This window comes from Apostichopus japonicus, chromosome 18 (assembly GCF_037975245.1).
Source record: "Apostichopus japonicus isolate 1M-3 chromosome 18, ASM3797524v1, whole genome shotgun sequence".
NCBI classification, from domain to species: domain Eukaryota; kingdom Metazoa; phylum Echinodermata; class Holothuroidea; order Aspidochirotida; family Stichopodidae; genus Apostichopus; species Apostichopus japonicus.
In genome coordinates, this window is record NC_092578.1 from 8,121,588 (window position 1) to 8,193,676 (window position 72,089).

The 72,089-nt window shown below is 38.6% G+C and overlaps 2 protein-coding genes and 2 pseudogenes across 6 annotated transcripts in view; all 4 read left to right on the forward strand.

Moving 5' to 3' along the window:
* Positions 1-9,341: 9,341 nt before the first annotated feature.
* Positions 9,342-16,693, forward strand: LOC139959071 (uncharacterized). 2 transcript variants are annotated; one of them, XM_071956633.1, is made up of 2 exons: positions 9,342-9,813; positions 12,438-16,693. In XM_071956633.1, exons 1-2 carry the CDS (start codon positions 9,594-9,596, stop codon positions 14,066-14,068), a joined length of 1,851 nt encoding a protein of 616 aa, XP_071812734.1. In that variant the 5' UTR covers positions 9,342-9,593; the 3' UTR covers positions 14,069-16,693. The 2 variants fall into 2 exon arrangements, with proteins under 2 accessions (XP_071812734.1, XP_071812735.1); XM_071956634.1 differs by having other exon boundaries at positions 9,369-9,486.
* A 12,774-nt stretch (positions 16,694-29,467) lies between these two features.
* LOC139958933 (uncharacterized) lies at positions 29,468-31,704 on the forward strand (annotated as a pseudogene).
* On the forward strand, positions 31,275-32,453 carry LOC139959149 (uncharacterized; annotated as a pseudogene).
* A 22,762-nt stretch (positions 32,454-55,215) lies between these two features.
* LOC139959068 (uncharacterized) overlaps positions 55,216-72,089 on the forward strand; it is a 31,723-nt gene continuing 14,849 nt past the window's right edge. Inside the window, exons 1-2 of one of the 4 annotated variants that reach the window (XM_071956628.1) lie at positions 55,216-55,492; positions 60,973-61,203. In XM_071956628.1, the coding sequence (XP_071812729.1) occupies positions 61,038-61,203 (166 nt within the window). In that variant the 5' untranslated portion in view covers positions 55,216-55,492; positions 60,973-61,037. Of the gene's footprint in view, positions 55,493-56,532; positions 56,866-60,972; positions 61,204-72,089 lie in introns of those variants that run through there. The other 3 variants (XM_071956625.1, XM_071956629.1, XM_071956627.1) reach the window with 3 other exon arrangements.

The window sequence follows — 72,089 nt, forward strand, 5'->3', positions numbered from 1 at the left end:
CAATGTTGCAGTTTCTGAGCGCTTTCGGCTACAACATTGAACGGGGGGAAGGGGGTGCGCTTAAGCCAATATCGCTCGTTGTTGCTCATACTGTCCCATCATTTTTGTCGAGGATTGTAGCTGGATAGTCCCTGTGTCTCGCGCGATAAAAATAGATATAAATGAAACTATCAAAAGTACGATCGGGAGTTGGAAACGGAAAACAGTCATTGGTCTGGAATGCGGAACTCTGGTAATTTTTACTAAGTATGACACTGTGATGTGTTGGATATTTTGTAATTTGAACAGTTATGAACTGGATTTCCCCTAGTCTCAAAGAGATTGTTTCTGTACGTTCGACCCTCCGGCTATGGAGCTGTTTTTTTGGAGTTCCTATCGAAAATAAGTGCCGGTCGGAAAAGTCATTCAGGCAGATTGTGGCGGTCGGAAATTCAGCGTGCTGGTCGGGCCCGACCGGCGCCGACCGGCAGCGGCAGAACCCTGATATATATATATATATATATATATATATATATATATATATATATATATATATATATATATAGGAATAACAGAAAAACTGTTAAACAACTATGCTGCATTTAGAGAAAGGCTGGATCTCGAGTGAGATACAATAATTAAATTAGGTACGTGATTGGAAGTAAAACAGCCAATGTTTGGTTTTTGCAGAGCTTTCGAGCAAAACTAGCTCTTCTTCAGTGCATCATCACCGAAAGTGACAAGGAGTAGCAGGAATTGAAACTATTTTATAGAAAAGATTGTCGGCATGGTTGTAAAGTCAAAGCGACTTACTGATTTCTGCTGAATTCAGCAGAAGGTTTAGAAATTCGGATTATTTTAATCCGCGTCGGAATATTTTAATCCGATTCCGTCGTAATAGCAAAGGAATTGTTTTGGTTTATCTGGGGCGGCAAATCGTTTCTGATGTTTAAACCGAATGGTGCCGTGGTCTTTAGGTTTAGTTCCCAGAAATTTACTTTTCCTTTCCTAGATTTATCTGTCCAAGAATCGTTCTGGTCAATGGCAATAACACGCAAATTTTCAATTGAACGATTTTGGAGATTGAAGTGATTTGCAACAGGTTGGTTGATCTTTTTTGTTTTGATCGCCGATCTATGTTATGTCATTTTCATTCTAAGAGCGTTTTTTGACTCTCCAATGTATTGTAAGTTACAAATATTGCAGTAGATGAGGTAAATGACATTTTTGGATAGGCAGTTAATTTTGTGCAGAATTTGGAACGTGTGTTTGGTTTGGTTGCTCTGAAAGGCCACGGTCGAATCGACAAGTAAGCACGTTTTGCAATTTTGTGTACAGGGCGATGATCCTGTAGTTTCTGTTTTGCTTTCCCCTAATGGGGTTTCATCCCGAAAGGATGCCCGAACTATTATATCCCGTAGGTTGCTGGGTCTTTTAAAGGGGATGACAGGTAATTCTGGGAAAACTGATTTCAGGCGTTCGGTGCCTTAAAGTAGGTGAACATTCTTCTGAATGATATTAGCCAGTGGTGGGAGACCAGGGTGGAATTCAGTAACCAATGGTACCCTTTTGGAATTGGTTTGACGAGTTTTGTACGTCAATGTTTCGGTACGGGGTTTGCTTTTAGCCTTTTTGATGGCATTTTCAATAGTACCCCGAAAATACTGTCTGTTTAGGAGGTGTTGTGACAGTTCTTTAGTGCGTGAATCAAAATCGACTTCAGAGGAGCAAATGCGTCGAATGCGCAATGCTTGACTGTACGAAATATTTCTGGTACAGTGACGTGGATGGCAACTGCTTGGTAAGAGGTAGTTGTGCTTTTTCGTGGGTTTATTGAACAAGTCTGTTTCGAGTGAACCATTTTGTAGTGTCACAGTGGTGTCCAGGATGTGAACGCCATATCCAGAAAAATCAGCAGTAAATTTCATAGTGTGATGAAACGAGTTGATGTCATCACTGAAGAGTTTCAGATTTACCTCACCGTGGGTCCATATCTTAAAGATATCGTCAATGAAACGTAACCACGTGTGTGGTTTCAAGTTTTGTCGAGATAGAAATTGTTTCTCAAGGATTCCCATAAAGATGTTGGCAAAAGACGGTGCCATTTTGGTACCCATTGCGGTGCCATGAATTTGGAGGTGTTTGTATATAAATATATATATATATATATATATATATGTATATATATATATATATATATATATATTTAAATTTATTTATTATATATATTTTTATTTCAAATTCCACTCTGAAATATGATCATACCATAGTTAATAAATTGGAACCCTAGCAATCGGAATCCACAATAATGTGTAGCCTCAAAGATGATTACCGTTTGAGGAACATTATTATATCCATAGATGACTATACTTCCCTCCCTGTCCCTAGGCTCCTCCTCAACCGAAGTCCCACCCAAAGTAAACTAAGCGTCATCCAAGTTAAGGGCTTGTTCTAGAATTTTTAATCGACCTATGTATGCACTTTTAACAGTCGAGCTCTGTCACGCTCTTACACAAAGTTGTTTATGACATGGTTTGGGCTACTACCTATTGAATCAATGCCTTAATCTAACAAAACCAGCAGGATATGATTGAGATAATACTGGAGTGAATCTATTATTGACATACCACTTGCTGTTGTCAGAATACCGTTCTGGGTCAGCGATTTGGGTTGTTCCCTGTTTTATAACATTCTTAGAAACGCTGGACAAAAGTGTGCTTTGATCATGAAAAGGAATACGTTTGAACCATTTCCTTTCGAATATAACGATCTCAATGAAAAGAACAATGGTACCGTAACTAACTTTTGAAAAGCTCTCAGATCGCACGATAGTGTCAAATGAAGTTCAAACCCACCACATTTACCGAAAGGTGCTTGAAAGGTAAATTCCACATTAGTGTTATTGTGGGAACCTTCCATGCATTCTCTTATTTCCTTTCTATATCTTTTCGAGTAAAACACATGCACCACACGATGTGAACACTTTACATGTTATTGCTTTATCGTTATGAAATTACGGTGGACCTGCAGAAGGATATTGAAAAAGTAGATTGCTAAGTCAAAAGTCTTGACTTATGTCTTTTTTTAATTTTTTCTCTATCTCTCTCGAAATTTCAACTTTTCATATCAAAATTTTTACTTTTGATCTCAACATTTACAAGGCCGGGTCTCAACGGTTCTATCTATAGACGTCAATCCTATACTGAAGTTAACATCGTTCTCAAATGTGTTCCTCTTCGCGCCAGTAGTTAGCAAGAGCGAGAGAGATAACAGTTTGATGCTGGCTGTATATAACGCTTATTGAAGTTTACACTGGAAGCTTATCATAAACAATTTCAAATATGTAACAAGCGGTATGAACCAAAATAAAAACACAAAACCACGCTATACATTACACTTGAAAGTAAAAACACTTGAATGTAAACACTTGAAAGTATTTCACATGTCACAGCAGCTTGTGAGGCTACAGGGAAGGTTAATTAATGGATGGTGATTTAGAAATATAATAACATGCTTGCTGCACATGGGAAAGACTGCTAGAGCCATGGGTTGCACATGAAAAATGTAGTCATCATTTTTGAAAACACGGTTAGACTGACTTAGAGCATATTTGTGACCCTCTTTACCATTTATAATGCTACATGGTTTCTTCATCATCCGTCATTTTGGATGTTGACATCTGGATTTTGGTAATTGTATATTGCACATGCAGTAGCATATATGGACACTGCGAAGTTTTGACACCTAAGCCTTAAAACACCCCAAAACATGTAACTTCCTTTTATTGACAAATATGTAAGTACTTACTTGCACACAGGTAACTTTGGAGAGAAAATAGCTGTAGCTTCATAGTGTTTCGTGAAATTGGCTTTTGCTGTAGGTTGTCATGGTGAAATCGTGTATTTCTTAGGGGTGTCCGAACTTGGTAGTGTTCCGAACTTCGCAATACTGACTATACATGTTTGCACAAATGATAAGGGAATGCTCATTTTTTATTCCTTGCCGAAGGCTGAAGGAATTTATGCGATGGTGATGGCGTGCGTGTGTGTGTGTGCGTGCGTGGGCGTGTGTGTGTGCGTACGTGTGAGACGCTTTAACTTGTATGCACGATAACTCTACAAGGGAATCACCGATCATTACCATACTTGGTGGGTGGGTGGCCCATAATGACTAAATGAAACCTATTGATTTTGGTGCTCATATCATAAATATTAATGAGGTCACAGGGCCAAACGTGAAAAACTCCAAATTGCAATAACTTGGCTACTATTAGTCGGAATTTCGTCAAACTTGGAATGATGATATTGGTAGATAGTCTTCACACACTGATATTTTATGCAATTGATATCATGCATATTTATGAGGGGGCAGCTTAGCAATATTTGGTATGTAAAGTTTGTATGCACGATAACTCAACAAGGGAATGACCGATCATTACCATACTTAGTGGGTGGGTGGCCCATAGTGAGTAGATAAACCCTATTGATTTTGGTGCTCATCTCATGAATAATAATGAGGTCACGGGGTCAAACGTAAAAATCTTCAATGCTAATAACTCCACCACCAAAAGTCAGAATTTATTTAAGCGCTTTCTAGTCACTTCGCCCAACAACCATTTCGCCCAACTGCCATTTCGCCCAACCAGCCTGGTCATTTCGCCCAACCAGCCTGGTCATTTCGCCCAACCAGCATGGTCATTTCGCCCAACCATCATAGTCATTTCGCCCAACCAGCATGGTCATTTCGCCCAACCGTGTTGGTCATTTCGCCCAACCTTATTTTTACTAATATTCAGTCAGAATAATATTACCTTTTTCTATTCCACTAGTTCAATTTGATTTATTTTGGGTAAGGTTACTTCGTAATAGGTAAATAAAGTGAGGTCCGCTCGATATCGATCGGAGTCTGAGCAGTTATTTCGGGTATAATGGGAGGATTACACTACTTTAGGCGTTTACGCATACAATGGAAGTAATATTATTATACAAACAAAGGGAAATCGGTGTGGAATAATATAACCGTTTCTATTTCACTAGTTCAATTTGATTTATTTTGGGTTAAATTGTTGGAAGTTATATTATTATTATATGGAAGTAATATTATTATACAAACAAAGGGGAATCGGTGTGGAATAATATAACCTTTTTTTTTATTTCACTAGCTCAAGTTTATTTATTTTGGGTTATATTATTAGTAGTAATAGTAATATTATATGGAAGTTACGTTATTATACAAACAAAGGGGAATCGGTCTTCATAAAAACCTATCAAACCTAACCCCTAAAACACTGATCCATCCTACTGACTAACAATTCCCGAACGTTTCCATACTAAAGTTATACAAAGTAAAGGACTTCAAGTTTCCTAATATTCCTTAATATTCGAACGTTTACTATTAAACCTTACCCCTAACACACTGATCGATCCTCAAGTGTCCTTAATATTCGGTTCGTATCCTGTAACGATTCCCGAACGTTTCCTTTTGAAGTATCATATTTAATCAAGGTTGGGCGAAATGACCAGGCTGGTTGGGCGAAATGACCAGGCTGGTTGGGCGAAATGACCAGGCTGGTTGGGCGAAATGACCAAGCTGGTTGGGCGAAATGACCAGGCTGGTTGGGCGAAATGGTAAGGTTGGGCGAAATGGCAGTTGGGCGAAATGGTTGTTGGGCGAAGTGTCCTGCTTCCATTTAAACTTGGTATTAATATGTTGATAGATAGCAGGTACATGGTGATATATGTTTAAGTTGACATTATGCATATTCATTAGGGGGCGGAGCTTAAGTTTATTTTCACTAAAATAGGTTGTAAACACAGTAACTGAACAACGACAAGTTGTATTGAGGTCATACTTGGTACATATATGCGCCATAGTGAGTAGAAGAGCCCTAGTGATTTTGGTGCTCATCTCAAGAATATAAATGAGGTCACAGGGTCAAATGTAAACATTTTCAGAATTGAATCATACTTTGTGTGAAGGTGTTGGTAGATAGTGGGTACATGATAATGTATGTTCAATGTGATATTATGCACATTAATTAGGGGCAGGGCTTGAGTTGATTTTTGCTAAAAATGGCTTGTAAACATGGTAAGTTAACATCTAAAGTAGGTAGGTCCACAGTCAGTGAAAGAACCTTGCTGATCATCAATTTAATCAACAACGACGAAAGCTTGGGATTATAATCTCAATTGGCAAGGAACCACAATAAGCCCACTGGCTCTCTGGTTTATTTTGCTACAGTGTTGTGAAAATACCTCTACATTGAATAAGCTTTTCCATTTTCAATTGCAATATTTGTGTTGGTGTTGCATATATGTGGCCATTTGCTAAAATGGAGTCTGCGGAAAGAAATAGATTCAAAGCTTACTAGAGAGGTTTTTACTTCCTACATGAACACAACATATCGGTTACCATGAATCACTTAAGATAGTTAAGCTGTATATTATAATGATGCAATATGACGATCACCTTTTTATGTATTCCTTTTAAGAATCTGTTAAACTTTCATCAATACTTGTTTTCTGTTTCTTCTTTCTGTGTGAGTTATTCATGACTTGTGTTAAGAAAATGTAACTCTGCAGCAAAGCATAGCATATGAAAATTGACTTGAAGTACCAATCCGGCAATACATCAGATGACCTTTGAAGAATGGACTTCACCTAGTGTCTGGTACCATAAAATAAATATCAGCAACAATTATGTGGCTCACAGGTATCTTTCAATGTATGGTAATACATCAGCCCCAATAGGAGGAGATTTTTGCATCAAGAACTTTACTTGTGAAGTTCTTATGATAACCAACACATGTCTAACATGGTATTATATTTCTTTCTGTGAAGTTAGCCTATGAGATATGGGCTCTCTCTACACCGTGTATGCCAATGTATTTACCATATCTGTTCTTTATAAACTCAGTAGTGAGAATATTGTACCCTACAGCAAAACCATGTGGCTGCTGGGATGCAAGTCTTGCCGTTCCTAAGAATAGTATTTCTTAATGGTTTGTTGCATTGATCCCAAATATGGTAGATTTTCAAATATGGTCACCTAACTTTGGTTAAACTTCTTCAACTGTTTTTATTTTTTTATTTCTGCCTTTTGACAAACATTTGCGTACATAAAATAAGCACCACCAGAATATATAGATGAAAAACAAATAATGAACAATATGGCACATGAAGGTCATATCAAAGACTTGAATCAACAGGAATACTGAAAGGATTGATATATTACTGTTGAAGAAGTCGACTCAAAACTTTGATAACAACAATTAAATTGGAAGATGTTGGTTAACTGGCAGCCACACCGTCGTCACCACACTGCGATGAATCCAATGGAGTATCATGGTATCAAGTCACATTTGACAAGGACTTGCTACCTTTATGATTGAAACGTTACTTACCCGTTACTGAGGGAAAAGTTTCTGTGAGGGTTCCTATCATGTTCTTTCCATCGTTTCTGATATGATAGTAAAATACCACCGGACAATTCTGCAGCACCAAAACTGTATGTGGTGGACCATGGTTGCATCGAAAAAGGTCGGAAATGAACATGGAATAGTTTCGTCAGTATTGAGTGCAAATATGGTATTGACCTGAAAATGTTCAGTGGAAGTTGCATGACCATAGCTGGCATGAGTAGTAACAAGAACACGTATAAATCACAAGAATGGTACTCAACCACAACCCATCTGTGCTGGCAAATATACCCAGTACCATGATGTCATATCTTCTTTCTTTTTTCTTTTTTTAAGGGGGGGGGGGGTCAGAGAACTGCAAATGCATGAAACATCCTCCTTGTTCTTGGAGCAATCGTGAGTGAAGGTTCGAAAAGGGATGCTAGATCAGTGAATGCAAAAGGGGGGTTGGTTGGTGGGGACTGTTGGGCATCTTCCTTATAATCGATAGTTTTTGGTTTCCTCAATAAAATATTTGATGGGTGAGTGGTCCATAATAAGTAGTGCGCTATTGACTTTGATGCAAATATATTAGATATATGAGGTCAATCTGCTTAGGAATAGCAAGTGCATGCAAGTGTGGGTAACTATTTGTCCGAATTCTTAATATAAAAAAGTATTATTGATCATGTATATATACTGAAATGCAGTTGTATGTATTTAGCAATGTGACATCATGATGATGCACTTATGATTGACCATGTGACTATTACATTAAATAAATTGAATGCGGGCGAATGTTGCAAGTGGGAGGGCAATTCTCTCCCGATAGCTTCCAAAGCAAAGCAATATATTGAATAATTTGTTTAGATGACATTACTGCTGGATGAGTCTTTCTCATCCAATAATATTATGAAAAATATTAAGAATTAAAATTAAATGCATGTGTTTTGTACTACTGTGGCAAAAATAAAACGAAATCACAAATTGCTCACTAACTGACAATCACTTCTAATAATAGACAAAAAAAAAAACGGTTGCACTGGCCTGCTTTGTCAGTCAACCCTAGCTTAGGGTTGAAGCTTATGCGCCGATGGTCAATCAATTTAGATCAGTGAGACCTTCAAAATGCAAGTGGATTTCGCAATGTCAAACGTAAATTGTCAATACTTTAGAGTTCATCCCAGCATCCCAGTCGCTTTCTGTAATATCCGACCATCAAAAGTCTCCTTGAATGGCTTGTAAGGGTCCACGATAGTTATCGTGAAATTCATAACATGTGTGATGAAGTAATAACACAGCACGATAACTATGATCGTGGATCACCATTACCAAGAACCAAGATAGTTATCGTGACGACAACGAGAATCGGGTGTATCTGCCTTTGTTTTCATAAAGAAATCATCTGTAACGCGATAAGGAGGGTCAGTTTGTTTTCCTAGCAACCCTAACAGGTGGCCACGATTGGAAATTACATATCGACGAGGAAGACGGATGAAAAGACATGTTTGATCTTGCGTTTTGTATACTAGCAGTCAAAGCAAGCTATTTCCCATATATCCTGCCTGTTTGGCTACCTGACATAAGTAAGTAGTTACGGTCAACCTTTGTAATAAAAACGTTATGTGCTAGCTCTGCTCATAGATTTCAGTTAATTTCCATCGGGAGTCAAATAAGGGCAAGTTCCCTTTTGTCAATTGTTTTAGTCTCATTTTATACTGCCTCCCCCAAAACACTAAGACACATTTATTCATCTAATTTATGTATAAGAATAATTACTTTAAGGGGTGAAGCCTTAAGGATATACTTATCACAACTTCGAGTACCTTTGCTGTCAATATACTAATGACCATCAAGCAAGTGTTTTACAACTAAGCCGAGAATTAAATAATTAGCCTAAAGTTTTGTGTTTGTTAACATCACATACATATAGTGTGACTCAATTTCCGCACCACTACACAAGTTTAAAAAACTAGTTGCGGTTTGAACTTCATTTATTCTATACTGTCTGTATCCCAACTAAAATTGCAACAGTGTTAACTGTGAAGCCAACAGAAATATTCAAATCCGCAAGGCAACGACATAAATCTTAGGATAGCAGTATGGTTTTGGTAATTTGTGTGTTTTCTTCTCTTGTTTTTCTTCTTGTTTTTGTTGTTGCTGGAGAGCGGTTGTCTTAAAGATTTACTAAAAGGTAACAAACGATAAGGACTATGACATGGAGACTGATTCATCGAAGAAAATAATTGGCGGCTTCAAGCTTTTTGTTTATATATTCGTGTTATTCACCTTTCTGTCTTACTGTGGATTACTACCAGGGAAAGGAAACATTGAGACAACAATATTTATTCCGCAATCGTATGATTCCTCAAATCGAATATCACCTATGCTCAGATCACATGACGGCGATATTAGTTACGTAGGAGAGTCAGGAAACGGTATGTATGTGATGTTAGAATTTGCAAACTACTTAGTTTGGTCCGAGTACTTCGGAGTGGATGGATTTACCCGAAACTGATGGGGAATTGAAAAGGATAGTTTAAAGGAAAATGTAACTTTGGTCATTGAAAGAAGAACATCTACTATATATACTTCCTCGTAAAAATTTTCATGCGATTTCCGCATTGCGTTTTCGAGATATCGTCACACAGGTTGGCTTCGAGCTAACTTATAGATTGTAAAATATTCTCAGCACTAAAAACTATTCAATAGCAAACAATAGCAGTGATGCTACATGAATATTCTTATACGAATGTGACACAGTAGGATGTAGGGTATAGCACGGGTTAACAACATACTTTAATCTAAGTAGTATACAGCAAAAAGCGTTGAGATGTGAGAGACAATATTCACATTGGCAGCTGAAGACCGACATGGAAATTTTCCTTGTATTCAGCATACAGATTAATCTTCAACAAAGACAACAGGATTCTTATACTCAATTTGGTAAACCTACAAGTCGTACATTAATCATTTTCTGACCAGATTATGCCTCTAGAAACTTAACACTTTGAAGAATTAGTATCTCCCTAACCCTTCTAGCCATAGACTTGGTTTGGGTGTTAGAATAAAGCTAAAGTACAGATCTATTCAAAAATATTTTAAGAAGGGGGTGCTATTGTAGTATATTACCCAAATTTTGGTTCAAATTCTGTTTTTAATCATAAACGGTGGAAATTCTACATTTTGACCTTTTCTTTTTAACAAAATCTAGGCTCCAATTAGAAACAAGCCAGCACCTACATGGATGTTCTAGAACAAGCTCAACACATAAAAAAACTACCCTGAGAAGATCAGAGCTATGAAGAATAGAAGATTTGAACTATCATCGCCCAAAACCCGTCCAAAAACCGAAAAAAACTTGAAAAACTCTTCATTGATTAAAAAAAATCATATCTTGGGCACCCTAAACCCTTTTTCAAAAATTTAATAAATATTTTTTATAGGCGTCTTTACAAAAGTAAAGCAATGAATATCGGCATAGCGCCACTAATTCTTTGTAAGAACGATTTGCACAATGCAGGTACGGTGCTGTATGTGTCTACAGTGTATTGTATATACATGTATTGTTATTCCTATTAGTAATTTGCATCTTTGCAAACATAATTAGCCCACAATTAGTGAACGGTATCAGATATGAAATCAATGATTATTACCCTTTCAATTGATATAAAGGTTCTTGTGAAATATATTGATGTAAATGAGTCCAAGAATAATCATTTTCTGCTGTTTACACACTGCAAGGTCAAAGGGTTAATTAAGCAGGCGCCGGGAGAATTTTATCCCCTGGTCTCCAAGTTTTTTTCGTCTGGTTTGCCTCTAAAACATGTAACTAGGCGACAGTTATTCATCGCAAACGGCGCCTGGTCATTTCCCCAACGTTACTAAATCTGCACCTGACTTTTATTTGACACTGAATCTCGACAATTGGAAAATATGACGGAAAACTCCGACAACGGAAGCAAAGATATAATACCGAATATTCACAATGATATCGTCCATTCCAATGTTATTAAGCCATGTACAAGTACGTTTCATTAGACAACGTTGTGCACAGGAATGTATGCATATATCCTAATGAGGCGGTAACGCACTGATATAGCAGGCTGGTCGGTGGGAGATAAGGTAGATTATAAACAAGGTTTCCACAATTGAAATGACAAAATAACATTTGACCTCCACAAAAAACAATAGGCTTCTTTTACTTAACGTGTCACAACTACATACTAAATATGAGATTGGACCAAGCTTTCCTTCTTGAGATATCGTGTTTACAAGGTTTTTAAATTTGACCACAGGTGACCCCAAATGACATTTGACCTCAAATAAAAAACAATAGGGATCTTGAATTCGATGTGTCACATCTACATACTAAATATGAGATTGGTCCAAGCTTCCCTTCTTGAGATATAGTGTTTACAAAATTTTCACAATTTAACCCCAGGTAACCCAAACTGACCGACCTTTGACCTATTGAGATACAAGTTTACAAGGCTAGACGTGACACAAACATACACCCCGCACACACACCCACACTCATCCGCCTGCATGACTACAAGGTTACGATTCTCATCGATTCGAAAAACACATTTCATTGTAATGAACTGAATTAATTGCTTAAGTTCAGCTTTTGAAATCATGGTAAATGTATTATAGTCAACTCGTCACTTTCAAGGTCATCAGTATTGACACCAAATCTGAGCATCTTAAAAACTGCCAAAGGTTTCAAGATTTCCTTCCTGGTGGTTCTTTATCACTTATATTATTGACATTGACATTGATAATAACATTGAGGGTCATGAATTGAGACAATTCAATGCTTCAGTGAGGAACAATATTATAAGGGTCTTAGTAGAAGCTTGATCTGATGATGAAGTTGGAGCATGATTGACCATTATTTGACTTTCATCGCATTTGGGACCAATACTGATGACTGTAAGATGGCTGAACTTCACTGCTGCCGGCATCCACCTATGGGTAATTTTGTTTAGAGTCACTGATTATATCGGAATAACCGATATCAATTACATGTTTAATGCAAGTTTAACTTTTGTCTTATCAGATTTAAAAGTGATACCGCGTTCCGAACTATATGTCGTCACAATGGGTTCAACCGGTCCTATTCTACATGACCACCATTTGGTTACGGAATCCAAGCAAGAAAGTAAATGTCGCGTTTATCCTAATACAAGTTCACTCAAGTTGAACGCACAAGTTGGTCAACTCTTTACTTTGACTATTGAAATTGACAAAGATGTGCTGATCCAGCAAACTATATTGAGTGTTTTAGCAGTAGGAGAAAATCACATTTTCGCTGCAAATCATCTAAACTTTTCAGTCGATGGCTCCTTGATGACCTTCACCTATACACCCAAAGTTCCTGGTTTGTACAACCTCTTCGTAGAGGAGATCAATGCAAATGCTCAATTACAAATACCAGGTAGTCCCTTTCGTCTTGTAGTGGAAGGTGATCCCGTTTACGCCGTTCAGCTCGGTAGAAATGCTGATAAGTTGCCCTCCTGTCAGACTATGCAGTTAACACGACCCTCTTGGCTCGATGGCGAATGGATAACTGGAAACATAGCAGGTCTCAAACGAGGAGTTTTACGCAGCGGATGGGTTTTTCAACCAGACTGGTGTAGTTTTGATATTTTTACCACAAAGGATCTCGCAATAGCGGCGGAAATGACCTCACCTAAAAAAATTGCCGTTTTGGGTTCATCAATTGAACGAGGTATTTTCTTTTCTCTTGTCGACTTATTGCTCGCAAAAAAAGAAAAATACAATTTAACTAAATCTGATTTTAGTAAATGCTGGGGCCATGCACAAGTAGAGGTTGGAAAGTTAACGTTCTTGTACCAGGACTTTCGTATTGTAACTCTTGGAAACTTGAATATGGGTGAAGATGGAAAAGCTGAGATAATCTGTCACGACGAAAAGATAGCAAAGTCAGGGGATTACGATTTTTTCGATGATGGTATCCGATTTCTCAGAGAGTACCTCTTCGCGGAGTCTGATGATAAATGGCCTGATATTATCGTTATACCGATAAGGCAAACAATTCATTTGGAATTACTGCTGAAGGCAATTCCTCCGTCATGGTCTGGAACTATTTATACTCTATATAATTTCTACGTCCATAGCCGCACATTTCACACTAAGGATGGTCTTGCATCAAGTTACCGAATAGCGGAGAATTTGTTATCTGTGGACAGTCGCATTCAGTTGATCGACGCATTTGGTTTAGCATCAGCAATGAGACACAACACGGAGACAGCTCCGCTCATAAAATCAGTGCACACTCATCGATGGTGCAATGAATTAAACGGTGAGATGAGAGTCTGTGGAAACACACCTGAAATGATAGCTCAGTTGTTATTAGGAAAGGTGATAGCACCAGAAGGGAAGGACGCCTGGTTGAAGACAATTACATCAAAACCGAAAATAATGTTTCCCAGACAACTTAAAGTTTGTCAGGATTGTCCGGCATCTTTACTACCTTTTCATATTAAACCTTTTCCAGATTTAACTTGTTACATATCGGAAAGTGTTCGTAAAACTTCTTTGGATAAACAAGAGGTTTGGGACGGTACTTTGTGTCCAGCGGAATGCCTCAAGTTGAAACCTGTAGGTACAGAACAAACCCAATCCGGTTCCGTTAGTGTGAGGAGTTGTGACGTGAAACTTCTCTGAACTTACAATTTCAGCAGTTTCATTTTGACTGTTGGGAGTATTCCTCGTTGTCCATATACCCCTCTCAAAGAATTGACGATCAAGGATTCGCCGTCAGTGAAGGACTAAATACTTCAAAAAGCAATATACACAGAATGGAAGCTTTCAAAACTACGTGGGAAACTCGAACACTGACATACTGGGAGGCTGCTCCAGACCTGGCAACCCTACCCTCCAGGGATGATACTTTAAGTTACGAAAAGAAAAAGGAAAAGAAACTTCCCATTGGCTGGACTGTTCCCCGGAAGAGAACTTTTCTTCCGGAGTTCCACTCACGAGCCATCTAGCCACTGGGTTCCTAAACAAGGGACCCCCTCCCTCTGCCAGAGCCGAAGCCTCCTCCCTGATCAAAATATCTAGTTTATCTAGGGAAAATGTATTTTTGGAGCAGGTTTTATTAATTATATACATAAGAAGGAAATTTTGGATAAAGCGGTCGAGGAGAAGGGTGTTGTTTAGATCTTTTTCGCAGGCGATATCGATACAGATTGTCTATAGTTTGTTTTAGTTGATAAGAGTAAGAGTATTATTAGTTAACGCCCATTTTATTTTGTTTGTTTTCTTGAGAGGGTAATTATATATATATATATATATATATATATATATATATATATATATATATATAGATATATATAACTGTTGTTGATTGCATGGGAGAGATGTCACTATGTCGTCGAATTTGTCGGTTGAGTCAATGCTGTTGAAATTAATAAAGCCAGAGTCGGTCATTACGTTGTCGATGTCGTTCCTAAACTTAGTCAAGTTAGTGAACTTCGGGAAGCGGTAGTAGTTGTTGGTCGAACAAATTGGTCTGAGGAAGAAATTAATTAAGATAATATAATGGTCACTAAATCCTGTATCATCAATAATAGAAGGTTACTTGCCTTGTTGGCTAGATAGTTGTTAATAATCATATAGTCTAAAAGTTCCTGTCTGTCGTTCCTAGGGTCGGTTCTGGTAGTAGTATTAGTGTTGATAATACGAAAGTCATAATACGAAAGTGATAATACGAAAGTCAATAATGTCAAGAAGCTGTTTACCATATGTAAAAATATTGGTGCACCCAACGTTCATATGGTGAACATTGAGATCACCTACTACAATAGTAGTCTTATCCATACACTTAGGAAGGATTGGTTCATAGAGAGGGAGAGCCAGGATGATTATAGTAAGAAATGATAGTGACATTGTGGGGCTTACAAGGAATAATAATTTCAAGAAAATTGGTAAATAGTGGAAGACAATGCTATTGATGTTAAGGTGAAGGATTTTTGAGAGAAATGGAATTATTTTTATCCATCAGATAATGGAGATAAAGTTAAGATTTGAGGGGGGAAATGTTTTGCGTACTTCTTCAATCGTTATTTGAAGGTTTAAGTGGGTGATTGCCGAGACAATGGCATAACTTTCAGTTTTTAAAGTTTAGTTTGGCCTTTTCGGTGACTCATATTTTTTGTTCCACCACCAAGGCTAGTAGGTTGACTGGCTCTGAAGAGGGAATTTTATTTTTAATTTCTATGGTTTTAAGAGTAGATATTTGGGCGTACGATTTTGGTATTGAGTTTTGGTCAATTTTAGTTGGTTTTATTTCTTGGTATTTTGGGCAACCTTTGTATAAAGCTACATGACTGCCTCCACAATTTGCACAATTTTTGTCTTCCTTCGAATTTGGACAGTCTCTCACTATGTGGTTTCCACCACATCTCACTGTAGAGAGCATGATTCCCATCCCTGCCCAGATTCCTTAGTCTTAATAATACTCAGATTTGTAGAACAACTTGTGCCAAATCCTTGGGGTTCTTATTGATGATAAACTGACCTTCAAGCCACATATAGATGACCTTTGCAACAGCCTTATCAAGCACACAGACATTTTCAATCGCCTTAGATGTTCACTTCCACTCACCGTCGCTCTCCCGATTTGCTATGCACTAGTCTACTCTAGGATATCCTACGGTGTGGAAACGTATGGTATGACCAATATTTCCCTTCTAAAGCCTTTACAAGTTCTACAAAGTAGTATTCTAAAAACGATTACATTCAACCACTGGCGTTTTCCTACTAATACTCTGCAAAGTACTCTTGGTGTTCTTAAGGTCGACGATGTTCATACTTTCAAAATGTGTACTTTTGCTTACAAATACGTTAACAATGCACTGCCTCGTGTCTTTCGAAATATTGTACACCCAAGATTTGGGTCAGATATCCCAAACGTACCGAGAACAAATGTTCTATTCTCTGTCACTAGACTCCGCTCTAAACACGGAAAGTTTCTGCTAAACAATTACTGTTATAAAATATGGAATAATGTCCCAACTGGTATTAGACATTCGAAATCATGTGCTTCATTTAGGTATCAACTAAAGAGTTATCTAACTTCCAAGTGCCTTGATTGATATTATTGTCAATTTTGTTGTGTACATTTTGTTTTTCTTTCTTACTTTGTGCTGGTAATTTCTTTCTTTTTCTTTAGGGTTACTAGCTTTGATAAACATTTTATGTTTTTTTTTCTAGTACCCTGTGTATACTATTACGGCGCTGTTGTTGTATGTCTATGTATATGCGAAATATATTAACTGAACTGAACATCTTAGGCATCTTGTGTCGTTTTTAAAGTTGTTGAACGTAAGCTCAAAGCCTTGACATTTACTGCATTGTACTACCGGTGGTATTTCTCAATATGGGTCCTCTTAATGTTTTGAGAAACCAAGAGTTATTTTGATGGGGTCATCTCAGTCTTCGGCTAAACAATGACTAACATTTACTTCCCATGTTTCTTTGTTAGTAACTTTTTACTTATTAGTCTTTTAACATTATTTGGCTGGTCAGTCAGTTCTACTTTGATGTCGCTGTATCGTTGACACTGGTATTGATACCACAGATGACAGCAGAGTTATATTTTGGAAAGTAACTGATTTGCAAGTTTTGGAAGTGGTTTGCCAAGTTTCGTATCTTGAGGCCAGGGTGTCAGTAGCGAGTTGTTCGATTCTGGATTTCCTGGAATAATCTCTATGGTTAAATTTTTCATGGTTCTGATATTGACGTAATAAAGGTGTTTCTTTGGCTTTCTTAATGAGTTTGGCCAATGTGATAGGGATTTGAATAATTTCAGTCGGGATTCCAGAGACTAAGTCTTTTCTCTTGGTATAGATTTAGGGTTTTTTGCTTGAAAGGGAGTCATCATAATCGTTGGTCCTGAATCGTAGCCTAGTAACGGTTCGCCAATTGGTTAAGTCAGGGTGAGAGAAGGTGGGAGGTATAAAGGAACGTTAGCCATTTTCTTAGTAAAGCTCTGCCGAAACAGGCTAAAAAAGAGACAAAAATTCTTAGAAGCTTCCAAACTGAATTTAAGCCTGCCTTACCGTACTGACAAAAAGAGATTCTCCAAACCAATAGGTATAGCGTTTAAAAGTGCTTTGATTTGGTCCCCTTGGAATGACACCAGAGAAATAAAAAAGAACATTTCCTTGAAAAAGAGCACTGATACAACACTGAATTCTGTGGCACCAATCTGTGGAATAACGCTGAATTTTGTTTTTGCACAAACTATATGATGTTAACGCATGACAATGAATCTATCACCTTAGACAAGTTAGCTAACAGCAACATGCAACTATGACAACGAAAGAAACTACACGTTCAATGATACGTCAGTTTAGATAAAACAGGAATTGTAATCCGGGGAGTAATATTAGGAACCTTTCTAATATTTAAATTATCTTTTCGCTCTTTTTTGACAGGAAAAATGACGAATGCTTAAAAAACACCCCAATAAGTAAGGCGTATTCACACTTGTTAAAGGCATTCTCTCAGCTAGGAAATTTTTAGAGGGCGGGCCAATTTCATAGGTTTCGACGGTTCACCGTTACTCACGTGACATGGTATTTGTAATATACTGCCACTGTACAGTGTAAATCCTGTATGTAAATATACGTAATGTATAGCACAGTTTCATGCAGTGGTAGCATAACACACGTAACGTGTATATTGCGTGGCGGCGATGTTTAGGTGGAAGGCACAGGTTGCTTTATTGTGGGTCCCGATGCCAAAAGCAGTGAACGATAAAGAGACAGCGAAAAAGCGAAAAAGTGTACTTGAGCTGTTGCTACGTACATGGACTGGGTCTCCAAAAACGATCTACTGGAACAGAGATCGGAGATCGACAAAATGACCAATGCTACCTTCGCGGAGCATTTACTGTCATGGCAGATCATACCAGAAGGTAGGCAGCAAATTATGCTAACGACTAACGTTATATATTTACTATTTAGGCTACAGTATACTGTTTTCCGGCCGAAGTGTTTGGTCTATTGTAGGCTTCCTTCTTAAATTGTTCAATAGATCATGCTAGCTAGGCCTACTTAGGAGTAGATAGGCCGACAAACTAAGGCAACTAATACACCGAGAGGCATAGGCTAGTACAGTAGTAGTATAGTCAGTATTGCGAAGTTTGGAACACTGCGAAGTTCGGACACCCCTAAGAAATACACGATTTCACCATGACAACCTACAGCAAGAGCCAATTGCACGAAAAACTACGAAGCTACAGTTATTTTTTCTCCAAAATGACCCAACCATATCAAGTATAGTTTCAGGTGATTTATTCCATGAGATATAGTTTTGGGGTGTTTTAAGGCTTAGGTGTCCAAACTTCGCAGTGTCCATACTACTGCAGTGCAGGCTGCTGTACTTACTGTAGTCTAGAACATTTCTTGAAGTGTTATTTATGCTTTTCTACTTATATTCGCCTAGTAAGCATTATCAGTATGGAAGTCTGCGGTATCATATGTGTTTGGTTTATTAGCCATTTCATTTTTGTCTTCTTTTTTTTTTTGTCTGAGCATGTGTTCTTAAGTGATGAGATAACCTCAAATCTGCTGAGCAACTCCAAGATGAATTAAGTTACTAGGGCATTGGGTTCTTTTTACTTTTTTAAGTCTAATATGCATAGGCTAGGGTATTTACTTTGCTTCACTTGCTTGTCAATCCGCATAGCCACTTTAGCTGTGGATGATTCTCCACTTGCAAAGAAAAAATGTACGAATAAATTTAAACTCTTTCTATCCCAAATTAGAGTATTGCCTAATACTCCCAACTTGGTAGTAACTTTAAAAAAAAAACGGTAGCGGCTACCTCTTTTCCTGGTAACTGTAGTGTAAAGTGATATAAGTAAGTTTTCCAAATTAATTCAAAACTCAAAAGCCTTCTCAGAAAGAAGCTACACTAGCTCTACAGGCTCCTTTGTTTAATTAGTGAAGGATACTGTTCACATATTTATGCATTCATAACATGATAGTTTGCTATCATCGTTGTTTAATCAGAAAATCAAGAACAACATAAACAAATCAATGTCACCAATAATTGTGAATGCCACCATTTTATGTTCGACAAAATTTATAACATTTAATTTAAAGGATACACCATGATATTTAGTTACATGGTACAGTATTCTGCAATTACTGTAGTCTTATAATCTACTCAATCTAAGATGTAATGTTAAAATACCAATCTACTATAAAGTGTGCGGGGTCCATTATATTCTTCTCTATTGTTCCAATAATTTATGTGGTTACCATGTGATGGTGTGTACTATTTAAGTCACATATTGCACAATGCAGTCGAAACATTGTCTAGTGGATGACTCAAATCTCAGTGTTGGTTGAACTAACACATTATTGATCATTCTAATGGACTTATCTGTTTTACTCAAAATAGGCGTGAATTATTGTTTCTCCTTAGTATGTTATTATCTATTTTGATTATAAAATGACTATTAGAATTGCAGATGCCAATAATGCACAGGTCTAGCAATTGTATGACACACTCTCAGACCCCTGGAATAGGTTAATTTTGATTTAATTTTGAACATTGATGCACCCCTGCATCATAGTGAAAGTGACACATTGTTGTATGTCTTTGACATACACCAATACAACTTCCCTGCTATGTGTACAGTATGCGTTCTGATATATTATTAACTGTGCACATCCCGGTATTATTTGTCTTTTTCAGTTGAAGGTGTGTGCCCAATTAAGAACTCGAGAGGTTGGTATCCAAACTGATCCACCAGAAAAGATAACACCAGTTCCTCAACAAAAGGCAATGCCCAACAGAGGCTGATGCAGCAATGCACTCCAGCAGCTGTACCCCAGTGGAGACTGGTAATTTTTTGATGTACATACTGTAACCATTCCATGCTGTAACTATGTCAACATTTCAACTAGATCTGCAGTCTACTACTGTAGGACTGTATATGACTAACCGGATTTAGGACATTGGACACATTTATGCATTTATTGTATTATGTAATGTTAATGACATAGACATATAGTGCTAAATATGGTGCTAATACAGCCACTGGAGGTCTGTAAATGCGAAGGACCCAAAAATGTTCAAACCCCACAAGTTAATGATAACAGTAGTATTTTTCCTTATCTCTGAAAAATAAAGACATTTACCTATCTTGTAGAATGTGCTACCTACCTGTCTGAAGCAGTTTGTGTTCAAAAATTGTACCTGTATTCTTTTCTTATGTTTTCTTTTTATGTTTCGTGATGATGTGGCATCATTTGTACATACTTGCACTGCTTAAAGATAGTAACTCTTCACTGCCTATACTGTAGTTGTCATCTGATCAGTTTGTCATGTGCATATAGTTTCATATCAGCAATTAAAGACATTGACATTTTTTGCAAATTTTGAGTGTGAGCTATATTTCTAGTTCAACATGTTAGGGGCATCATTAAGGGGTCTACTTTCTCCCAGATTTGAACAATAATTTTTAGTTATTACAATGAGTGCAAGTTACAAACTCAGTGAATAAACAAACATAACATTTGTGCTGGCTCCAACCCAGTTACCTTGGCTATGAGCCTGAATGTATCTTTTGCAATTAAAATCAAATGAATCATATCTTGGAAATCATTTGAACAGGTATATCTTTGTGACACTTCTGTCCTCACACAATGCCATAAATACTGTATGTCTTTATTCCCTTTTCATTTCACATTGCAGATGTACAGAACATCCTTTAGAGGAACAGTACAGCACAGCATAGCGTTATGGCAGGATGGATGTTTTGCAAGCAGATATAAGGGTGGGAACTGAAAGTGTTTGTGTTCGATCGTTTCATTAATAAACGTGTGCTTCTCTACTTTATGTAAGATGATTGTCATATTTCTTGTTCTCCAGTGAGACCTACGGATTTGCATAGTGAACGTTGTTAACATGGATACGGACAATTTTGAAATAGCTGATGTCAAAGCAGTTCCTCAGCTTGTTTAAATACCATACATCAAGGACACAAGAGTGGACAATGGGAGTAACAAGTATCCAGAATGTAGATATCACAAGCCTTCAAGACAATTGAACAAAGTGTACCATAACGGACAACAACAAACATGGTGTCTCAGTAAAATGATGTCACTAAGCTAGTGCAATGTATCATAAGATTTTATCTTCTTCATGGTGTCAAACATTGATTGTTGCATTCAGTGCGTTATGTATCTTACTCCTTTCTGTAGTATTTAGCATTGTTTCTCATGTTCATTCATAGTGTAATGTAAACTACATAATTGATGTCATCAAAGTTACAACTGTGTCATATTAATAAACTAAATGATTGAATATCGGTTTCACTACATACTTTATTGTACACTATTTGGCTTTCCATGATAGCAATATCTGATCTGTTTACTTACTGTAGTTTGTTCAGTCATACCAGAAGTTCTAATGTGACATTGATTTTAGGTTATTTATTGTTGGTACAGAATAACCTTGTATTGTGTGAGATCAATTTAACATAACATATATTGTGAATGTCATGGAGTGTTGAAGAGGTACTCTAACTTGCAGCTAGTAGTGATAAAACAGTTCATTCAGTGCTCTCATGGTAACCATAGTGGCAGATGGAGATAGTGCCAGATGGAGATGTTTGATATGCAGGGGACATTATAGGGTCTTTTGAAGTTTTGGCAAAGTTTCTTTTGGATGTAAAGCTGCTATACTTTCATGGAAAAGTTCCACAATGGAGGCATGGCGTCTCCTAGCCTTATTCGGGTATATGTTCCTGCATTCCGTATTTGGAACACTGCCCTACTATTGTTTGTATTGCTTATTCTAAAGTTAGGTAAGTCAGTATTGTAACATGATTTTATTTTTAACACATTGATTGCATCTTTACAGTTCTATACATTGAGTTCAACTACAATAACCATGAGCAGGGAAAACTTACCACTATCTCACTTGCATTTTTTTTTATGTTAAAGTGACCATATTCATACTTTAACCAAAGCATTTCTTCCATATTTGATAGTGTTTATCCAGAGTAGGTTACAGGATATTTTATAGGTAGGCTATGTAGTACTGGCCCCAATTTAGCATGCTATAATTGCTAGAATATTTAAAAAAAAAGAATGTTCCTAGAGGTCTTTACTTTCCAAATTGTTCTAATGCATTCTAATTGAAAGCATAAGATGCCTGAATGTCCCAGTGAGGTCAATTTCCTCGAAGGTGGTAATAAAACCAGTTTCAAAACTTTGACCAAAGGTAACCATATTTGAATATCTGGTATATTTGGGGCCAATACAGCATACTCTGGTCGAGAGTTGCCGTGGGAGCCACCATATGTTTGTAGTAATGCAGTAAAATGTAATTAAGGCCGCTGGAGGAGTTCAGTTTACCCCTGTGCCGAAGGTCATTAATCTTTTTTCTTTGGAGAACACTTTAACCTTCCCGACCATACCTTTAACGACATGTCTCTATAGGGGATTGAATCATTAGGTAGCCGTCCTGAGCTAGTACGAATCAGCAGAGATAGGTTGTGGATGCTACGCCTTCGCACCATTCAATCTCATGGGCTCAACATTCAGGAAGGACATGACTAACTTTTCTTCTGTCCCCCTCCTTCTCCCCTTGTCCCCCCATCACTCCTCTTCTCATAGTTTTTTTCCACCCCTTTTTTCTCCACACCTTTCTGTCTTTGTCCTTCTCCAGTTTATTACCTACCCCCTTCCCTTAATCCTCTCTTTGTCCCTCCACTCTTTATCTCCTACTTTTCCTCTTCCCCTGTTGGTTTCTTTCATTCTTCTCTCCATCCCGTGTCTACTAATCCCCTGACATCTATCTCTTTGTGTTTACCATGCTCATCAACCTGTTCGTATTATGTGCAAGTTTTTTGTCCCTTCCAGTGGCGGCGGAACCGGGGGCTTGGGGGGGGCTTGGGGGGGGCTTGAAAAAGTTGACGGGGCAAATGCATGATAAGCCCCCCCCCCCCCCCAATATTTACCAAGGCTCCGAAACGTGCATCTGCCCATTTTTCAATGCATACTTGTTACCCATTTGTTGACATTAAGAAATGCTTTCTGTTTTTTCTTATGACATTTATTTAATTGCATTTAATTGCAAGTAGTAATTTACTACACTCAAAAACTTTTTTGCGAGTTCACTACGAGTAATAGCTACTCTCTTAAAACACCATCGAACATACAAATTACAATGTTTTTACAGATTTTTACGTGCAATCTGAGAAATTGCAGGCTTGAGACCCATATTTTAGCGAGGTATTCGCAGCATAAAACACTCGGGAAGTGCCGTTTCCGGCCATCTGGGGGTTTAAAAAACCCAAAATTTTCTTGTACGCTCCGCGCCAACCGATGGTGGCGCTCCGCTTAGATAGTCTCCACACATTAGCCCCCTCAATAATTTTCCCGTTCCGCCGCGCCTGGTCCCTTCTGTTACTGTTACTTGTCATTTAGCCTTTGAAGAAGATCCTGCTAGGATCGAAACTTCAGGCCAACTTACTTTCACACATTTTCCTACACAGGCTCTCTAGTGGATAAGCAGTTTGCTAACAGTTTTATTTTATTTTGAACTCAAGTATTGAAGAACGTTAGGCCAGAAGCAAGTCGTTTCGTTAAATAAAAGTACATAAGCAGCACATATTCAGTCACATGTTTATAGAGAATTACATGACGAAACTATTCGCATTTTATTTCTCCTACAAAAATCGGCAGCACGATATCATACGGCCCATATGAGTCCTACGAGCTGGTATAGCGTTTTCCCATCAGCAGTACAATATGCACTGTTCCATATAGCCAATCGAAAAATTGCGTACACGAACAAGTGGAAAGTTGCTTGCATAGCACACAGTACAATTACACAGTATGCCTGTAGGCTACGCAACACTGTGAGAGGCGGATTAGAATCTCGGAAACTTGATACTTTGCGGTAATAGTACCCATATCCGTATGCTGTTTATAGCTAAGGATGAGAATGCCACATTAAAGAAATGAATATGTTGCCGCTGTGAGAAGAGGGCAGCATTGTTTTCATTTTTAAATTGGGGAATACGTTGAGGCAAGATTAGCAATTTCCTAGCTGAGAGAGTGCCTTTAAACGTTTATCACTGACGCGTAGCGGATTTTGATAACGTAATATCGACTTCGCACGTTCCTATGTGCGTGTTATCCTGGTCCATCTATATCGTGTAAAATCCGCTCTAGGCAGAGTCGCCCTTCCCACGGACCCATTGGAATCATTCTTATGTATAACTAATCGAGAAATTGAGCATTGTCAGACTCAGATCGCTATACATGAACAAGAAGGCAATCATACAGTGTAACTCTGTGTAACAGAGTTGGTGAAAGGCACAATTTGTTCTTTATATATGTGATTGGCATTTTCTGTTTAGCCGAGAAAGAGGACAAATTACACATTTCGGGCGCTCACACAGCACGGAAAATTGTCTCTGCTGATTACAACCCTCTCACCTACTCCTGCCCATCCCTCCCGTGACTTACTTAGTATGCCTACCATAACAGATCCTGGCACACGATTTGGTCTCAACTCACGTTTGTCCACTCAAAAAATATGTTCAGGTGTGTATTAAGATTTCCCTACAAGGGGAACATAATACTGCGCACGCTCTCAGCCAAAATACCGAGAAGCGATTTGTGGATCCTTAATTGAACGAGATTTTCAGCTTGGATTGATGGAATAATGTAAGCGGTAAGTTAGGTATATATACCAACTTTGTGTATTTGCGACAATTGTCTCTTAGATTTTAGCACAAAATAAAATAAAACTGTTAGCAAACTGCTTATCCACTAGAGAGCCTGTGTAAGAGAATGTGTAAAAGTAAGTTGGCCTGACGTTTCGATCCTAGCAGGATCTTCTTCAGAGGCTAAATGACAAGTACAGTAACAAAAGGGACAAAAACACGCACAGAAAACAAACAGGTTAATGCGCACGGTGAACTCAATGAGATAGATGAAAGGGGAATATAAGTAGACAATGGATGGTGAGAAGAAAGCAACAGGGAAAGAGGAGAGGTAGGAGATAAACAGTGAAGGGACAAAGAGAGGATTAAAGGAACAGGGTAGGGAATAAACTGGAGAAGGACAAAGACAGAAAGGTGTGGAGAAAAAAGGAGGGGAAGAGAGCTGTGGGAGGATGAGTGAAAGGGGGGAAGGAACAAGGGGAGAAGGAGTGGGGGACAGAAGAAAAGTTAGTCATGTCCTTCCTGAATGTTCAGCCCATGAGGTTGAATGGTGCGAAGACGTTGCATCCAGAGCCTCTCCCTGCTGATTCGTACTAGATCAGGGCGGCTACCTAAGGATTCAATCCCCTGTAGGGACATGTCGTTAATGGTATGGTTGGAAAGGTTAAAATGTTCTCCAACTGGGGTCTCAGTCTTCATGGTGTTGACTGTGGATCTGTGACCATAGAATCGCTTCTTGAGGGTGGTTTTGGTTTCGCCAGCATACTGGATGCCGAAAACTCTACAAAAGATCAGATAGATGACATTGGTGGTAGTGCAAGTGATGTGACCCTTAGTCTTGTGTGCGAGTTGCATGCTGTGGCTGGTGATGGAATTGGATCCAACAATGTGGTGGCTGCAGACGATGCATCTCGAAGTACGATCACATTTGAAAGTACCATGCTGAATGGGTGTAGAATTGGAAGTTAGAGGTGGAACAGCAGCACGCACAAGAAGGTCTCGTAGGTTGCGTGGTCGTCTGTAGGCGATGATGGTATTTTTCAGGGACGGCTCGTTGGAGTCTATCTGAAGTGGAGGAAAATGTTGTGGTTGTTAGAGGTGATTTTCTGAAGAGGGAGGAAGATTTGGGTGGAAAGTGACAACCAGGGGAAGCTTGTTGTCGCAATCTCGTCCCTTTTTGTCCTTTACTACCAAAGTAGATGATCTGGAAAGGGAGCGGACTCTCTGAATGGCTTCACGCACCCTTCTGGCACTATGACCCCTGGCAGTTAGGTGTTTTTCCAAAGCATCTGTATGGCGAATGAGAGAGGAATTGTTAGAGCAAATGCGACGAAGACGAAGTGCTTGACTGTAGGCAATTCCAGACTTGCAGTGACGGGGATGGCAGCTTGAAGAATGGAGATACCGGTGTGTGTCTGTGGGCTTGGTGTATAAGTCTGTAGAGAGAGAACCGTGTTCCTTGCGAACAGTCACATCGAGAAAGTTAACCTGTTGGTGAGAGTAATCAGAGGTGAATTTGATGGTGCTGTGGAAAGAATTGATGTGATTGATGAAGGTGAGCAGGCTATCCTCATCACTGGTCCAGACGAAGAAGATGTCATCAATGTAGCACCACCAGATAAGGGGACGGCAGGGAGCTGTACTGAGCATGCTTTCTTCAAGGCTAGACATAAACAGGCATGCATAGGAAGGAGCCATCCTGGTTCCCATGGCAGTCCCGTGTCTTTGAAGGTAATGCTTGTCCATGAACGTGAAGTTGTTTTTAGTGAGAACCTGTTGCATGAGAACTTTGATTTCAGAGATGGGTGGACAAGGGTGGACCTTCTTAGACAGGGCTGCACACGTGGCTGCGATACCTTCAGCATGAGGGATGTTAGTGTAAAGAGAAGTCACGTCGAAAGTACCGATGATGGCTGTACTGGGGATTTGGTTCTTGATATCTTCAAGTGTTCTGAGGAAATCTGGAGTGTCATGGACATAAGAATTAATCTGAGGAACAAGAGGTTTGATGAAGTGGTCCACAAACAAGGATATCTTCTTTGTGGGGACCCATTGCCTGAAATGATAGGCCTACCAGGGTTACCAGGCTTGTGAATTCTGGGCAGAAGATGAAACCTGGCTGCCTTACAGTCTGTGGGAGAAAGGAAAGAAACAGCCTTCTTAGAGATCTGGTTCCGCTGGTACATATCAGTGATGGTCTGTTTTATCTGCTGGGAGAAAATAACTGTGGGATCAAAATCAAAAAGAGTGTAAATATCACTGTTGGAGAGATGACGTATGGCTTCCTTGATGTAATCCTGTCGATCCTGGATGACAACTGCAGAACCTTTGTCGGCTGGCTTAATGATAATGTCACTGCGAGACATCAGTGAGGAGAGTGCTGTACGCTCATCTCTTGGAAGGTTGTCGTGTGTTCTGCGGAGATGAGAGTTTGACTGGTTAGTCTCAGAGCTGACGACCTGTGTGTAGGCTTCTATAACAGGGACCTGATCTTAGGAGGCATCCAAGAACTTTTCTTGCAGAAGGGTTCCCGGTCAGTTGTAGGATCAGCTAGGAAAAACTCACGAAGGCGAATTCTGCGAAAGAAATGAGTAAGATCTTGGCTCAGTTCCGCTTGGTCAAATGACGGAGGAGTAGGACAGAAGTTGAGTACTTTGGAGAGAAGCCTAAGGTCTGCACTGGTAAGAGTAGAAAAAGATAAGTTAACAACTGCAGTTGAGGATGGTGGTTCAGACTCAGGTGGAGTCTGAGGCCTTTTTTAACGGTTGCAAGCGGTACGTTTGAGTCTTTTCTGAAGGTCAGTCATTTTTGCTTATTTCTTCTTTCTGTGAGTTCAATGTTCTGCTGAGACAAACAAAACGGAAATTGACTTCTACCGATTTAATTCGACATATCATCGATTTAAACTGGTAGATGTCGATTTAAATGGACATATCATCGATTTATTTTACAAATCATCGATTTAAACTGGTATATGTTGATTTAAACTGGTATATGTCGATATAAATTGACATATACCAGTTTCATTCTACATATCATCGATTTAAATCGACATATACCGATTTATTTTACTTATCATCGATTTAAATTGGTATATGTCGATTTAAATTGATGATATGTAGAATGAAACTGGTATATGTCGATTTAAATCGGTAGAAGTCAATTTCAGCTGCTGGAAACTGGTATATGTCGAAGGAAACTGGTATATATCGATTTAAATACGTATAAGTCGATCTCCCATGATTTGAGACTGATGGCCCGCCATATAGTTGTACCCGCTGCCGACGCCTTTTTCTACTTATCGTAATTTATCCAAACACATACCCCGTTGTAAAGACCATGTTACACATCACTTTCCCGGTGGTGTATTTGCGTTGTCCGATTCTATATTTGACAAATTAGATAAAGTTTGCATAGAGATCCCCATGCAACAGCGCTACTATCCCTATAGAATAACATATGATATAGAAACGTACTTAGATAAAGGCAGCGCCTCACATTTTGCATCGTCCAAGTTAAACTATGTCGGCCAACATAAATTACTGAGCGTGAGCGTTTGTTCAAATGTTGAGGAGTATGAAACCCCCAATGCTTTATTTCTAACGGTGATCCCCCCTCACTTGTTGACGAATTCGTGACTTATTGTCACGAAATCAGTCAGACTGCATTTGAAAACATGGTCAGTTCGTTTTCTATTCCTGGGGCCATTTCTACACTTAGAGAACGGATTCGATCGGCGGAAACCACTGCCAATAATAACCCAAATTTACACGAGGATGACACTCGGTTATTACGAAATGCATTAAAACTGACGTTGGGTGGTCTTCTGAGTTACTGCAGACAAATATTCTAATATAACGAGCTTAAAGTGAAGTTTGATTTAGATTCTATTGAAACATATGCTTTGCATGAAGGAATCACGTCCCACCCAGGGGTTGATTTTTCTTTACACTAGCTTTCTGCAATTACACCTAACCAGTTTAACAGACTTGTACAGAGCAATATTAAAGATCCTTATATCGTTCTACTACACACGTTGGCTATCACCGTAATGAAAATTGGAGAGCTGCCAAATAGCAAGCAACTCCGATACAAAAGAGCTACTATCTGCTGTGAACAAAGTCCTCCACGTTCAGCAGACACACAATAGCGTAGTACTCTGGCTTAACTAAACCAGTCAATGATGTTGACGGTTCGAAGTCAATCAGCACAATGTCGGTATTTAGTCAGCCAGCGCTCCTCACGTGGTTCTGGAATGCAAAGCATGATGAGACAGAATTCCTGTCGTTGGTTTCAATTCAAGCATATTTTTTATTTATTTATTTGTTTGCAACAAAAGTACAAAGTGGAGTAAGTCTTCCATAAAGCTTAAAAGCTTAACAATGTGGAAGACTCCCTGAAGAAAGAAAAGAAAAGAAAAACAAAATATATATATATGTGTATGAATACATACATAGATATAAGTACAAATTAAATGTTCAATATATATATATATATATAGTAATTACATACAGGTATAATTTAGTTTTAGTCAGTAACTAGCTATTATTTCCTTACAAAACCACTTCTTAAAGGATGTGACTGACTTTTTACTCTTTAAATCGTTCATTAGAAGATTCCATGTTTTTGTTGCACGGTTTTGTAGGCTTAAAGTTCCAATGGTGGCATTGTAGAGATTATAGTGGGCATGATTAGCATGCCTCGTGTTATGATTATGTACATCTCTGTTACTGGTTAAAAAATTGTCAAAAGCAGCTGGTAGTAATCCATTCCAGGTCTTGTAGGCAAATAATGCAAGCTTAACCTTAATGAGATCGTGCAATTTTAGTAAGTTGAGTTTCTTAAATAGGGGACTGGTGTGCTCACGTGGGGCTGAGTGTGTTATGTGGCGAATGGCTGCCTTTTGGAGTATTATAAGATTGTTAAGGTTGGTGTTGTATGTACCAGACCAAATAATGGCATATACGACATAAATGTCATGAAAGGTCTTATGTATCAAAGTCTTGAAAAACTGCAAAATGAGGATGAGAGTGAATACGACGGACGTCCAGCCGTCCGTCAGATCATCAAATGCAATTGTGATTATATGTCTATTTCTTCAAAGTGGTTCAAATTCCTGGATATCAAAAACTACTTGGCCCTTGGGTGTAGCTACAAACAATTTCTAGAAGCCTACCAATGTCAAGAAGAAAAAGGGTTTTTCCCATACGATTGGATGGATGGTCTTGAGAAATTATCAGCGACCTGTCTTCCACCTCAAGACAGTTTTTTGATAATAAATGAAATGAGTTTAATATTTCCGCTGCTGAGTATAAACATTGTAGACAAGTGTGGCAGGATCATAAGATGACATCATTCCGTGATTTCTTAGTGTAGTATAATAATAAAGATGTCGTCCCTTTTCTGGAAGCGCTGCAAAAAAATGTTTTGTTTTTATAAAGAAAGAAAAATTGACATGTTTAAACAGGGGATATCTGTTCCGGGACTTGCGCTGAGATACTTATTCAAAGATATTCGAAATGAATACTTCTGTCTGTTTCCAGAATCTCGTAAAGATGTGTACTATCTCTTGAAAAACAATATCGTTGGCAGCCCCTCCTTTATTTTCCACCGCTACCACGAAAAGGATCGATCCCGTTTTAGAATTGATAAAATGTGTCAAAAGGTATTAGGATTTGACGCTGACGCGCTCTATCTTTGGGCTATCATGCAAGATATGCCCACAGGAATCATACTGCGGCGCAGAGAAGAAACAGGTTTCAAGCGTGAATTCACACATAGTTTTCATAAGGCTGCAGCGGGTTGGTTGGAGTGGGAGAGCCAGCAACGGGGTTGTCATATAACACGTAGGTTTAACGGTAAGGAAGTTCGAGTGGGGAAACGACAGCTTCCCGTAGACGGGTTTAGCAGGGACACAGGGGAAACAATCATTGTTCAGTTTCAGGGGTGTCATTGGTACGATCACCCGTGTCATTTAAATAAAGGAAGAACACACAACGAAGTCAAGGGTGTGCCTTTATCTGAATTATATCGAGAAACGCTTGGCAATACCAAGTATCTAAAAACTTGTTAAAAGTGGGAATGTGAGTGGAAATCAGATCAAAAACAAAACCCAGAAATAAAAGTGTTCTTGGAGGATCTATTTCCTTATCACACACAAGAACTATGGAAAATGTCGTCGGCCGAAAATTTATCTCGTGTGAAGCGTGGATAGATTTTCGGTTTGTGGAATGTGATACTGAAGTACCACCATCTCTGAGAGAGATGTTCGGGGAAATGCCCCCAATGTTCAAGAATAGTGAAGTTGCCTTGAAAGATATTGGAGAACACATGGCTGAGTATGCGCGTCGCAAGGTCTTCTCCAACAACCCTAGAGGACAATGATTGGGAGCCTATTCGGACGCAAAATATTGATCGCGACACCACTGCTAAAATGGTACATTTAACATGGTCTCGTGGTAACCAAAATTTATCAATTATGCCAAATCATATCAAAGGCCGTATTCCGTCAGTTTGGGGATGAGGTCAGTGACGCTAGGCGCGAAGGTGATGAAGATCCCACTAAAAGTATTCTAGCTGATACCTGAAACTGATTGGAAGCTCTGCTTATGGTAAAACAGTCACTAACAAAGAAAAACACGTTGACGTTTCTGTGTTTAATGATGACACTGTATTTCAGTCCGTCAATAATCCTTTTTTCAGAAGTTTATCACCGTTAGGAGACGGCATGTATGAAACCGATCTTCTTAAGCGTGTTGTAGAATAACATCTCCCTATTCAAATTGTTTTCTTCGTCTACCAGTATGCAAAGTTGAGAATGTTACAGTTCTACTATGATTTCATGTTAAAATTTGTAAACAGAGTACTTTGAGTACTGTGAGATGGATACAGATTCTGCTTATGTAGCCATCCTGGGTCATCGTTAGAAGATATCATTAAACCGCAAATGCGAGATCCTTGTTTGAACAAAAGAGACACTTGTGGTTTCCTCGCTCCGATACTCCAGAGCACAAAAAGTACGATAAACGTACACCGGGCTTATTCAAACTGAAGTGGGAAGGAGACGGTATCGTCTCCTTAAACAGTAAATTTTATTGCTGTTTTGGTTCAGGTAAAGAGAAAGTTAGTTGCAAGGGGGTCAACAGGAATTCGGCTACCGTCACGACAGAAATTTTCGTGGAAGTTATCCAAAACAAATGCTCTGTGCAGGCAACTAATAGAGGTTTTAAAATGAAGAGTGGTCAAATGCAGTCCTATGTTCAGGAAAAGACCGCGCTGTCGTATATATACATTAAACGGAAAGAAGCAAAGGATGGGGTTTCTACTACACCCTTAGACGTGTAAAGCTGTTGTGATATCTGTATAATATTCTTGTATTGACTATTTATGCACATGTCATTTATGAATACACCGTTTGGAAACATATACTTCTGAATAAACTTTCTCTAAACTTATCCTCTGTGTTCTATTCTTCATTCTTGTCGTTCAGACTATGCTATGTATTCCACTAAAATGAGAAGGAAAAATCAATAACAGCCTCCCCAACTTGTATTATCAGACAGACATGTGTAGACCATAGTCTACAACAAAACAAAAGACGGCTCGGCAGGGTGGATTATCCACACCTGATTACCTTTAATCATCCGAGGACACCAAGACAGCCTAATGGCAATCTATATAAGAAGGCAAATACCCTAATGGCAATCTGTATCAGATTCGAACATAAAACAAAAGGTATTCGTGTGTTAGATCAGAGTTCATTCCGCACGTTTCGACAAAGTGAGTGTTTCTGAGGTCGCTCTCAGGAAGATTCTAGATTTCCTTACAGGAACGCTAACATGAAACAAAAAGTTCCCTGCCCAAACCATAAAGAGTTTCCCAGGGATTCCCCTTGAAGACAAAAGAACTTCACAACAATATAAATGGAGGAGTCTGAAGTGTGCATTCCATACTACTCAGTGTCTTCATCACATAAAGTAGTTGCAAAGTGAAAGTTGCAGGTACAGTAAATGTTTTATAAAACCAACTTTTAATATTTGTTAATTTGTACAGGATGTGTGATAAAGTACATCATCTATATAATTACAGAGTCGTATTTATCGGTATATTAAACCAGAAAGCCAGTGGGCTTATTGTGATTCCTTGTCAATTGAGATTATAATCCCAAGCTTACGTCATTGTTGGTTAAATTGATCAGCAAGGTTCTTTCACTGACTGTGGACCTACCTACTAAATATGTTAACTTATTATGTTTACAAGCTATTTTCAGGTACAAATCATCTCAAGCCCTGCCCCTAATAAATGTGCATAATATCACTTTGAACAAACATTATCATGTTCCCGTTATCTAACAACACCCTCACACAAAATATGAATCAATTCTGAAAATGTTTACATTTGACCCTGTGACCTCAATATATATATATGATATTCATAAAATAAAATCAATAGGGTTCATCTACTCACAATGGCGCTTCTATGTACCAAGTATGACTTCAATCCAACTTGTCGTTATTCAGTTACCATGTTTACAAGCTATTTTAGTGACAATCAACCATCACCCTCTAATAAATGTGCATAATATTAACTTGAACATATATCACCATGTACCCACTATCTACCAACATATAAATGAGCACCAAAATCAATAGGGTTCATCTACTCAGTATGGCGCATCTATGTACCAAGTATGACTTCAATCCAACTGCCACTGCTGATTGTTGAGTTATCATGCATGTTTTCGAGCCAAGGGCGTCACACACACGCACACACACACACACACACACACACACACACGCCATCACCATCGCATAAATTCCTTCAGCCTTCGGCAAGGAATAAAAAATGAGCATTCCCTTATCATTTGTGCAAAACATGTATAGTCAGTATTGCGAAGTTCGGAACACTACCAAGTTCGGACACCCCTAAGAAATACACGATTTCACCATGGCAACCTACAGCAAAAGCCAATTTCACGAAAAACTATGAAGCTACAGTTATTTACTCTCCAAAGTTACCTGTGTGCAAGTAAGTACTTACATATTTGTCAATAAAAGGAAGTTATATGTTTTGGGGTGTTTTAAGGCTTAGGTGTCAAAACTTCGCAGTGTCCATATATGCTACTGCATGTGCAATATACAATTACCAAAATCCAGATGTCAACATCCAAAATGACGGATGATGAAGAAATCATGTAGCATTATAGTATAGTTTGTAAATCAACACTTTAATGGTAAAGAGGGTCACAAATATGCTCTAAATCAGTCTAACCGTGTTTTCAAAAATGATGACTACATTTTTCATGTGCAACCCATGGCTCTAGCAGTGTTTCCCATGTGCAGCAAGCATGTTATTATATTTCTAAATCACCATCAATTAATTAACCTTCCCTGTAGCCTCACAAGCTGCTGTGACATGTGAAATACTTTCAATTGTTTACATTCAAGTGTTTTTACTTTCAAGTGTAATGTATAGCGTGGTTTTGTGTTTTTATTTTGGTTCATACCGCTTGTTACATATTTGAAATTGTTTATGATAAGCTTCCAGTATAAACTTCAATAAGCGTTATATACAGCCAGCATCAAACTGTTATCTCTCTCGCTCTTGCTAACTACTGGCGCGAAGAGGAACACATTTGAGAACGATGTTAACTTCAGTATAGGATTGACGTCTATAGATAGAACCGTTGAGACCCGGCCTTGTAAATGTTGAGATCAAAAGTAAAAATTTTGATATGAAAAGTTGAAATTTCGAGAGAGATAGAGAAAAAATTAAAAAAAGACATAAGTCAAAACTTTTGACTTAGCAATCTACTTTTTCAATGTCCTTCTGCAGGTCCACCGTAATTTCATAACGATAAAGCAATAACATGTAAAGTGTTCACATCGTGTGGTGCATGTGTTTTACTCGAAAAGATATAGAAAGGAAATAAGAGAATGCATGAAAGGTTCCCACAATAACACTAATGTGGGAATTTACCTTTCAAGCACCTTTCGGTAAATGTGGTGGGTTTGAACTTCATTTGACACTATCGTGCGATCTGAGAGCTTTTCAAAAGTTAGTTACGGTACCATTGTTCTTTTCATTGAGATCGTTATATTCGAAAGGAAATGGTTCAAACGTATTCCTTTTCATGATCAAAGCACACTTTTGTCCAGCGTTTCTAAGAATGTTATAAAACAGGGAGCAACCCAAATCGCTGACCCAGAACGGTATTCTGACAACAGCAAGTGGTATGTCAATAATAGATTCACTCCAGTATTATCTCAATCGTATCCTGCTGGTTTTGTTAAAATAAGGCATTGATTCAATAGGTAGTAGCCCAAACCATGTCATAAACAACTTTGTGTAAGAGCGTGACAGAGCTCGACTGTTAAAAGTGCATACATAGGTCGATTGAAAATTCTAGAACAAAGCCCTTAACTTGGATGACGCTTAGTTTACTTTGGGTGGGACTTCGGTTGAGGAGGAGCCTAGGGAGGGGAGTATAGTCATCTATGGATATAATAATGTTCCTCAAACGGTAATCATCTTTGAGGCTACACATTATTGTGGATTCCGATTGCTAGGGTTCCAATTTATTAACTATGGTATGATCATATTTCAGAGTGGAACTTGAAATAAAAATATATATAATAAATAAATCAATGTGTATATATATATATATATACAAACACCTCCAAATTCATGGCACCGCAATGGGTACCAAAATGGCACCGTCTTTTGCCAACATCTTTATGGGAATCCTTGAGAAAGAATTTCTAGCTCAACAAAACTTGAAACTACACACGTGGTTACGTTTCCTTGACGATATCTTTATGATATGGACCCATGGTGAGGTAAATCTAAAACTCTTCAGTGATGACATCAACTCGTTTCATCACACTATCAAAATTACTGCTGATTTTTCTGGATATGGCGTTCACTTCCTGGACACCACTGTGACCCTACAAAATGGTTCACTCAAACAGACTTGTTCAATAAACCCACGAACAAGCACAACTACCTCTTACCAAGCAGTTGCCATCCACGTCACTGTACCAGAAATATTCCGTACAGTCAAGCATTGCGCATTCGACGCACTTGCGGATTTGCGGAATCGGATTAAAATAATCCGACGCGGATTAAAATAATCCGAATTTCTAAACCTTCTGCTGAATTCAGCAGAAATCAGTAAGTCGCTTTGACTTTACAACCATGCCGACAATCTTTTCTATAAAATAGTTTCAATTCCTGCTACTCCTTGTCACTTTCGGTGATGATGCACTGAAGAAGAGCTAGTTTTGCTCGATAGCTCTACAAAAACCAAACATTGGTTGTTTTACTTCCAATCACGTACCTAATTTAATTATTGTATCTCACTCGAGATCCAGCCTTTCTCTAAATGCAGCATAGTTGTTTAACAGTTTTTTCTGTTATATATATATATATATATATATATATATATATATATATATATATATATATATATATATATATATATATATATATATATATATATATATATATCTTTATATATATATATATATATATATATATATATAAAGATATATATATATAAAGATATATATATATAAATATATATATATATATATATATACATATATATATATACATATATATATATATATATATGTATATATATATATATATATATATATATATATATATATATATTGTTTTCGGTACATTTACTCTTCAATCATGATTAAGTGGTTTCTATGATCTCTTCTACACGAAACAAAAAGAACAAAAAAGAAGGCTGGATTGCGAATGTAATCTTGACATGTTTGCGCTCCATTACGTCTTCCAGCATGTCATAAACAACTAGTTAATGTCTTTCCAAGATACATCATTCACCATAAGATACGAACTGCCGCCAATCCAGTTCAGGGTGCACACAATGGATATCAGATTGATTTTCTTGAAGAGAATGGTAACATCGTGTCTGCAAATTGGCTCCAGTAAAGTCAACCATGTAATATTCTTGATGATAATTATACAAGAGATGATTCGAAGAGGAGTTGTTATGGCTTTGACTTCTGTATTCAGAGTGTCTCATTATACACACTCATTGTTCTTAACTACTTCTACTAACATGCGTCATATACAAACATTCCTAAGAGTGACCACAGCCCCATGCTTCTTAGGGCAGGTTGGTGGTCACAACAGGACATATTGTGGTTGCTAAAGGGTGGTGTAAAATACAATACTGTAGAATGAGTACAATATGTTACATCTCCCTTTTTTCAGTTAAAATAAATTTAAGGATGTGGATGAGAAACAATTTACTTATCCAGAAATATACTTGAATGATAATGACCTAACACTGCATAACTGTAAACTCAATCTCTAGCAAAGATTCGACTACTGGTTCTAAGTTACCAAATGACTTCCGCTTCGATCACTACCAAACTAATTAAATTCCTTTGGTCACATTTCATAGTCACTGTGCCAACGTGGTTTTGTCTTTGCTCTAATACTTCTTCGAAAATCAGTGTTCGTGGTTTGGTCCTCTGAAGAGGTTTGTTCATTGTCAGAATTAACTATGTCATTGTCGTCATGTCTGTCATAACTAAATGTTTCACCAGTTTTAAGTAAATGTTTGCGGTTGCGTCTATACTGTACACCTTCAGCTGTCTCTACATAGTATGATCTGGGCTGCTCAGCCTTAGATACAATAGTGGCTGGTTTCCAACCTTTGTCAGTCTGTAGGCGAATATTATCTCCTTGTTGCAGTTCTGGTAATTTCTTTGTCTGTCGGTCGTAATATGTTTTTTGTGTTTGTCTCTTCTCTACCAGTCTTTTGTGTACTGTCTCTGGCTTCAGTATTTTCGGCTTGAGTAAATGCTCAGTCGTTGGAAGTAGGGTATTTGTCCTTCGTCCAAAAAGTCGTTGTACAGGTGATCCGAGAATATTATCTCTTGGTGTATTCCTGTAGTCTAATAAAGCTAGGTATGGATCTTGTCCACTCTCCTTTGCCTTCATTAGCAAAGCCTTTGCAATCTGCACCCCTTTCTCTGCCATGCCATTAGACTGAGGATGGTATGGACTAGACGTAATATGATGAAATTTATAAAGTTTCGAAAAACTGTCAAATTGCCAACTTTTGAATTGGGGTCCATTATCTGTGATAAGGACATCTGGAATACCATGGCGTGCAAATTGTGATTTACAATGTACTATAACAGTTTCACTCTTAGTACTAGGTAAATGTGAAATTTCAAAGTACCCAGAGAAATAATCAATTAAAATCAAATAGTTATTTCTATTCCACTCAAAGAGATCAGCACCCAGCTTCTGCCAAGGTCTTTGAGGAATCTCATGAGATTGTAGAGGTTCTTTTTGATTCTGCCTCCTGTGTGTGTTACAGATGGAACACTTTGAAATTAAATCTTCAATTTCAGCACTCATTTGAGGCCAAAACATAATGTCCCTTGCTCTTCGTTTACATTTTTCAACACCAAGGTGAGCATTGTGGACTTGAATTAAAATACTGGATCTTAGTGTAGTTGGAATAATTAACTTGTCCCCTCTAAACAATAGACCATCACTTACAGTGATTTCATGTTTATAATTCCAGTACGGTTTTGCACCTATAGGGACGTCTGTCCTTGAACTAGGCCATCCTTTCCTGGTTAGCTCAATCAGCTCTCCCAAGGCTTCATCACCACTTGTAGCATGCAAAATTTCACTCATTTTGGTTTTAGAAATTGGCAGCATTTCAAGTCGAGCCACCTCAAATTCCTTTTCACCCAAATTGTCTGCTTCTTGTTTTAAACTTGCTCTAGACAATGTGTCAGCAATAAATAACTCTGCCCCTGGTCGGTATTGTACACTCAGGGGGTATTTCTGTACTTTCATTAACATTTGCTGAAGTCGATGTGGAGTTTGATACAAGGGTTTCTTAAAAATTGGTTCTAATGGTTTGTGATCTGTTTCAACATGAATTGATTTCTGACCATACAGGTACTCATGAAAACGCTCACAACCAAACACAATGGCCAGCATTTCTTTTTCGATTTGGGCGTAATTTTGCTGACTCTTAGTCAATGATTTAGAAGCATACGCTACTGGGGACCCTTCTTGTAGAATTACTGCTCCGACACCGAGGCTACTAGAATCTACTGAGAGGGTTACTTCTTTTGTGACATCAAACAAATTTAGAACAGGGGCCTGCGTAATCTTTTCTTTAAGCCTTTGAAAACTCTTTTGTTGAGCATCTCCCCATTCCCAGTGCACACCTTTCTCAAGAAGTGCCCTTAAGGGTGCACTCTCTGTAGACAAATTTGGGATGAATTTTGCTAAATAGGTAATTACACCCATAAACCTTTGTAACCCTTCCTTATCTTCTGGGGACTTCATTTCTGTGACAGCTCTGACCTTCTCTGGGTCAACCTTGAGCCCACTCTCACTTAACACATGACCTAGATAGGTAATTTCAGATTTTCTTATCTGACATTTACTTTTGTTCAGTTTGACTTTTCTAAGTCGGCTTCTCTCCAAAACATTACGTAACCGCTGGTCATGCTCTGCTACCGTCTCTCCCCAGATTAGAATGTCGTCTGCTACGATTTCAACTCCTTCAATACTTTCATACACCTGGCTCATAACATCTTGGAAAACTTCCGGAGCTGAACAAATTCCAAACGGCAGCCTATTAAATTTAAATCGTCCAAATGGAGTATTAAATGTGCAGAACTTGGAACTTTCTTCGTCAAGTTTGATCTGCCAGAAACCTGAGCTTGCGTCCAAAACTGAAAATACTTTCGCTTTTGGCATTCCCGATACCACCTCTTCAATAGTGCGCATAGGAAAATGTTCCCTGCTGATCGCTTTGTTCAAGTCTCTGGGGTCGATGCAAATGCGGGTTTTGTTTGGTTTAATGACGGTCACCATACTATTCACCCACTGTGTTGGCTCATGCACTCGCTCAATTACATTAAGCTTTTCCATTCTCTCAAGTTCCTTTTGAACTCTGTCCCGAAGAGCTACGGGCAATTTTCGGGGCGGGTGAATGACTGGTGGAACATTAGGATCTACTGTTATATGATGCGTCACATCTGTGATTTCGCCTAATCCTTCGAAAACATCCTTGTATTCATCCAGGATGTCTGACTTTTGTTCTTCCTTTGTGGTGAAGACACGTTTGATGAGCTCTAAATTTTGACTGCTCTCCAGCCCTAACAAACATTGTGGTGAACCATCTACTACTTGGAAATCTAGCACATGATAGCGGTCCTTATACTCGCAAAGTAAGTTAATGTGTCCAAGGGGACTCAATCTTTGTCCTCCATAACCCACAAGTTTTGTTCCGCTTTTAGTCAGAGGTTGTTTTGTGACACGTTGGTATGTGGCATAATTAATGACATTGCACTCTGCTCCAGTGTCAATTGTGAATAGCACTGGCTTATCCTCAAGCTTGAGTGTCACTTCCCATTTTTCTTTGTTTGTGATGGAATCGTTCTTTGTCATTCCAATAAAAAACTCATCAATTTCTGGGTCAGAATCTGAGTCTCTCCCCTGGGATTTGACTACTCTGACTTCTTTTGGTTTTTGCTTTGGTGCATTTTCTTGCTTGCTTCTACAAACTACTGCAAAATGATTCAGTTTTCCACAGTTTCTACATGATAGCCCTTTAGCTGGACAATCATGATTCTGAGTCCACGCCCTGCCACATTTAAAACATGACTGTGTCTGATTCTGAAACTTTTTGTTTCTTAGTGTATTAGAATTCGCAAAAGTTCTTACCGTTTGTAAGTTCTTTTCTGTGTCCGCTGTGAACGACTTCATTTGGTGCGTTGTAGCTTCACTTGCACGGCAAATGTCCACAGCTTTCTTTAACGTCAGGTCCTCTTCACGGAGAAGACGTCGACGGATCTGGTCATCACAGACCCCGCACACGATCCTGTCACGAATTAATCCTTCTGCTAAGGTTCCAAATTCGCAACTTTTCGATTTGTTACGTAATTCCGTCACATAATGGTCGATGGTCTCATGTTGCTTTTGGTTTGTAGTATTGAATATGTGGCGTTCCCACGTTATGTTCTTCCTGGGCGCACAGTACTCCTCAAATTTCTCCATTACTTTATTAAGTGTCTTTTCATCTCCTGCTTCCTGCCATTGGAATGAGTTGTAAATCTCAACTGCATCCTCCCCAGCAATATGAAGTAACGCTGCGCTCTTTACTTCATCTGTTTTAGCGGCTATACCACTTGCAGAAATGTATAGAAGAAACATTTGCTTCCATTTCCTCCAGTTTTCCGCAAGGTTTCCTTGAAGGCTCAACTCGCCTGGTTGTCTCAGCTGATCCATATGTGCAATTTCCAGTAACAAAATTAAAAAATTCTTAAAATAAGGATAACTTTTTCACTTCTGACACCATGTAATATTCTTGATGATAATTATACAAGAGATGATTCGAAGAGGAGTTGTTATGGCTTTGACTTCTGTATTCAGAGTGTCTCATTATACACACTCATTGTTCTTAACTACTTCTACTAACATGCGTCATATACAAACATTCCTAAGAGTGACCACAGCCCCATGCTTCTTAGGGCAGGTTGGTGGTCACAACAGGACATATTGTGGTTGCTAAAGGGTGGTGTAAAATACAATACTGTAGAATGAGTACAATATGTTACAAACCATCGTAAATATAAACATATAATCGGGTCTCACTGACCAAAGATGTGCCATTTAATATTAAATGCTTACAGCCATGCGTTGTTTCTCCTATATTGTATGTATTTTATATCCTCCTGCAAGCAGGAACTCGCGAAGGAGCCATCATTGGCTTATGAAAGCCGCAAGCTGAACAAAGTCAGTCTCTTAGATTCATCTTTAACGTCCATGATTTTGAATTGTCAACTGCCAACAGCTCTGTAACTGGACGACATACATTAATCTTGGAGTGACTCGAACTCGGGACCTTTTGATTGAAAGGCACCGGCGTTAACTTCTGAGCTAACATTCCTAGTGTTAACCCATATTGTGGGTTATTACATGACAAATGCAATATATTGAGTCCAACGAAATCACAAAATGTATGCTTTATATTGCTGTGCTTCATATCTTCCCGGACAGACTATAGAGACATAGGTATACTGAAATACAAAATAGACAGATACTAAATCTTCAGCCTTGCAGTGGGATCTAGTTTAATTCAGCAGAAAGTGATTTTTCATGGACTCAATTAACATCAATTCAGAAGAATATATTGTGCAAGAACCTTTTTATCAATGGATAGGGTAACAATTATTGATTTCATATCTGATAAGTTTCTCTAAGTTTGGGCTTATTTTGTATGTAAATATGCAAATTAGGTTCCCAAATAGCTTATTTTGGAATACATACTACCAATAGTAATAAACGTTTTGTTTTTGGTGTATTCTATGTTAAAATAGTGTTATCTAAATTATTTCCTTTCATTTAAGTCTAAAAATGTGGAAATTGGATTGAATGACCGAGATATAAGGATTGTCATAAGATCTGGGGGCACGTCCCCTCCTCCAGGCTGTACAATACATAACCAATACACGTATCGACAATACACGTGTATACACACACACACGGTACCCATTTTGCAAATATTTCTTAAAAAGAATTGATGGCGCTATGCCGATATTCATTGCTATACTTCTGTAAGGAAGCCTGTAAAGAACATATTTATTATTTTTTTGAAAATGGGTGTAGTTTGATCGAGATATGATTTTTGAAATATGGAAGAGTTTTTCAACTTTTTTAGGTTTTTGACTGTTTTTTGGCAATATTCCGATGATAATTCAAAATGTCAAATTCTCTATGAACCTGATTTTTTCAGGGTAGTTTTTTATGTTTTGGGCTTGTCCTATAGAGGACTATAATGGTGCTTGCCTGTTTCAACGCGGAGCCTAGATTTTATGAAGAAAACAAAAATTCAAAATGTAGAATTTCACACTTTTTGAATCAAAACAAAGCTTAAACTAAAACTTTGGAAATAAACATCAATAGCACCCCTAAAAATAATATGTTTGAATAGATCGGTATTTCAGCTTTATTAAACCAAGTCTATAGTTAGAAGGGTTGGGAAGATACACATTTTTTAAAGTGTTAGGTTTTTGGGGGCACAATCTCCCAGAAAAGTGTTGGAGAGCATACAAGTCCAAAAGTCCTACCACACGCATTCCGTTTGTTATTAATGAGAATCCCTTATCAAATCCTTTATGAGATCTATCAAACAGGAATTTGCTTTCTTCCCACACGATCAGTCTGTAGGAGAATCGTTTAAGGAACCACCCATGCTAGCATATTTCCAACCTCCCGATTTTAGATTTCTACTCACTTCCTCCAGACTTCCTCACTCAGTTTCCACCTCAGCAGGTAACTTCTATTGCGGAAAACCTCAATGCCAGGTATGCCCCCATGTTACCCAGGCACCGTGGTTAAAGTTTCCAATGTTGACTAATATGGTGTAAGACCCCCTTCCCTCTCTTGTGATTCTAATAATGTCATTAAAATGTTCTACTTTCTACTTTGCAAGTAGGGCAATTATGTAGGTGAAACAGGTTCTCGGTCCCGCTTACGTTTTAATAATCACAAAAAAAGCTATTCGTGATAATTTAGCAGGATTCACCGCTTCCGAATATTCAATCTCCATAAACATCTTTTCAAAAACCTAAAATGTATTTTAATTGTCTCGCACTACAAATCCGTAACTGAACGTAAACGTTATCCTAATGACCTAAGAAACCACAAAAGGCTGTTTATCTGCTAAAACTTTGATAGTTGTTTCATTAAGGATTTGATTGTCGATTTTAACTTTCTTTGTCTCATTTAAATGTGACAGACTTGTCAAGGCCTCCAGATTCGTGTTGACAGTACTCCTCAGGACATCTTGAATGAATCTACAGTGAGACATCGAACGCAGGAAAAGACAAGAGCGGTTACGTTACAACAGAGTAACTTTATCTTTGCTTAATGTATTAGTCAAAAGGCAATGTAGGCTACTTTTAGAGAAATTAGCCGTATACTGGCACGACTCTGTTCCAAAAGTAGAAGCACGCCACCACTTCGTTGCATGATTTTACGTTGTCACATGACACATGATTTTATGCCGTTAGATGAAAAGTTGTTGCAAGTTTGCAAAGCTATTGTCGGAGCGATCTACTACGTCGATGTATGTCTTAATTACGTTAAGTGAAATAGCGCCGTCATACTATGTTGTCAGCTTGATATTAGTGCAGTTTGCGTCGGCTTCACGTGTGTTTATGTAGTTATCATATGCGATTTACCCTTCATTAAAACAATTAACGATGACTATACAGGCAAAAAATGACGTTGTCATTCTGAAATATGATATAAATGTATGTTTCTGCGTCGTTGTTATATTATTTTATGTAGCTGTTGTAGACATTTGTGTTGCTATTTGCACATAAGTATAACATCATTACATCAAATCACGTCGTCTTCATTTGAATTGATATAGTCATCAATGTAATAAACGTTGCTGTTGTTTGAATTTGCCCTTTTTGCGTTCCATATTTATGCGTACCATAAATCCGGCGTTAGTTGTACGTAATGATAAAACGTTGGTTTCAATTAGCTGTGGCGAGAGGTTTCGTAGACGGTAACAAACTGTGTTTCTAAGAAATTCTGTAAGCTGTTCAGCATATTCCTGAGCTAATTGTCCCGTCCTGTAAATAAATAAACAACAATATATTCTCTCAGCAGTTAAGGTCTTCCTCTTTTTGATATGTACATAGAATATGTCTGATTAAAGATCTTTTATAAAGTTGAACACGACATACAAACACTACTAGCTGTTTTTGTTTATTTTTTTTGTTTATTTCCTTTCCTTGTTCTTTTTGTTTACTAGGGGATGAACCGTGAGGTGGAGGGGCTACAACCACCAGATCATTGGTCACCCATTAGCCACATTATTAGCCTTAATCGCTTGTCTTTTCTTTGTACAATAACGACTCACCCCCCCCCCCTCCCCCCAACAGACACACATAAATTCGTAACAGATTTTATATTACCTATAGAGTGTCATGAAAAGTCATATCCATATAAGAGTTAATGCAAATAAAATTCCCTGACTAAATTTTAAAATGGGACGAAAGCTAGGGTTCGCGCCCAGCTCAGACCATCAAGGCTGGCTGCTTGCCCGCCTCTTAGTAACCTATGCTTCATATCAATACGCTACGAGTTTTCTCATACTAGTACCAATATCGTCTCATATCATTGTAACAATCTCCCCGTCCGCAATGTTTAACTTTTTCCCTCAATACAACCTATGCGATGACACGGCAGCATGTCGTATACGTTGGCGATTTGTTATATACGCGGACGCAACCAACTGCTTAAAATTTATATTACAAGTGACGTAACAATAGGTCTCTGTTGTAGTCAAATACGTTTATCCGAGTACTCCCCGGGTACTAAGTACCAGTGTCCGAGTACAACATGTTTTTTAATTCGAGTACAAGAACGTTTGCATGCGAGTTCATTTCGAGTACTATGTATATCATATTGTCTTTCTATATTAAGTACAGCCTATAATGACAGAAGGTCAGTGTGGATGTCATCTTTTGTGTCTTTCCAGCTGAACAATTCGCTCAGATTTGCAACATTATAGATGTAACTTTACAAGTGTTATTCAGACCTTGAAAACAAGGGTTCTTTGAATTTAGAGCCACTCTGTATGATATGGTAGAACTTATGATCATTCAACCATATAACATTTGGCAGCCAATATCTGTTTGTTTAAATTATGGTGCTTATTTTCATTGCTTATTTGCATTGGCTGTTTAAGGATGTGGCGTTTGATGCAATGATGCTTAGTAATCGGGAGGTTCCGGGTTCGATACCCAGCCAGGTCATAGTAAGGTGGGTTTTGTCATCCATGAGCAATCTACGGTTTTCCCATCTGAGATGACTTTCTAAATTGAAAAGTGGCTAAATTTTAGTTAAAAATCTTGAAATTGAAGCCACCCGACCTGTTAATTGTAATACATAAGCCCTTGCGGGTTTTCCCTACATTTGTGGTCGCTTCGGCGCCGTAAAAATAACTGCTGATTATTATCATTATGAAACACGGAATATTTTCAAGCACGTCTCTGAAAAGAAAAAAATATGTCAATTTTAGTGGACTGACTATAATATCTTAGACAGGATTTGATGTTGTTCTTTGAGTAAACTAAATGATACACCTTCTCGATTATAATGAAAAGATATGAACAATTGTTGATGAATACAAGGCATGGAGACTGATTCTCTCCCCCAAAAAAGGTAGGTATGTGTCACGGGTTCTTTATGTATATAGTTCTAAACAAATAATACACAAGCGAGAGGAACACTGACAAAATAGAAAAGTTAACGTCAAGCTAACTCGAACTTCTTCTTTTTTTTCTATCGAAATGTAAAAGGATATAAACTAATAAGCTTTTAAATAGTTGTTTTAACTTAAAGAGTTTTACCTTTCGTTTCTACATGTTGTCCTTGAAGGTCCTGTTCGCCACTACTTTTCCTGTATTGTTAGCTAAGAAGTTCCATCCAGGCTCTTCACTCGCTATCATGTTTCTTTCTATATCATTTCACTTTGGTTTGTTAAATTCTATTTATATTCCTTTCCATTGAATGGGCTTAAAATAATATTGAGAAAGTACTTACAGTGTTGGAAAACCGACTAACGAACGACTGTCTACACTGAGTGCTGACAAACTTCAAGGTCAGCAAGTTCTCAAATTAACGCATTAATCTTCTTATATAACAAAGTAAACACGTGACTTTCACTTATTGCAAACATTACTTTAACAATAAACTGCTACCATAAAGCATTTCAAATAGAACATAAACTATGGCTGTTAAAGCATGGAGGTCTGTTTTTACCTCCATGGTTAAAGCAACAGGTGCGCGAGCATAGCTACCCCCACCCCCCCCCCCCCCAGGTAATCATAGCGAATATTCTGTATTAGATATTGTATTATATATACTGTATATACTGTATTATATACATTTGTACATTTTTCTTTTCTTTTCTCCCAGGGAGTCTCCTACCTTAATTGTTAAGTCTTTTTAAAAATGTATATGAGACTTCCTTTCCCATGTACACAATTGGCGATAAAACAAATTAAACAATTAATATTCAACACATATGATATACGTAAGGTCAGTTGGGACAATTTTCCTTATGCTAATACCTCTCTAAACTGTAATCCTATATCATGCTTCAAAGCAACGGTATTGCCAGTACAAACATTCCCAACCTTGATCTGATGGAAACATGATATTCGTACTGACAGTACGGGTGCTCTGAAGCGAGACATTACACTACAGTATAGGAAAAAATGTCCCAACTGGGGTGATACGCAATTTAGAATTTGTAACCGGAATCATGAACTGGAATATTCAACATATGCGATGACGTAAGAAGTTATACGAATCATCTATTGTCGGTGGCAGAGTGGTCTCTTGGGTACCGTTGGTATCGAATTCCAAGGTGCCAAGTAAATGGTGTCGTAGTCTTTTTCAGTAGCTATACTCATGGAGGTAAAAACAGACCTCCATGCTATCCTAAGAACGGAATGGCTGTATAACCATGGAGGTAAAAACAGACTGTTTTTACCTCAATGGTATAACGTTTTCTCCTTTAAGCCAGAATGCAAAATGCATTGCGGTTTCGGTGACTTCATTGCACTGGACTTCTGCTTGTTAACCAGAAATAGTTGTTACAATAAAAATAGCCCGAACCACTATTTTGATGTACAATTACACAATGGCATAATAAACACAGGTCAGTCTACTGTCAGTGGCAATACATACCTCCACCAAAAACAATAGGGGTCTTGTTCTCAATGTGATGCATCCACAAACCAAGTATGCATCCGCGACTTTCATCGTTAGATATCATGTAAAAAGTTTGACCTCTGGTGACCTCAAATGAGATTTGACCTCACAAGCAACAGGATTCTTGTACTCAATATGTCACATCGATATACCATGTATGAAAAGTATCCATGATTTCTACCATGAGAAATCATGTTTTAGAGGTTTTCAGGCCTCGACATTTTTTTTTTAAAAGTACTCGCTATTTGGCGACCGTGACTAAAAATCTACTCGCCAAAACGCAAATTTCACTCGCCACTGTGGTGGCTGTCCAAGTCTCCATGGGACAGATCTACAACATCAATACTTTCTAGGTTAGGCACTTAGGCAGACACATGGTGCTACGTAAGTGCACATTGGAAAATTATGTTTCTGTGCAGTACGAAATTTAAATTTACTACCACCAAAAGTAAGTGTTGAACAAAGTAAAACATGTCGCAGAATCATAAATAAGCAACTAAAGACCTACTGTAGTGTCTCAAACAATTAAAAATAAAACATCTGCAAAAATACGAAAATAGCTTGGCTTCTGTTACATTAGGGCTCCTCTAGTACTGGGCATATTCGATACAGTAGCTAGGTGTGCGCGAGTCCTAAGACTATACAGTACCTCACTGCTACTTTGAACCGCTACTCGATTAGCGCGATTACGTACATTTTCCCAATCATTTATATTATCTTTTTAGTGCAGATTGGTGAGCAAAAAGTATCGCTATTACTCCACTGCCCTAAATCAAAGCGATCTTTAACGCAATGAAATCTAAGGTTGAAACAGCATCAATTTTCGGGTACACGTTGTCAGTCCGACACGTTTTCAGTCCGAAAATAAAATCCACGTTCTCAGTCCGAAAAAACGAGTTTTAAGTCCGACACGTTTTCAGTCGGAAAATAAAATCCACGTTCTCAGTCCGAAAAAACTAGTTTTCAGTCCGACACGTTTTCAGTCGGAGCTTAAATATATACTGTTCATTATCCCTATATATATATATATATATATATATATATATATATATATATATATATATATATATATATATATATATATATATATATATATGACTCAAAATTGACAAATGAGGAGTAAAGTTTTAGAAAATATATTGGAATTTTCGGTCCTCCAGGGACCTTCGTCAGCAATACTTGGCAGTCGAATGAAAAGTACAAAATGTAACACAATGAAAGTTAGACGCTAGGTAAGTGTAAATTGCATTGATGGAATTAGAACCAAATAAACCATGACTATACAGGAAGCGGATTAAGGAGCAAAGAACGGATTACATATGTTTGTAGAACTGATAGTTGTTTAGGTGTCCCAAGTCTTTGTTGAGGCCGGTGATGTGAGACTTAATAAAAAGATTCAATCGATTTCTTAACTACCAGTTCGGGCTGTCACTGTTTATTGGTGATATTATGGCATTAAAACTGCATGCCTTCATTCCCCAACTGAAAACGTGTATCTCATTTTCGGACTGAAAACGTGTATTTCATTTTCGGACTGAAAACGTGTATTTCATTTTCGGACTGAAAACTTGTCGGACTGAAAACTTGTCGGACTGAAAACTTGTCGGACTGAAAACTTGTCGGACTGAGGGGTGTACCCCCAATTTTCCACTACCAACTGGTGTTGAGTGTAAACCTTTGTAAAAACCTAGCAGCAATGACAGCAAACTTGTCTCAAATTGTTGTATATTTTGCGAATTACGACTGAGGGCAAGTAGGAAAGGAAGTTTGTGAAAAATCTCCGTACTTGAAAACTTCCCGTACATAATGCACGTGCATTTAGCATTTTAGCGCATCATTTAAACATTTAATTCGCATTGAGATTGTTTTTGATATAAAAATCTAACTAGGCGACAGTTAAGTTTCGTAAACGGCGCCTGGTTATTTCCCCCAACGTAACTACATCCAAACCTGAAGCAAAGATATTATAGCAATTATTCACAATGAGATCGTTCATTCCAATAGCAACGTTGTATATATAAACTACAAATGTATGTATGCATTGACGTTTGCATGTAGCAACACAGTGAAGCCATTTGCGGTTTGTTCGACTTGTGAATTCTATACAGATGCCCATAAGCTAATTGCCAACAGCCTCTCCTTATCTTATGAGGCGAAACGCACATGTAATTTAATAGGCTGGTCGCTGGGAGATACGGTAGATTATAAAACAAGTTTCTCACAATTTGATGTCTGGTGATTCCCTGACCTTTGACCTTGACAAAAACGATAGGCTTCTTATACTTAACGTGTCACAACTACATACTAAATATGAGATTGGTCCAAGCTTCCTTTCTTCAGATTTCGTGTTTTCGAAGTTTTCATAATTTGTCCCCTAGTGACCCCAAGTGACCTTTGACCTCATCTAGAAACAAAAGCTTCTTCTAATTAATGTGGTACTCGTACACACGAATTATGAGATTGGTCCAAGCTTCCCTGCTTCAGATATCGTGTTTACAAGAAAGGCGTCACACACATACGCGCGCACACGCGCCTATCCGCCAGCATGACTACATAGATTACGATTATCATCGAAACCAAAAAAAAAACACCAAAAAATGAACTCTTCGCATTCCTTCTCACGTCACGATCTTGTCTATTCAATGCGTGAGAACGAGCCTCATTGAAGATTAATGCATTTTGGGCTAATTAAATGTGATAGATATTCGGTGGTATAATACAACTTAGCTGTAAATGAAAGATAAGAAACATCCGGAAAACATTAGCTGACATTTAATTCTACCAAAATCATATTTGAAACGGTAGGAATTGAAACCCTTTGTCGATAAAAACAATAATACACAACGCATAGTTTGTGTTGGATCTAATAACTCAGAATAGGCATAGAACCAGCCATATCGTTAAAACCACACACGGATCTCTTGATGAAATGGGGAGGGGGGGGGGGGGGAAATAAGAATGAATTTCTTAATATATGTGACTCTTACAATGAAAGCCATGTCTATTGGTTAGCCGGATATACCTATGTTATACATTTTAAAAGTCCTTATATAATGTTCTGGTGTGCGGACATCTTCCTCGTTTCAAGCTCATACACAAATTCATAAAGGATTTATTAGCATGCAAAAACATTGCGTTTGTAATCAATTATAGACCTAATACGCAGCCTAAATATGCCTTCGTAGCCTAAATATGCTGACGTCCTAACGATTAATGTGTTCTGGGGAAAAGACCCACTGATCCTCCTACAAAGGGATTCGGGTTTCAGGGTCACACCCGTAATTTATAAAATCATGCATCTGTCTGTGACCCTTCCATGAAAGTTCATCATCCTACCAAAGTTACTCGGGGGTTGGGGGAAGTTTTTCCCTTCAGTTGTCACCGCATGGAGTCGTTTATTTGCTGCGCTTTGGTTTCCAGCATGCGGAGGTCCATTTGAATTCTGCAATCATATGCTTCTTCTTCCATAATCTGTTCGAAATTTTGGAAGTGAAAAATAGGTGAAAATACTTGGTAAATTTACAAACATTTTCGGGAATATCCCTTATACCTCTAATGGCTTTGTGACCAACGCCTAAGCTCGAAATTAGCCTATTCAAATAAAGAACCTAACGAAACACCTGAAAGAACAACAACAACAAAAAAGGGGGATGGGAGATATTTGTAAACGCATCTTTAACTCCCAGTGAATTGAACATTGTTAAGGTGTGAAGTTGTGAAAAGTTGAGCACTGTGTCTCGAAGGTATTTGAAGCTCTGCTAATTGTGATCTATGGACCAGAGGGGGCAAAAATATTCTAGCTATGTCTTGCTATTCAACGATCGTACCTCTTACTCCATTGTGTACCGTATATGGTGTAAAGTTTCGGGAATACCCCCTTTACTCCTACCGGCTTTGTGACCAACGCCTGAACTTTTCTGTTCGTTATGTGAAACTTTGATGAAATTTGAAGAGTCTGCCATTTTATGAATTCGGGTTACAGGGTCACACCCGTAATATACAAAATCATGCATCTGCCTCTGACCCTTCCCGTGAAAGTTCATCATCCTACCATAAGTCATTTGGGGGAATTTGGGGGTTGGGGAAAGTTTGTCCCTTCAGTTGTCACCACATGGAGTCGTTTACTTGGTTTGCTTTGGTTTCCAGCATGCGGAGGTCCATTTGAATTATGCAATCATCAACTTCTTCCATAATCTGTTCGAAATTTTGGAAGTGAAAAATAGGTGAAAATACTTGGTAAATTCACGAATATTTTCGGGAATATCCCTTATACTCCTAATGGCTTTGTGACCAACGCCTAAGCTCGAAATTAGCCTATTCAAATAAAGAACCTAACGAAACACCTGAAAGAACAACAACAACAAAGGGGGTTGGGAGATATTTGTAAACGCATCTTTAACTCCCAGTGAATTGAACATTGTTAAGGTGTGAAGTTGTGAAAAGTTGAGCACTGTGTCTCGAAGGTATTTGAAGCTCTGCTAATTGTGATCTATGGACCAGAGGGGGCAAAATATTCTATAGCTACGTCTTGCTGTTCAACGATCGTACCTGCTACTCCATTGTGTACCGTTTATGGTGTAAAGTTTCGGGAATACCCCCTTTACTCCTACCAGCTTTGTGACCAACGCCTGAACTTTTCTGTTCGTTATGTGAAACTTTGATGAAATTTGAAGAGTCTGCCATTTTATGAATTTTTAAGAATCCAATCCTACTGAAAATATACCATATTCAATGCTTAAAGTTGTGTTGTGAGTATTCAGTTGTGTGTCAGTTGTGCTGCAGTACAATTAATCATATAAAATTAAGCACAATTGACATTATTAAATTAGCTGTTTTACTTTATGCTATGTGAAAGGAAATGTTAAGAACGTGCGATTTTATGAATTTTTGTTGTGCTTTGGTACAATTTTTAGTCAATTTAAACAGGCTTATATTTTACTTCATAATTATACTTTGTGGAGTTTTCCCAATTGAAAGTAATTCATTCCTTCTCATAAGGCTTTTTATTCATTCCAATGGGGTTCCCCCCCCCCCTCCCAACCCTCCCGCATGGAAAGGTGATTTTCACTGATCTTAAGAGATCATAAGGCCAACGTTATCATTCTTGTATCATATACAAGTGCCACAGTAGTCACATGGATGTATGATTTCATATAATTGATCATAGAGATATTTGTGATGAAGAACTCCCTCTCGAACAAGTACGACACTTTGCAAAACATTGTTTAAAAAGTAAAGGTGTTGTCTATTCAGACTTAAGTTTGCAAACTAATTTTGAGATCTTCAAGTGAAGATTTGTACATAGTTACAAATTCACAAATTCCATTAAGTTGGCATGGGGACCGTCGCTTCATTTGTTTACATCCTGTGCTGTCTTTTTGTTTTGGGCACGACAAGTTTTGGCTTTAGAAACTGTCAAAATCTGTACAGTTATAAACTTTGTCATTATAAGTTTCATTATTAATTTTTTGTATACTTTGAAACTAGAGTATCGTACATTATTTCTCAACTTTTGTTGGTAAATCCAATTGACGAGTGATTGAAATAACAAGAACTACCACAAGGTTGGACTGAGCTGTTCAGCGGACACGGTCGCATAGGACACTATAAGGTGAGGAGGCTGATAGCTTGTTTTTAGAAAATGGAACGATAAGGAAAATTAATTGCAAAGGTTTGTTAGTTTTACGCGAGACTCAATGAATTGGAACCACAAGAATGAATGACTTCACCAACAATTGAATTGTTATAGGTGGGAGAAAAAAAAACCTTTATGGGCAATTGAGTGGCTAATCAACTTGGGTGTTAGGTTTGGGTTGTTGCTAAAGATTTACTCAATTTAAAGAATATCGTGTCAAATGATACATCTATATTGATCGAGACTTCTTGTACTTGACACCATAACATCTTGTGACTTCGTACATAAAAAATAAGCAAGGATTTAAACAGCTGAAGAGATGTCTTGTCTTTATCGTGTTTTCACGTATTGACAAAGTAATTATACCCGTCCATAAGTTTTCTGGAATATTTCTCTCCTTCCGCGTCAACATGACGGTAATATCGACTCCCCTATTGGCATTATTATACCATGGAGCTATAGCTCAATGATTATACGTAAGCTCGTGGTCAAAAGGATCGAGGTTGATTATACAAGAGAAGTAGGCCGTCAGCATGACTGCACAATACCTCAACTGCCGTGGAACAATCACTCAATTGATTCATAGAGCAAATGTGTCAAGCTTTCCTTTCAAAGAATTCAGGGCACTGGGTTGGGGTTTTCCCTCCGATGGAAACTCTGAAAATAAAATGGACTAATATATGGTCAGTTATTGACCAAGTCGTGCCTGTGCGTCTAACCACCAAGCATACCAGGATCGACCATAACATATTCTGCTGTTCATGCACTGACGTGGTTAACTGAGCTGGCAGATTTCGGGGGTGCCGGTGTGACAATATATAATTCCCAACCCCACCCCGCCCCACCCAATGTGCATTTGAGTATTTTAACCGGGGGACAGGGGCGTAGCCATTTTTTGTTTTTGGTCTTGAGGCAGGTCAAATTGCTGTCCCTAATTTCAGGCACATAGCGGTGGATCGCCGTCCTGGAGGAGGGGTATATAGGGCTTAGCTGCAAAATGGTGCTATCATTTCCAATTTTTTTAAACTACATTCGTGTACTCAAATTTTCCTTTTTGGTACAAAAACTTTACCAAGTTTAGGGGGGGGGGGGAGAAATCGAAATAGTCAAATCAACAATTGAATCGATAGAAAGGTCAAATAGGCAACCGGCAACCCTGGCATTCCTCCTGTTTTCGCGTAGCATTCATACTCATAGCATGCAGGCCATGTAGTTCATGTAGTAGCAATCAATTTTTTTGGGGGGGGGGTGTTGCTCCCTTTGAATTTTTACCGTCGCCCATCGCGTCCCAAAAAAAATTCTGGGGTGGGGGAGGGGGAATATCCTCCCCTTAAGTTGTGTCATTTCTAATGGATAAAATAACCTCGTTGTATAACATCCAACCCCCCCCCCCCATACTTTGTACGGCAGGACAAGGATCAATGTTTTTGAAGTATACTACACGGATAGAGGAGCACGATAATTGATTTCAGATGTGATAAACGTACTTATCGTGTGAAATTTACAATTCACCAAAGAACGTTAGGCATCAATAGTCGAAATACTTTGTTGTTGCTGCCTTTGATCCATTGATCTAAATTACCAGCAAGACTTAAAGAGCAAGACCGTATAGGAAGGTGCACACACAGTGAAACATATATGGTTTATGGATATGCAGTAAAGTTACAGACAGTGCTTAGTCGAACGAGGATTAACATATCCATGAAACAGAGAACATACGCGAGGGCTGATGTGCGCTGCGGTTTCTTATAAGGAGAACCAATTTCGTTAAAGGAAGGTTCAATTGGTACCTGGCTCCAGTAAAGTATAATATATTGAGCGATTCCGTTTCTTGCCTTTTCCGCTTTTGTTCACTTTGTGTAAATAGAGAAATGAATTATACCATAGAAGATTGCAGAGGGATGGAAAAGAGACAATGGTGGTAAGCATATACTAACAGACAGCCATTTTTCACCTAATCCCTTTCCCATTCCCGATATAAAAACTTGCTTGGAGAATGGTGGAAATTTTAATTAATCAATTATTAGAGGGGGAAACGTGCTGGAAAACATCGCAAACTAAAGATTTTGTCTGAGGGTGCGATGCAGGGGTTGGGGTGGGCGAGGAGGGGCGTATGGTGTTGGTTGGGGAAGGGCGCAACATTTGGTTAGGAGCAGTTAAATTTTTTGTAAACATTTGCTCTGTTTTTGGTCAAAAGTGTGTAAAACTTGGCGCAGCAATGCAACGGAAAACGATTCCTCCCCCCACCCCTTTCTCTCCCTCTCTGTTTTTTGTGACTTGGTTTAGCATAAGTCAGCATGATACTACGCATATTTATATGAGTTCGCCATAGAAGCATTGGAACGATATGTGTGATGTATGATTTAATGGTGACAACGTTAGTCATTGGATCATCCTATCGACAGCAATTTTGCTTGAAAGGGGTTGAGCTATAGACTGTGACGTCTTCTCGGTTTCATTTCATCTGCATACTTACATTATACTAGTACGTTTTTCTAATATAGACTGTGAGCTCAAATTGAGCCAAATATTGATCACGTGATCTCCATATTTAAATTTAGTTGAATGTGATTGGTCGGATAATCCAGCCAATGAGGTATGCCAGAGGGAAGTGATTGAAAAATGAAAAAAAAAACCGCCCATGTCAGTTCACCTGACATGTATAGGCTGAAGTTATTACGGCCGTCGGATGGGCAGGTAATTTTCTAATCACTCACAAAGCATATTAATCACAATCACGTGATCTCCATATTTAAATCTAGCTGAATGTGATTGGCCGAATAATCCAGCCAATGAGGTATACCAGAAGGAAGTGATTGAAAAATGGAAGAAAACCCCGCCCATGTCAGTTCACCTGACATGTATAGGCCTATAGGCTGAAGTAATTACGGCCGTCGGAGGGGTAGGTGACTTTTCTAATCACTCACAAAGCATGTTAATCACAATTTTATTTCTACGGAGCCATTGATAATAGCTGCATTGAGAACTTTCCACGGCGAGACAGCCATAACAGCCGGTACTTTTTAAAGATATATATATATTTATTGTATATATATCTATATATAAACAAGCAGTCTCTTTTTTCTTTCTCACGTGGAAAGTAACACTTTTGCAAGATGTTAGTTTTTGTCTTCGGTAATTCAAAACGGTCGTCGTTTCTTTCATTACTATTGTTAACGGAACTGTTACTCATTTCGTTGTCATGTATGTATATGTTAAAATATGCATCGATTGGACAAAGTCTCACGAGAAATAAGAAAGTAAGCGATGCCGAAGGAAACGAAGACAGACAAGGTTCGAAACATATCTATATATTACTTTTTTGTTTCTTTGTCGTTTTTTCTCCATTTTCGAATAATTATTACACCTTAAAGAGTGTTTTATTATCCAATAGTTTATCCAGGTGAGGGGCAATGTTTTGAGTGTAGGATCATAGCGCCCCAGAATCAACACCACACACTATGGACTTTTTAGACTTTAAAACTTAATAACTTGAAAACCAACAGGAATTTGATTCTTTTTTTTAAAACTTATTCAAAATTAAAACTTTACAGGTTATTCGGAACGGTGTTCTTCTGTGGGTTTGATATATCTGGTTTTCAAATAAGAAGTGCATGTGGTTGAGTTCTATAATGCAGAATCGAATATGAAACACAATACAGATATACCTATGTGATACATCTAACGGTACTCAAATACAATAAGGAGATTATCTATTAGATATTTAAAAACGCCGGGCGGGAAGGGAAGGGTGTGTGAATTTGGCAATGACAAATTTGTATTAGATTTAGATGGGCTGATCTTTGTATAAAGTCAAAAAGAAAATCGTCGTTTCGAGTCATAGATTTGACAAAAACCAGTCATTCATTTAGCTTAAATCAAACGTTAATACCTTGAAAACGAGAACAGGATCTCAAAACATCGACAAGAAGTGATGTTTGCTAAATCTTTACTTTGTTGAACTACGGTACATGTCAACGTTCAACGTGTGCACAAATCCACCGTTTAATTATATATACCACCACTAGGAAGCAGTTCTCATCCTCCCCTCCCTCCATTTTTCGCTTACTGAAAATTAAAAAAAAAATTACAGTGTTATTCGGAACGGTGTCTTGTGTGGGTTTCATATTTCTAGTGTCCAAATAAGGAAATGGGTTGAGTTCTATTCTTTTCACCGGTTTCGAAACAACTTTGTTTCCCCATGGCTGCACTGTGGTGATGATCAATGGAGTTGCCTTTCACCTCCCTCAGAGGTCAGAAGGGATTGGGACATTGAGTAGCGATGCCGTGGGGGAGGGGGAGGGGTAGGGGTGGTTGCAACAATTTTATGTTTGCCTAATCTTAATACGTTATCAAGTGCATATCCAGGATTTGGCAAAAGAGTGGGGAGGGTGGACGCTTCATGGGATCGTGGAAGCCGACTTCCATCGATGAGTGACTAACTTCACCAGATAATTCACTTTGAAAAGAAGACCCACACCACTTTTCCAAAGTGTGATAATTCTAGATACTCACTTAGAATGGAATGGAAGGGAAGTTTGTATAGTTTCAAACATTTCGAGCTTACATTTGCAAGGATGTATAAATATGTCAGTTTTAACGGTTGACAAGTAAGACATTTAGCTGATAAAAATTTAAATATTTTGTGTTTTGTACACAGGCCTTGGGTGGATTTAGTTTTGATAAAACAAGAGAATAATACTATACATGATACATATAAAAAAAATATATGGATGTGAAATATTCTGTTATATAGTAGGCCTTCCGACAATTCCCAAAATGTGTACAGTGCTAAGCCATGTACTAATGCGACTATACATCACTTGAAACTAAATAAGTCTTTTTAGACTGCCACATTTTACCAATAGCCCCCCCCCCCCCCAAACAAACAAAAACAAAAATAAGAAGAAAGATATATGTTGTCCCGTATCTACGCTATTCTATAGCCTAAGTTATGTTTAACAACAATAATAACATCAAATGATGCATCGAATATAAAACACAATACAGATATAGCTATGTGTTACATCTGACGGTGCTAAAATACAATAAATACACTAGGTTATTTTAAATTTGGCCATTTTGCTGAAAGAAAAAGACTAAGGCGTTAGAAACTATTGCCACGTAATGAATAGAGGTTTCATTTTACTGGAAAGTTTTGAGGTGACTTTTTGGCTTGGTCTCTCAAATAAAAGTTTAAAAAACTGTGACTCTCGAATTTGCCTCCCCCCCCCCACCCTCCGGCCCTTCACCTCAGGACAGAGCCCTCTTCCGTCGCCCCTATTTAGGAGAATTAACATTGTAAGAAGTGTTCACAAAAGTGGTAATTTGGAAAGCCATATTTCTTTCTCGTAAACATAGTGACGATATCAGTTTATTTCCATCCGATGAGTGTGGGATACTGGAGGTAACGGTGAAGGGCCAGGAGTTGGGACATGGCGGTAAAGTTCTACAATAACCTATTACAATTCAAAAGTAATATATATTCGAATGAGTCTTTGCGATTGTGATAGTCTGCGAGTGTATGCATGTGCTCGTGTGTGTGACGCCTTGTCTTGTTAACACGATAACTCAACAACTATATGGTGGGTGAACTACATATTTGGTACGTGGATACACCTTATAGAGTATAAGAATTAGTTTGCATTTTGTGGAGATCGAAAGTCATTTGAGGTCAAAATCCTAAAACCTTGTAAACAACGTTAAATCAAAAAGTAAAAGGTTGAAATTACTTCGTACTTGGTATGTGGATGCACCTTATATATGTAGTACAAGAACCTTTATGTTTCTGAAGAGTTAAATGTCATTCGAGGTCAACAGAGGTCAAAGTCTGAAAACCTTGAAAGCTCTCAAACTCAAAATGAAATTTTTGATTTTTCGTAGATGCAACTAATTGAGTACAAGAACCATTTTATTTTTGCAGAGATCAAGGGTCATTTGAGGTAGTCAGTGGTCGGGATGTAAAGATACGTAACTTGCCCAACTACAGAATTGGTGAAAATTGTATACTTTCTATATTTCAGAGAGACAAACGTTCACCACTACTAGTTGGAAGTCTGTGACACGTAAACATTAAGTCTTGAGGGCCAAAATGAAGTTAGGGGGAAGCAATATGACAAATCTAACTCCTTCCGCCTAATTGACCCACACATCATTGTTTCTCAACTTTGAGCGACATTACTTGGACGAAAGCTTGCTTTTCTGCATCAATAACTATCACCTGATGTGACCTTTTCTCTTTTAAATGATACACTTCTACTAATCATCACTCATCAATTTTCAGAAATGCTTTAGTTTGGTAATTATTACGTCATCTGTAACTGTCTTCTGATGTTCTGGTATACTTGACTTTAGGACACATTTTTCCTCAGTTGTTCCATCAATAAGGCAATTCCAAAAGTAAACTTTTAAGGTTAGGAATCACGAAGCCTTCTGGCTTTCTGGTTCTTGGTTACTTGCCATAGGCAAGCAAGTAAGTCAACTTAGCGCGTGTTTGTGTTGGTTTCATCATAGGTCACACTGTGTAAATCCTTATCAACACAAACCTTGTAAACACGATATCGTAAGATTGGTTACATCACATAGCTCATATTTGGCACGTGTCTTTTTTATATAGTAAGTACAAGCATCCTATTATTTTGGGTGGAGGGCAAATGTACTTTGGTGGTCAGCAGAGGGCTCATATATGTATGTTAGGATAGCATTACGTAGTGTAAAGCTTCTGCACAATTTTGTGTACGGCAGAGTTTATTTAAGGTCACCAGGGGTCAAAATTTGTATTCTTTGTTAACACGGTTTCTCCATATAGGAAGCTGTATTGGCCTTCTTATATTGCATGCAACTTCCCTGTAATGAGAACAAGAATCTTTTTATTTGGTGGAAGTTAAAGGTTATTTAGGTCATCACATGTCACAATCTGTTAAGCCTTGTAAACGATATCGCAAGATTGGTTATATCACATAGCTCATTTTTTGCATGTGTATTTCTTATAGTATAATTACAAGAACCTAGGTCATTTGGGGTCAGCAGAGGTCAAAATATCAAATGAATGTCATCAGGTTAACTATAACAAATGCAAATTCCGCTCCTTGTGATTGGAGTGAGCTTGCAAAATAAATTACTAACAGCAAACAACGTCCCTCTGTCTTTCTTTCATCGTTGTAGAATTATGTCACATGATTCGCAGTCATCAAACTATGTAGGCAATGAGTCTGTTTAGATTTATACTGCTCCCCATCTGCAGTATCAACTTCAGCCGGAGTTAGCTTGCAAACTACTTTTGTGCTGCATCTGTAATGTATTTTAAGGCAAGTAACCGCATGGCCGGGAGGGGTTTCCCTCAGGTGACGTTATAGTGGTTTGATGATTGACGAGGGCGTTCTCTGTTATATCTTGATATAGACGGGATACGAGCAGTAACAACCGACCTTAAAGCAAACCCGAAACTGATTTCAACATTGTCGATAATGGGAGGGTGTCCCATCGACTGGCCTCTTGATATTATAGGGCGAGACCAGAGCAGTGGCAAAATATACCAAATATGTCGTCATTGGAAAAATCGCGAAGAGTGGGAGTGCGCTAACGGTTGGACGAGGGCCCGAAATGCGACAAATTGTGAATTTACGAAGAACGGTAAGGAAAATTTAACTATAGAGTTTGAAAATTCCAACAATCAATCTAGCACTGTTAGTATTAGCGTAACAACGGAAGTGGTTACGCAACCACCTCGTGCCGATCCTTGCACCATTTACACGTATTTTGAAACAATTCCTAATCAGACGTTCAAATTGCAGGAGGCTGCTGTGGACACTCTTAAGCTATGGGAGAAGGTTTGGTCGATACAGGGTTGGCATCCCGTAATATTGACAGTACAAGATGCAAAACGCCATCAGAATTATAGCTATTTTCGTGACCGCTTTTCAAGCTTCCCGACGATCAATGCTAAGGAGTATGAGTTGGCTTGTTTTATGCGGCATGTCGCTATGGCAACTGTCGGTGGCGGTTTCCTGTCCGACTACGATGTATTGCCTCTTTATATACCGCGATGTGTAAAGCCCTTGTCCTCCGGTAAATACACCGTCATTGACAGACACATCCCCTCCTTGGTATCAGCAAGTGGACAAGAATACACGCGCATTGCAGGACTTATGGCTGAGTTTAAGTGGAAAGACCATCCGAACCTCTTCAACCAAAGTGGACGCCAACATGTTTCTGACATGTTAGTCATGAAAAAACTTACCGAGGACAAAATGGCCATGAGTTACAGTTTGGTGCTGGATGCCAAGTACATAGTCTTAGGGGACCTGTCGTGTAATGAACTGGTTAAAGATGGTACAGTTTCAGGGGGCCTACCATCGCGACCATGGGCGGTGCACTTCTCCCACCAAACCCTTTCTAAAGTGAGAAAGGATTATCACTTTCCTGGATGGTTACGAAGTAAACTCAACCAAAATGTTGAAGAAAAACGTGCTTTATTTATGTCGGAGGTTTACAACGTTTATTGCTGGAATTGTCTCTCCAAGTATGGTATTAATTGCGCTTGAGATGGGAATGAATGGCCCAAATGGGAACAAATGATTTCGACTTGGTTAGCTATAGGATCATGTTTGATCTCTAGAGTAAGGCAAATATGTCACCAAAACAGAACTGGTATTGTCCGATACAGGTGACAAACGCCTACAGTGGAATTACGACCTCCCTGACCGGTTTCGAACCTCTGGACATAAAATCAGTGTCCATGGCCTAGTGGTTAGGGTGTCCGCATATAGAGCGGGAGGCCCGGGTTCGAATCTCGGTGGAGGCTGGAATTTTTTTTACTGTTCTGGATTTTCCTTTTCATTACGTTTTCATTTATATATATATATATATATATATATATAGGCTATATATATATATAGGCTATATATATATATAATATATATATATATATACATATATATATATATATATATATATATATATCGCCCACGATATCAATACCCATTTAAAGGGACAACCAAGCAATGCTTGAGAAGGTAAAGACCCCCCCCCCCCCCCAAATACTCTTACCGGTATATCTCCTTATACTATATTATATATAGGCCTACCATCGGTAAAGTCATTTGACGTTATAAAAAGTGTGAAAACTTTGACAAGCATGTGACAGCAAGTTAATCCAAGAAATGAAATGTAAATACAGTTTGAATTCACAGTAAAGCCACTTTTTGACTATAAATTTAATAACTATGTGTAAACCGGTCCGTTGTAGGTGTAACCAGTAAAAACCATTCTGGTTTCAGTTTTCCAGGAGTGAATGAAACTTTGTCAAGTATTTAAAATGTATTGTTCATCGGAAGAATTATATGTTAAGTGATTAAACCAATTGGATAAAAAATAATAAATCTGAGGTATGGCTGTCTTTTGTTATGAAAACAAGATCTCTGACATAGATCCATTTACGACGCGAACTTGTGGATTCTGTGTAGGCGTATCTATTTACCTAACACCAACAGTAGAGTACAATACGGAGTATACTTGTATTTCAATAAATGCCGACAAAGATTTTATCGTTAACTTAGGAGAATATTTATAAAGAAAAGCTTACACTTTTTGCAATTTGTTGACAGATTTAGAGTCTCAGTACTTGTTTGCCAAATTTTAAAGTTCGACCTTTCCAGCTTACGTCACTAAAAGCTGAGTGCAAATGACACCGTACTATGCGATTTTCATTTCAATATTCACTATAGTTTTATTGAGTTATCTGTCGGGTAGCATTTTGAGCTGAATTAAATTAACTAGATTTATTAACGAGTCCGTAGATTCTACAAACTTCAATCAAAATTTGCAAGCCTTGCCCAACAGATCATGTGCCAGTCAAATCTTTCTGTTTTGTTTACGACGGTTAGGCCTACTGTAGGACTACTTCCACTTTCGTGGCTAGCCTGTCTTTTGTCCCTTCTCTTGAATTGAATCTTTCTCTCGGTCTTATACCGATGTAGCTTGCACGTTTGTGTCATTTCCTTCTATTGCAATGAATAAACAGATGTTTTCAGACGTTTCCTCCTTGGAATTGTAAATAGTGGACGATACAAGTATAGGACTGCGTTAAATCTTGATCGGGTCGCATGTGTAGACTCTTTTGTTTACATGTGTGTACTTTGTGAACATGCTGACATGGGCGGTCACAGTGATTTTACGGTAAATCGGAAATAAAAACAGAAAAACCGAAAATAAATTTCTTACTTTCGATTGCGACAACTTTTCTCCATTTAACCCACCTGGTCAGCCTAGTGCATTCAGAATAAGAAACACTGAATCTACTTTGGAAGTTTGTTTCCCGAAATTCATCAGCAAACACGTATTGAGACTTTAATAGGATTTTTTTTATCATGACTTTGGGGATCCTAACCCCCCCCCAATTCCACCATACTTCGGATCCCCTCCCCATCCCCCGAAAATTCCTGACAGTTTACACTTTCAATAGCTTCAGTTATCCCCTATGACACATTATATCTCCTCCTTCTCCCCATGCCCCCCCCCCCTCCCCCATAAAGCGGAAAAGTATATTATACGGCAAACATTTCTCTACAGTTTCACAGAAATTGTTGCCATCAACGCTCTGATCACCCCCCCCCCCCAAAAAAAAAGGGAGAAATAGTTTACTATAAAACGCTGGGTACAACGAGTGACGAGTGTATCTTGTGTATTGTCCGTGGGAACAAATCAGACAATAGAGATCTCAGATTATAGACTGATACTATCTCATACTGATCGTGGGAACACTTTCAGATATTGCTCGAGCGCGCAATCTTTCATACCATCTCAATGCGGATGATACACAGCTGTATCTTTCTTTCAAGGCCGTGGCTATTCTTACAACTAGTTGTAACAATTATTTATAAAACATTCTTACGAAAAAGGCGAATTCAAGCGCAGTAAAGTAAATAAAGTAACTGCGAATGTAGTAGGGGTAATCCTAACCCTAACTTTAACCCTAAACCCCAATCCTAACCCTAACCCTAACCGGAAATTATTGTTAGTCCTGGTCGTAAAAATAGTACTCCTGTCATAAAAATAGCAACTGCGCATGCGTAATCGGAAATTATTCTTACGAATAGTTGTAAGAATAGCCACTTTGTTCTTTCAACTTGAAACCACAAGATTCCACCTCAACTGAGAACGCCTTCAGTTTAATGAAGAAATGCGTCAATGGTATCAAATGGTGAGAAGACAGAACTGTTGGTCATCTGTTCAAAATCAACTCAAGCCAAGTTGTCAATTCCATCGTTTCAAGGGCGTAGGAACCGGGGGGCTGGGGCGCCAGCCCCCCCCCACCCAGTGAAAAATATGGAGGGGTGGAAGTATCATTCCGCCCCCCCCCAACCCCTTTTTCATTTCCAAATGAGAAAAAAAATCTCATTTGGAGCACCAAATTGCATCTAGGGCCAGGTGAAAATGCAAAATTATATACAAAATGGAGTAGGTGGGTTAAAGTGTGCTATATTGCACCAAATTGCATCTGAGGCCAACTGGAAATGCAAAAGATAATTATATATATATATATATATAGATAGATAGATATATATATATATAGATATATATATATAGATATATATATAAATATAGATACATATATAAATATATATATATGCATATACACATTCTTGATGATTCACATATATACACATCCACACACACGCAAACATATATATATATATATGTGTGTGTGTGTATGTGGGTGTGTATATATATGTGTATCATATATGAGGGCAGTATACAGATAACCTCTTACTAGTTAGAGGTGTGACCTATGGTCATGGACGGCGATCATGGGGGGACAGGAGGACATGTCCCCCCTAATATTTTAGGTGGGGGATATATTATCTTATATCCCCCCCCCCAATATTTGGTGGCATATTTTTTATGGTATCGCTAGTAATTTCAAAATAGAAATTGCGTAGATGCAATTAACAAGGCCTGGAGAGTGCCATTTCCAACGATCTGGGAGGCATTTTCGGCCAAAATTTTCTTTGACGCTTTACCCATGCATGGTAGCGCCACACTTAGATATTTGACTACAAGCTTCCCCCCTCTCGTGGCAAAATTCCTCGCTACGCGCATGTCTAACCGCATCACAATTTGTTACTAAATATCACCAAGAAACGACACAGACTTTCACCGAGAGTAGTTTATACTTATTTTCGAAATGAATTAGCTAGACGGACCATGGGTGCAGATCCTGGTGGGAGAGCGGGACGCGTCCTCACCAACTTTTTCATTGTTGGGGACATGATATACCGTGTCCCCACCTATTTGTCTTGACCAAACGCTGCATTGAAAATTTCCCTGTATTGAACTTTGGCGCATTTTGATCCAGCATTGTGCAAATGACATGCAGCAGTTCTCACTTTATTACATATATCCACAGTTGTTAAATTTTGGAACGAAATCGCATTTGCGGCAGTCTATAAATGTTTTCTGGGAGAGGACCCAGACCCATCGTATACAAAATGGTCGCGCTCCGCTAAGATATATCAGAGAACAGATACGCGTCCCCATCATTATCCAAGACTGATCTGCGCCCATGTGACGGGCCGCATTCGTAATGAAATTTGGTATATATACAAAATATCACGAAGTGCGCGAACAATTTTGGGGATGTAGTTGCTACGCGCCTAAACCCAAGCAAATGTCCCCCCCCCTCCCCCCTCCGTGATTTGAAACAAATCGCCGCCCCTGCCTATGGTAGCCTACTTGATGAGTTATCAACATATTTACAGATAAAGCAGTAACGAACTGTCTCAAATTTAGGCGAAACATCTAACTTTCCTTCTCAACTCTTGCGAGAAAGTTAAAGATTTGGCATTCTTCTTTACCTCCGAACGAAGTTTACAATACCCCCCCCCCCCCAAAAAAAAAAGAAGCTCTACCAAGTCTTATAGTCTCATCACTCATTTGCCAAATTAAAACTTCGACCTTTTTCCAGCTTACTGTCCTAAAAGTTCAGTAAAATATGACACCGTTCTATGCAAATGGTATTAAGACTTTAAAAGACGCACACTTGCGATTTATGAGCAAACGAAAAATTGCTAACCGTAATTATTCTTGGAATTATATTCCGAAATTCAACTGATAAACTTAGTGTCTAGAACAAACCTCCGTAAAGAGCCTGTGACTGTGTATTTTACGAAATAATACTAACTCTTCTCAAACACTCACCATTGGATGAAACAATTACCTATGAAAGGGCATCTAATAATTATGTGTAAGTTACTTTCAACCACATATCTTATTTTTGACACAAACCTTCCTGTGTCACTCACTCACTATAAATTTAACGACCACGGAAAGTAAAAGAAACCGGTTAGAAGTATCTCATTTTTATCGCCTTTTGCTTTTAAGTCGGTTCAAAACTACTCCTCTGTTCACGGCTCGGACGCTCTACGGAGTTACAGCTAAGAAACGACTCTTGGTGTTTTCTTATCCGCCAATGTCTTCTATTCGAGTGACGCCCTCTAGTAGTTAGGCATAAAGTAATCGTGTGGCGCCATCAAGATCCTCTCTACGTGGATGACAAACAAGAATTTGCGGGAGAAAAAATAAAACAACTGTAAAAGTTCAACTCTTCAACTAGTACGCTTGGGTAGTTCTAAATTCGGAATGAAAGTCGGCACTACAGGACAGTACGCGTGTCAGCAAATAATCGGTCAATTTAATAGCACAAGAGGTACATACAAGCCAGACAGAGTGACTTGCTCCAGTGAGCATAGCACTCTGTTCTACAGTTAAATCTATGTTTGCAACACTTTCTTCTCGTCCAGGATATCCATATATTATCAACGTTAACAGGTTGACATACTGATTAGGCGAAATTTGGATGAATTTTCTACAAAAGGATTGAAATTCTATATAATAGAGCACAGATGTTCCTGCTTAATTAAAAGAAAAGTGACATCACTTGCTTTGTATGTACCAATATTTGCGGTAGCACTATAATGCAAACAACAGATCGGGGTCTTAAGGCGGTCCAGCTCCCCCCACTCCCCCCCCCCCCTTCTTTTTCATGGCGAAAACTACGATGTAAAGATGAATGCAACTGCGTGAAGTATAAGGAACTTTGCGATGATGCGCGAGTAAGGCAATCAATAGAATATTTCGATATATAAATTAAAGCCTTAACTGTACCAGTGCATATATATATTCATTATTAACTCATCCTTACACGTAGTGTACTGGGGTGAGCTATTGTACGCTATCGACCATTTGTGTCTCAATTCCCTGCATGTAATGTATAGATGTAGTAATATAGATATTGTACTCCACATCAGAAATATGAGAAAGTGCGGTGTGGTTGAGTGTGAGTGAGTGAGTGAGCAAAAAAAGTGTCGCTAACTCCTCCTAGATCGTAAATCTGATCACGCTCAAACTGGTGGGTAGGTGAACCTGACCATGTAAACTCGTACCTGCGTGATTGAGGGCGTTATATGTCAAAGGTCAAATAACCACAAACAGCACTTTTGGAAATATTATGCGCGTACGAAAATGACGAAATGGCCACAATCCTCAAAACGACGTGGGATATCAGACTGTAAGTTTTCATAGCAGTATTTACTGTAAAACGCAAAAGATCACGTGATCAAAGGAGACCAGAGGTCAAAATTGTGCCCAAAAGCGTTTCGCGAGCTACTCCTTATAGCCATAAGGCCGATGGACTTCAAACTTGGTGGGTTTGTACCTAGGTTTGTATTGTTTTGCCTGCGTGTCATATGAGGACGTCAAAGGTCGGAGGTCAAAGGTCGAATGACACCAACACAGCATCTTGGCCATTACGAGTATACCAGAAATAACGATATAGCATAAACCATCAAACACAAGTAGGACGTTACAGACTATAATATGTTTACAGTTCATGAATAAATGTAAACGTCAAACTCACGTGATCAAAGTAGGTAAAAGTTCAAACTCTACGAAACTTGTCCATGTACCAAAATGTCCTAAAATAAGTGGTTAAATTTTTCCAAGTATCAATTGCAAAATCCTACCAATATACAGGGGCGGATCCAGGATTTTAGAAATGAGTGGTGGTGGCCCTGTTGTCGTTGCATCCGACTGCCATGTAAGCGAGATCTGGGAGTCCTCCCACGAAAAAAAAACTTAGACGTGTGTGGTGGTGCATTCTGAGGAATATTTAGGCTATAAATTAGGTGTATAATTATAGGTCTACGTGCGACGTTTTGCTAATGACTACTTGTAATAACGTGTAATAATACGTGTTATAACCCTCTCCCACTTACTAAAGAAATGATGCAATATATTAATTTGCCTTTAATGTAGAATAGCATTAGTCAATTGGCTGGACTATGCATAACTATGAAATGATACGCAGAAAAGAAATCCTGACAAACATGCGGAAAACATGACAACGTGACTATACATGTACACAACACTTAACCACACTGCTTTCCATGACTAAATGAATACACAAGATTACATCACATTGCATTGCCTGACTACACGAATACACAACCTATCATGCTATCCTACATGGATATGAAACACGTCACACTGCGCTACAAGACTACACAACACGTGATCACGTTGCACTGCATAACGGAATGACTACACCAAACTCCATCACACTCCACTGCATGACTACACAACACTATATCACGCTATCCTACATGGATATGAAACACGTCACACTGCGCTACAAGACTACACAACACGTGATCACGTTGCACTGCATAACGGAATGACTACACCAAACTCCATCACACTCCACTGCATGACTACACAACACTATATCACGCTATCCTACATGGATATGAAACACGTCACACTGCGCTACAAGACTACACAACACGTGATCACGTTGCACTGCATAACGGAATGACTACACCAAACTCCATCACACTCCACTGCATGACTACACAACACTATATCACGCTATCCTACATGGATATCAGGCGCGTATCCAGGATTTTCTAACCCGGGGGGCGCCAATTACTATCTAAGCGGAGCGCCACCATCGGTTGGCGCGCAGCGTACAAGGAAATTTCTGGTTTTGATACCCCCCAGATCACCGGAAATAGCACTTCTCGGGCTTGAAAATGACCAACCAGATGTACACTTTTGCCTGAGAACCAAGTTTTTCCCAAAAGTTTTTTCCATCCATAACCTTTTTGAAGATTGTCACCAGTCACACATCATGTTCGACCTCATTGCATGTCCTATGGATCATTGCTTTTGTAGGTGATTCTACGTCACGGCCCACAATATCCGAAAGCCCCACTTTTCAAGGTTTTAAACCCATTATTTGTTGAGAATTTGAAAATTCACATTTCTCGTGAATAAAATCACTTGAAAACATACCCATAATGTTGCACAAAATTCAATCTATGGACAAGCAATATAGAAAAACCTTGAACCCTTAACAGACAGGTCAAAGTTGCACGAGTAGAGGAAAGTATGATGAAGAATGTTGGTGAGGAAATTTTCGAAAATTCAGACACAGTTAATTTATTGGTGTAGAAATATTAAAACCTCTTATAATGGCTATTATAAAACTTGGTTGAAGGAAATGAAAAATAGCAGATATTTCCGATATCAGGTATATCGAAACCGAACACTACACACATAGGCGTAGGTCCCGTGGAGGCGGTGGCTGCAGCCCCCCTCCCACCCCCCCCCCCCCGCAACCAAATTTCCCCCATCTTTTTCGGGCACCTACTGAAAGAAAAATAAATAGCAATGAATAGCTTAAAAATTATCTCCTTGGTTATTAAAATAAAGTTCTAAGCTTGGCCGACATTACTACTGTAAAAGAGAGTTTTGACATAAATGGATCTGTATGATTTTTCTCCATCTACATAAGACATTTCGTTGTTTACATAGCATCCAGCGGTATACTGTGCAACTTTCACGGACCGTAAGGTACATGATGCCATGCACTGTAATGACCGATGCTTGCTTATATGATATTGGCATTGATATGTTGAACGCGCGAAAAATTTTGGCTTTTTTTTCGGGCAAGTCATTACAGTCCCCAAATCCAATTGGGCTCCTACTCCTTTAACTACACACATAGACAGTTTTTGAGGCTGTTCATCGTGGAACATGCATTTCAATGCTCACTGATATGATGTTATATCTGCTCTTTGCTTTACAAATTCGAACAGGCGTGTAGCGAGTAATTGCCAAGGGAGGGGCGAAGATTGTAGGCAAACTATCTAAGCGAAGCGCCACTATGAGTTGGCGCGAAGCGTACAAGAAAATTTTTGGCCGAAAATGCCTCCCAGATCGCTGGAAATGACACTTCCCAGGCCTTGTAAGTTGCATCTAAGCATTGTCTATTTTGAAATTACTAGCGATGTCATAAAGAAAATTTGCTCGGGGGGGGGGGGGGGGCGGTCGCCCCCTTCCCGAAATGCGTCATGTACCCCAACGACTCGGTCGAGTTCAAGACCAGCCACAGTTGGTTCCATATAGCACAATTGTACAATTGTTTAAGGCGTCCATACACACACACGCGTTATGATAGACCATATATAGTATTTATATAGATACATTAGTGAGAGAGGAAAAATGGAGACGTCAAAAATGGAGTTGTCGGTGTAAGGGGTAGGGTGAGGCGCACACCCCCTCCGTAATCCTTGATCTGTCACTGGCCATACCCTGTGTATATTATAGGGATCAGCGCTTTAACTATGTCTTTTCCTCTTTCTCTTCCCGAAGTCTTGGCTATCTTCTACTCCCTCCTTTTTTCCTTTTTCTCTCTTTTTTCTTTTTCTTTTCCCTTCCTTCCTCTCCTCCTTTTCTTTTTTTCCCCCTCCTTTTCCCTTTTTTCTTCTCTTTTTTTCTCTCCTCTTTTCCTTACCCGGGGGGCGCGCGCCCCCAACGCCCCCCCCTGGATACGCACCTGGATATGAAACACGTCACACTGCGCTACAAGACTACACAACACGTGATCACGTTGCACTGCATAATGAAATGACTACACCAAACTCCATCACACTCCACTGCATGACTACACAACACTATATCACGCTATCCTACATGGATATGAAACACGTCACACTGCGCTACAAGACTACACAACACGTGATCACGTTGCACTGCATAACGGAATGACTACACCAAACTCCATCACACTCCACTGCATGACTACACAACACTTCGCCACACTGCATTGGATGACCGTGTAACTATCCGACCACACCAGTCAATCACGCTCTTATACATGGCCACATGACTTCAAAGCACGTCATCGCACTGTACTTCATTAATATACAACATCTCATCACACTACACTTCATAATGACATGACTACTCAATACTTCATTATGCTGCACTACATGACTAAAAACACTTCTTCACACTGCACTACGTTACTATACAACACCTCATAATCACACTGTACTACATTGGGATGTACTACAATGTAGTACACACTGTACTACATTAGGAGTGTTAGCTCAGTGGTTAACGCCGGTGCCTTTCAATCATAATGTCCCCGGTTCGAGTCACTACCAGATTAATGT

Excerpts from the sequence above, each read along its gene's own strand:
- LOC139959071 (XM_071956633.1), top strand. The coding sequence starts at position 9,594 with ATGGAGACTGATTCATCGAAGAAAATAATTGGCGGCTTCAAGCTTTTT. Across the intron at positions 9,814-12,437 it reads CGTAGGAGAGTCAGGAAACG|ATTTAAAAGTGATACCGCGT; the intron begins GTATGTATGTGA and ends TTGTCTTATCAG.